General features: G+C 49.1%; 2 protein-coding genes and 1 non-coding gene across 7 annotated transcripts in view; 2 read left to right on the top strand and 1 right to left on the bottom strand.

Moving 5' to 3' along the window:
• The first annotated feature begins 4,191 nt into the window (after positions 1-4,191).
• Csf2rb2 (colony stimulating factor 2 receptor, beta 2, low-affinity (granulocyte-macrophage)) lies at positions 4,192-27,406 on the top strand. Of its 2 annotated transcripts, NM_007781.3 has the most exons (14): positions 4,192-4,335; positions 11,535-11,771; positions 12,811-12,937; positions 15,384-15,571; positions 17,048-17,205; positions 17,284-17,452; positions 17,942-18,077; positions 18,200-18,357; positions 20,952-21,088; positions 21,866-22,025; positions 22,850-22,940; positions 23,144-23,201; positions 23,830-23,933; positions 24,534-27,406. In NM_007781.3, the coding sequence occupies exons 2-14, from the start codon at positions 11,684-11,686 to the stop codon at positions 25,594-25,596; spliced, it is 2,637 nt and encodes an 878-aa protein (NP_031807.1). In that variant the 5' UTR covers positions 4,192-4,335; positions 11,535-11,683; the 3' UTR covers positions 25,597-27,406. The 2 variants fall into 2 exon arrangements, with proteins under 2 accessions (NP_031807.1, NP_001274318.1); NM_001287389.1 differs by lacking the exons at positions 17,048-17,205; positions 17,284-17,452.
• Mir7676-1 (microRNA 7676-1) lies at positions 25,064-25,125 on the top strand. Its single transcript, NR_106137.1, has one exon. It is a non-coding gene; the product is annotated as a microRNA 7676-1 (primary transcript).
• A 19,924-nt stretch (positions 27,407-47,330) lies between the features above and the next one.
• Ncf4 (neutrophil cytosolic factor 4) overlaps positions 47,331-60,948 on the bottom strand; it is an 18,419-nt gene continuing 4,801 nt past the window's right edge. For 2 of the 4 annotated variants that reach the window (XM_006520565.2, XM_006520564.1), the window contains exons 3-11: positions 59,447-59,531; positions 58,898-59,051; positions 56,546-56,616; positions 54,999-55,126; positions 54,404-54,461; positions 53,884-53,982; positions 49,159-49,289; positions 48,876-48,941; positions 47,331-47,717 (exon numbers count right to left, since the gene is read on the bottom strand). In XM_006520565.2, the coding sequence (XP_006520628.1) occupies positions 47,522-47,717; positions 48,876-48,941; positions 49,159-49,289; positions 53,884-53,982; positions 54,404-54,461; positions 54,999-55,126; positions 56,546-56,616; positions 58,898-59,051; positions 59,447-59,531 (988 nt within the window). In that variant the 3' untranslated portion in view covers positions 47,331-47,521. Of the gene's footprint in view, positions 47,828-48,875; positions 48,942-49,158; positions 49,290-53,883; positions 53,983-54,403; positions 54,462-54,998; positions 55,127-56,545; positions 56,617-58,897; positions 59,052-59,446; positions 59,532-60,948 lie in introns of all 4 variants that reach the window. The other 2 variants (XM_030248373.1, NM_008677.2) reach the window with 2 other exon arrangements.

Raw genomic sequence — 60,948 nt, 5'->3', positions numbered from 1 at the left:
AGCTGTGGTCTTCCCGGCAGGGAGAGAAGGAGGGGGTGAAAAGAGGAAGAGGGACAGAGAGAGAGAGAGAGAGAGAGAGAGAGAGAGAGAGAGAGAGAGAGAGAGAGAGAGAAGAAGAAGAAGAAGAAGAAGAAGAAGAAGAAGAAGAAGAAGAAGAAGAAGAGGAAGAGGAAGAGGAAGAGGAAGAGGAAGAGGAAGAGGAAGAGGAAGAGGAGCAGGAGCAGGAGGAGGAGCAGGAGGAGGAGGAGGAGGAAGGAGAGGAGGAAAAGGAAGAAGGAAGAGGAAGAAGAAGAGGAAGAGGAGAGAGACAGTAACTCACAGAGACAGAGTCAGAGACACACAGAGAGAACAACAACAACAACAAAAACAAAGACCCTACCAGGCTAGGCTTAGCTTCCCCAGCTGTCATGGATTGAATGTCTCCCGTCTGCTGTGCTCTCCTCTCTGCCTTACTAAACAATCAGAAAATAAAATCTTTGGCCTTCCTTTGGAGAGCTCTTTTCCCAGGGATGTTCCAGAGAGCAGATTCCCATCTGTCCCTGCTAACTGCTCAGCATTTAGCTGCAGAGGCTCTGCTGTGGTGTGTGAGAAGTTCCCAACCTGGTGGATGTGACAGAGACTCGGAGGTCTCAAGTATAAGATCTCCCATGGGTGCTCCCTCGGAGGGCTTTAAAGTGAGCATGTTTGACAATTAGATTATTCTAGGATGGAGAGCAGTGGCCCTCTGTCAACTGCATGAAAGGCAATGTGGAACATCCCAGGAGCAAACATTGGGTCAACAGCTGTTCACTGACAAATGTCTCTACAAAGAAGCACGCCATCGTGCCTGTCTCTGCACAGCGTTAAGAGACACCTTCCACATCATTGTGACAGAATCCTTAACTGTCAGAGGATGAGTTGGTACCTTGTTTAAGGGACTTCCTTCTTGATCTTTTGGGTGCTCATAGTCAAAAATCATGGAGCCAGGTCTGAATGACAGCCCAGGCTGCCTCCAGCTGTCACAGAACAGTTTGGGCATAGCTATCTTTTGTCACCCACCACACCACCAAATTCACTGAAAGTGAGGAGCAGAGCAGGTTTGGAAAAGCCTGGGATGGAGAGATCATGGATGCTCTCCTCCTCCAGAACAAGCTGTGTGAGTTGCGGCTTTGTTTTGTTTTGTTTTGATTTTTCATTTACAATGTTCATAAACGTGGTGACTTAATTGGCAAAGATGAAAACGTCTTAGGTGTCTTTACCATTGTGGAGTGGAGGAAATTGATTCTGCACTAGTCCACAACTAGCTGGTGTTTGAGTTGTGTCATGGGACAGTGAAGTTAGAGGTCCAAACTCAGAACTCAGGTCTTAGGGGAGTCAGACTTGCCATCCAACTGTGGACTGTTTCACTCTATAACAGTGTGTTGGCCATCCCAGGAACCCTGTTAGTGAGACATGTTTGTCACATACCTAGGACTGCCAGGAGCATCAAAGCCACTGGGAGCTTTGGTTGATCCACAGGCATCTGCCCTGCCCCATGTGAGCACAGTGCTGTGTGTGGTACCTGTGTCCTGGGTGTGTTTAGACCTGTGACAGCTGGAATAAGCTTGATCCTGGCAGCAAGCTCTGAGCTGCAGCAAACATGCTTTCCTCAGAACAGAAGGAGCATCATGCCTGCCCTTTGTCTTCAGTGGTAAGCTTTGTTCCTTCCTGCCCTTAAGACTTGAAAAGCTGTGTCCTAGATACTGTGGGTTAAGAGCTATGGAAGGGCTGTATGCCTGATTCTGAAGAGTCATGAATGAGCATATCGGTGTATGTGACTTATTGTGAATTTATTCATGCTGTGACAAGTGCCATGGCCAAAGCAACATAGGCGAGGAAAAGACCTATTTCAGGTCACAGCCCACTATGGAGGCAAGTCAGGGCAGGAACTCAAGCAGAAGTGTGAGCCATGAATTGTGGCAGACACTGTGTGCTGGCTGGCTCATAGGTTCATGCTTATGTAACTGTCTTATACAGCTCAAGATCACATACCTAGGGAATGGTACCGCCCACAGTAGGCGGGGCCCTCCTACATCAATAAGCAATCAAGACAACTTCTGTGGTTGCTCATGCCTTTTGGAGGCACAGGCAAGCTGATCTCTGTGAGTTTGAGGCCATCCAGGGCTGCATAGGGAGATGCTATCTCAAGCCTAGAAACAGTCAAGACAACCCCATCTCATGTGGACAAGTCCTCACTTGAGACTGCTTTCTTAGGAGACTCTAGGCTGAGGGAATATATGGTAGGGGTGTTATGTGTATCTATTGCTTTAAGACAGGTACTGTTTCCAAGGCTCTAATATGCAAATCACAGGACACACTACATAAATAAGCCAGGGATATCCAATTTAAAAGGTGACATGCAAACATTTGGATAGCTTAGTCATACCTTACCAATGCCATTATGAGGGAAGTCCTTCTTAATGGCCTTTTGGCATGCTAGCCTGTGTTCATTTTCACTTTGAGTTGAGATCTGAAATTGAGTGAGAATGGATCTCTTAGGACAAGGGTACATTTACCTGGGGACAGTCTGTGTTAAGAAAGCAATGGGTGTTTAAAGGAAGGAGCAGGAGGTTGGTGACAAGGACCCTATTGATCCCTAGTGTGACACTGATTCCCAAAGAGTAGTAGGTTGTCCAACAAGACATGTTGTTCCTGCTGTATGATCTGAGGATCAAGGATTTCTTGTCAGTTTTACATGTCCGGGGTGTCCCGTGTAGGTGGGGATGGTGGACATGATCATTTATGCATTGATTTCAAGGGCTGTCTGGATGATGTGTCAATTTCCTCAAACAGTAAGATATTTGGAGAAATAGTTATGCAATGTGTGAGGAGACACTAATCTCTCTGAATTTCAAGGCCACATAGGACAGTGGATCCAGTTATCAGACAGAGACCACCTGCCTTGTGTGGGTATCCCGTGTTCCATGAGAGCCTCTCATAGGTACCACACAATTCATACTCTGTGTCGTTTGCTGCCATGACTATGACATAGCTACTGCACGGGGAGAAAGGATTGACTAAGTACCTAGTGAACACCATTGTGAACCAAGACACCTGCCATGTGCCCCATGGATTGCACCCCTCGCGACAAGTCAGCCACCGAACTTCTTGACTTTCGTTTTCTGTTGAATAAAAGAAAATATGAAGTAAAAACAAACCCATTGGTGTCTGGACATGAGGATCTGCAGTGTTGTGGATTAGAAGTATAAGATTCGGGCACACTGATCTCTGAGAATAGAATCAGGCCGAGGTTGGTGGAAGGTTTCTGTTCATCTGGAACTGACTGCTGTCCCCGTGCCCAGGGGCACTTCTCCTACTGTCTGGTCTCCTGCATCTGTAGCTCTGTATTGGGAGATAAGAAATGTCTCATGCATAAAAAAAGCTACCTTTTTTTTAAAAAAAGGCTGACATTTCATCCCTTATATTTTTACGCTTATTTGCTTGTATTTTTACCATATTAAAAAAATTACTCATGCCTATGACAGGGTTTTGGTGTCCCCATTGACTTTTTTCCTGAGGGAGTGTCTTACTTCCCTCCTCTTAACCCCAGCAGCCTCAAGTTATTCATTTTTTCATTCATTCATTCATTCACTATACATCCAGTCATGAAAACCATCTCTGAGCTATGGCTGGGCACTGGGGGAGGAGAACAGACACAAAACATCACTTGCTCTGATTGCAAGATGGGAGAAGATGACAGGGACTCTAGGGCAGGACAGAGAAGGGAAAGCCAAAGCTGACAGCCAGGGATCAAGACTGCTCCCACTGCCTACTGACTGTTGTCAACTTAGGTTTTCCATGACAAAAGCATAACCCTCAAAAACCCTTCTGGATTTTAGGTCCTTCTAGAAAAATACCCCAAGAGTTCCCAAGGCTTTATGAGGCCACCTGTAGCTGATTTGCATAAGGCCACATGCTGAGAAGTGGTGCCCTCCAAGTCCACCCCAGCTCTACCTGGCTCTGGGCACACACTCGCAGGGAGGTGGTTATTGCCCTCTGTGTCTGCTTCCTCCAGAGAAGTCAGGGAGGTGGGTGTGGAGGAGGCCATTCCAGGCTGAGACCTGAAGGGCACATGAGAGCTGATGTGGAGATGGTGGGGATCGAGCTACTCTGGCAGAACTAAATGTCGTGAGTCTTATCAGAGGCTAGTGTCCACAATTCTGAGAAGCAAGCAAAGCTGCTTGTGAAAGGGCACTGGCAACTTCCTCAATCTGCTCTCTGTTTCCTCCAGATGGGGCACAAATAAATAGGAAGAGCCTGCAGCTCACTGGCACTTGGAGGCTCCCGAAGGAGGCTGCCTGTCGCCCAAGCACAGAGGTAAGTGGCTTCCTGATACGGAGCTAAGGATGGGCGCAAAGCAGGGGCTGTGAGGGTCTCCAGGGTGGAAAAGGACAGCATAAGACAGGGCTGGGGTAGCATATTCCTCAAACTTGATCTCTCTAGAAAGACTAGGTCTCAGACTCCAAGTCAGTGAGTAGAGGAGGGGCATGCCGGAACATTGGAGCGGGGAACAAAGTCAGGGCTCTGGAAGAGGTACGGTTAGGATGTTCTCTGGGGCTCTGCGATTCTGGGGTTCTGGGAGGACACAGCTTTATCACTGGAGGCCTGGTGGCAGGGAGGACTCCCTGAAAGCTCTATGTGGGGCTAACTACTGTGTTCCTTCTAACTTTGCCACCCATATGTTACTTCAGTCCCTATCCTGAGTTTCTGGTCACACATCTGTGGGACAAGGTGAGTGGGAGACATAGCTCTCTCTGTCTTCAATGAGAAATGGAAGAAGGGCAGAGAAAGAGAGAGGGTAGAGAAAATTACCTACAAGAATGAAGAAGTGTTGGGGACAGAGCCAGAGATGTAGAACCTCCCTTGGTACTGGGTGTATTTGGCAAGCTCATTTGGGAAGTGCCAGAGACATACCAAATTACCCACCTCTGTGTGTGTATGTATGTGTGTATGTGTTTCTGTCTCTCTGTCTCTGTCTCTGTTTCTGTCTCTATGTGAGTGTTTCTGTCTCCCTAATTTTTCTTTTTCTGTACCTCTCTTTCTCTGTCTGTCTGTCTCTCTCTGTGTCTCTTTCTCTTACACACACACACACACACACACACACACACACACACACACACAGACAGACAGACAGACATACAGACACACACACACACACGCACACGCACACACACACACACACACACACACACACACACACACACACACACACACACACACACACCATACTGTGCTCTGAAATCACCACAGATGATTTAGGTCCAGATGTGTCGCTTCTGTACCTAGTGTACCAGCAGGTAGGTGTCTCATCATATAGCTAGGGACCAGTCCCTCCCAGACAGGGGCACAGACAACCCCTCTGCTGACAGATCACTGTCATGTCTCACAGATCATAAACTAACCTGTTCATATATTCCACATGCTGTATTCCAGAGATCATGCATTAGCCATTGTTTGACAGAAATCTCTGTGACCTGTTAAGTAAAGAATTTGCCTGAGGTTCAGGCCCCTGCCTCTGCTCCCGCACAGCACATAGGGCCTTTGAACCTTATCGCCCAATGAATTGGATCTTCATCCACATCTCTGTAGCAGCATCTCCCCTCTCCTTACCTCTTTCTTAAAAGCTTTAAAAGAAGACTCCTTCTCTGTCCTCATGGACTGAATTACAGCTTCAGACCATATCCTACTACTGGCTCTAACAAATCTTTAGCTGGAACCTAATGTCCGTACTGGAACCAGAAGGCTGTCCTGTAAGGCTCTTCCTCACTTGCTCTGCTGCCTCTGCATCTAACCCTAGACCTCTCTCTTCCCCTGGTGACTCTCCGGGATCTTCGAGGATCTCCTGCCTGTCTATACTGGAAATTGTCGTAAGTCACATGTTGCATGGGCCTGGGACTGTCCCTTCACCCAGACATGCTGAGTACAGAGATACCTGTTTGCCATCTTTCCTTACTACTTCTGGTCTGGCCACTCAGGAAGGGACCTGAGTGCCACAGGGTGCTTGTCTCCCTTGCTGCCAGTCCTCTAGACAATGGTTCTCAACCTGTGGGTCGGGACCCCTAGGCAGCCTCCTGTCAGATGTCTAGCAGATCAGATATTTACATCATGACTCAGAACCGTATCAAAAGACTGAAGTAGCAATAAAATAATGTTAAGGTTGTGGGTCACCACAGCATAAGGAACTGTGTTAAGAGGTCACAGCATTAGGAAGGTTGGGAGCCACTGGTCTAGACCCTCTTGACCAGGGTTCATGATGGCATTGCTCAGTTCCATGTGTCTAAGGCCTCTCCTCAGCTGCTTTCTGTGTGACCTCTAATGACCTCTATATGACCTCTACATGCTTTGTCATGAACTTTTCTCTAGCAATTCCTCAAATCCTGAGCCTCTTTAGTAACACTGACCACAGAATAAGTAGCCCACAAAAAACAGCTTCTTCGATTTAAAAATTCTAGATTTTGGCACAGCATCCAAAGCAGGTGACCCCTTACACTTGGGCATCCTTCATCTTCCATAGCTGTCACTTCTGTCAACACGGGAATCCATTCCAAATTATAAAAGGATCCATCCATTCTCAGGGCACCCTTCGTTTTCCTATAAGAAGTTTCCCACTGTGCCTCTGTCCATAGCAACTGCTCTTACTGAAATTCTCACAGCAAATTTGATCTGGTCAATTCTTTCACTACCAGGCCTTGAGCTATTCCCACCATAAGAGAGCATTACAGGGGTGAGTGCCTGGGTGTAGTCAGGTACATGCTGCTGGTGTGTAACCATGGATGTGTGTCTCACGTATGCATGTGTGTGTGTGTGCTTGTGCGTGTACTTGTGTGTGCATGTTCATTTGCGTGTGTGCGTTTGTGCATGTTGTGTGTGCCTGTGTTTCTTTCCCCACCTGGGATTGGCTTGTAGGCTCACCATACAAGCTTCTAGGCCTGGCTATGGGTTTTCCCTCCTCAGAGGCCCTGCCAGAACATACTTGCATATTCAGATTCTAACTTAATTAATTCCTATCTGGTTTCCTTGTAGTTTCAGAGTGAATAAACTTTTGTGCTCACTCCTGGTAGCTCTCCCCCACAACCCCACTCAACAGTTTTGCTTTTATTGTGTGAAGTTATTCATAACTCAGGACTGTAGGAAAGGTCATGAGGTCATTAGTGTTTAATGCCAAAGAAAGACACAAAAGACACAGACACCTGACTTTTTAGTGGTTAGAAAAACCAGAATCATGGATGTGGCAAACACATTTCTGTGACTAGGAATATATTCAGAAATCGTGGCTTTTTAACTTACCCAGTCCAACCTGGGCAAGAAACAGAGCATCATCCTCTGCTGAATTTGAAAGGTTCTGGATCGAGGAAATTCTATCTCATCTGAGCTTATTTTTAGGATCTTTCAGAATAGGAGGAGCCCAGAAACCTGGCCTTATCACTCACTGCTTGGAGTTGAGGAAGGTTTATAAGCAACTACTGCTTACACTGTGCTGTGTGTACACACCACAAAGAAAAAAACTAAGAACCCAGAGTAGCCCTCCGGCAACTAAAGTCACCGAGTCAGTTCTGAAGAGTGACTGTTAGAAATGTCCCCAGAAGAATATAGTTATTTTTTCTACACTTGTGAATATATGCAAGTGGGTGTTGGTCTGTAGCTCCCAGACAAGGTGCCAAGTTCACTTCATTTCATGGACAATGCTTGCCTCTTAGCCAGCACCTCACCCACTGCAGCAGTCCTTCCATGTGTGAGACACGTTGTTGCTCCCCGCCGAGTGGGCCCATGGCTCTGGCAGAGCCCCTGGCTCATCACTGATGTCTCCCCTCCTTTCCTTTGCTCTCCTCCAGCTGAGGAAAGTGTTCCTCTTGGCTTCACCTTTCCCTTCAGGGCTTCTGAGACCCAGAAGATGGCTCCCTGCAGACAGGCTGCCTTTCTTTGTTTCTTTTCTTTTTCTTTTTTTGGTTTTTTGTTTGTTTGTTTGTTTTTTGTTGTTGTTTGTTTGTTTTGTTTTGTTTTGTTTTGTTTTGTTTTTCATGACAGGGTTTCTCTGTATAGCCCTGGCTGTCCTGGAACTCACTCTGTAGACCAGGCTGGCCTCAAACTCAGAAATCCACCTGCCTCTGCCTCCCAAGTGCTGAGATTACCATCTGGCCAGGCTGCCTTTCTCCAGGTCCCTGAGCATCTGTCAGTCTCACTGACTCCACAAACCCCTCCCCGCTTTGGCCATGCACATCTCGGAACTTTCCTGCCATGCCTTCCTCATGGCTTTCTGCTCTGTTTCTGTCCTGGCTTGGTCACATGCTCCCCCTGAGCCCTTTTCACTTTCCCTGCACACCAGAGCAGCTTCCATCGCTGGTCACCAATACCGCAGCATCTCTGCCTCCAGTCAGATCCCAGAGGTGTCTTTAAAATATCAGTTGGGATTGTCCAGTGCTCCCAGTGCAAAAGCACCAGAAGGTGACAGCCGCCTAAAGTCCTAGTGAGCAGGATGAGGTTTCCCTCCTGCTACTTCATCATCTTTACCCACATGATTGTTAGCCAAGCTAGTATTCCATGCATTCAGACTTAGTTACATGTGATGGAATATATATCCCTGGGTTACGGTTTTCTCTGTCAAGTTTAAGATGGCTTCTGTCATAGAAAGTATTTCCATCATCTGCTGTTTCCATCATCTGTTCTGTTTGCTTGCGTGTGTGATCATGGATGTGTGGGTACATTTGTGTGTAAGTGCACGTGGAGGCCAGAGGACATGCTCAGGTGTCCTTCCTTAGGTACAGAATATCTTCTTTTTGAGACAGGGTTTCTCACTGGCCTGGAACTCAGTAAGTACATTAGGTTGGCCCACCAGGAAGCTGCCTTTCTCTCTGCCTCTTAGTGCTGGGATTAGAAGTGTAGGCCATCAAACTTGGCCTTTTTCCAGTGGCCTCTGGGCCTCTGACTCAGGTCCACATGCTTGCTGACAAGGTTGTTATGCACTAAGCCACCTCATCAGCCCTGTCTGTTGGTTTGACTTTTGTTTTGCTTTGTGGTTTCTGGTTTCAATGTTTTACTCAACCCCTAAAATTAAAGACATAGTTTAATGGTCTTAATGGCTTAGTTTTGAGTTTCAGATCTTTAATTCACCTTGGATCTGGATGTAAAGAAACAAGTTCACTTGAAAGCATGGTCCCCTCATTGATTAGAAGCCACCAGTCACGAGTGTGAAGTCCCTCTGTGCCTCAGTGGCTGGAGACAGTAGTCTAGCTTTCTAAGCTCTGACACACTTGGTTAGATTCACTATTGCTTTGATCTTTGCTCTGACTATGGGTGTTTAGTAGCAGATGCTCATGCCTTTCTGCTCCGTGTTTTGGACTCAGAGTCAGCTCAGTCAGAGCACTCACATCCTTCTCTATTCTTTGTTACCATCTCACTGAGTTTCAGGAGTCTTCTCAGCACACTGATCCCTGGAGACAGAGCTGGGTCTCTCTCCTTTGCTAGCATTGGCCGGGGGCTGGGGCAGCCCAAGTCCTCTCTGGCTCTGACACTGGCATGGGGATCAGGGGGACAAACTCAGGTCATCAGAACAGTTTGCACACTGAACATTTCCATGGCCCTGGCAAGTAAGTTGGCCCTGTAGCCTCTTGCTATGGATGCACTGTGGGTGGACGTTTGAGCTTCTCTCCTTCCCTTGTGAAGTGCTCCAAACATGGCCACCATGTACGCCTATTTAACAAATCTGGATTTGAGTGGCTTGTGAAATGGTTCTGTCTGCCCTCTCCTCAAGCATATTTCTTCATACACTCGGGGATCAGGGTATACAAACATGTCTGGTTTCCTGCTATTTTCCCTCTCTGCCAAACCAACTCTACTCCCTTCCTATCCTGGATCTCAGTCTGGTCAATATAAGTATAGCAGAGCAGTCTGAGTTGGGGCGGACACAGGACAGGTCTGCCACCAATAATCAGGAAACCCAACTCTCAGGGAAGCATGGTGAGAGAGATCAGGTCCTCAGCCAGCCCACCTGGGCTCCATCCCAGCCTGCCTCACACAACTGTGGCACTGTGGCCCATCACTCCACATCCCTTTTCGGTTTCCTGTCTGCAAGGATTCTAACAGCTGCCTTGACCAAGATGCATTGATTTCCCCAAAGCACTTTGCACACTTCCTGGTTGATGGTGGGCACTAAACCTCAGGTGCCTACTCTCATGGATTCTCTGTGTGTATTTAAATACTCTCCTCGAGGTTTTTGATGACATAGCTCTGTTGTCTTTTATAGTAGATGATAACTTATTTTACATAATTTCAATTGTTAGGGACTGAATACTCATGTACCCCAAAACTCTTATGTTGAAACTACATCCCCAAGGGGAGGGTACAGGAGACTGGTGTCCTTCTATTAGACATCCCAGGATGCTCCCTTGATGCCTCCACTATGACAGTAGCCTTCAGAAGCCTTGAGGAAGAGGTCTCATCTGACTTCAAACCTGTGTGTGTCTTGACCTTGGCCTTGCCACTTTCCAGACATTAAAGAAATAAATGTCTGTGGTTTTTATGAACTATCTATAGAGGATAGATAGATTATAGACAGATACATAGATGATAGATAAGATGATTGATAGATGATAGATAGGTAGATACATAAATAAAAGATAGATAAATAGACTAGATAGATGATAGATAGAAAGAAAGATGATAGATAATTGATAGATAATGGATAGATAGATGATGGATAAGAAGATGGATGATAGATATATGGATGATAGATAAGGAAATGATAGATAGATAGATAGATAGATAGATAGATAGATAGATAGATAGATAGATAGATAGACAGGTGGAAAGACAGATAGTTGATACACGAATAAATAGACACATGATGCAGGCACATGGATGGATACAAGACTGGACAAACAGATGTGTACATACAGAGATGAATAATTTATAGATACATGGATAAATTGTTAGATGGATGATAGAAGGACAGATGAGTGTGTGCTGTGTGCATCTTGACTCAAGTTTCAAATGCCTATAGGGTAAGGGGTCACAGCAATGGCTCTGCAACTGTGGTACTTCCCAAGAGAACTCAGTGAAAACAAGGAAATCCCCAGGCTTCAGAGAAAGGGGAACTGGGAAGCAGAGGGGCCTGTGGGAGACCTGATGGTAAACTAAGCAGAGGCAGGGAGAGCACCAGGCTCTGCCTGTGCTCCAGAAGAAGGTTGGGTGGGTGTGTGCAGAGACAGAAACAAGAGAGGAATCAATCACACCTAGGCTTGCCCCGCCCCCATGGCCATGTCCATCAAAGGTGTGGGTCTCAGCTCCTCTATGCAGCCTGGTGCAAGTCTAACAGCTCTCACCTCTCCACACTGCAGTGTGGTCTGAGGAAGGATCTGCTGCCTCAGAGGCCATCAATCCATCTCTTCTATGTTCCTGCTTTAGCACAATGAGGCTTAAGAGAAGGGAACAGTTCTAGGGCAGCACGCATCAGGGCCTCACTTGGCATCGCAGTGTCCTGGGCAGCTCTCAGCCTTACACACTTTTTTTTTTTTTTACAGCCACAAAGGATGCAGTCTAGGAGGGAAGAATCACAAGCCCTGTAAGATGAGTGGAGCCAAACCCCCAGCCAAGCACCAATACAGAACCCCGGGTCAATGAGGACACCCCCCTGCCCATAGCTTCCTGTGCAGCCACCAAAAGTGCCAAAATGGACCAGCAAATGGCACTCACATGGGGGCTGTGCTACATGGCACTGGTGGCTCTCTGCTGGGGACACGAGGTGACAGAGGAAGAAGGTTAGTCTGAAGACCCCGCCCTTTATCTCCCTTTTTAGTGTTGAGCCTGGTAGGAGCTCTAACCACCATAAGCCCAGCAGCAACCAGAAACCCTGCAGCTCCACCCACTGTATCCAGCTCTGATTTTTCCTGTCTCTCCTACATTCTTTCTCTCCTTGAGGGTGCCCCTGGCCCCTCTCTTCCCTGTTCTTCATATTCCTGCTCCTCCTTGTCTGGCTCTGGAGCATCCAGCTCAATGGTGTCCCTCTCCAGCCATATTACTCAATGCATCCCCTAAAACCTCAACCTCCAAGGAGCCAGCATCTTCTCTGCCTCTCCCCCAGACCCCTATTCCTTTAAGGACTTCCAGGACCCCTAATTCTTGGTCTTGGGAGCTTCAGCCTAAAGACCTGTCCCCCAAATATCTCTAGCCTTCTCCTCTAACCAGGGGCCCTATGGGATGCTCTGTTCCCAGTGCCCCATGGATTTCCTCCATGACAAGGTAGGAGCCACTTTCTCTTTTCCAAGCCCAGCTTTAGAGAGAGGCCAAGGCTAAGCAGATCAGGACCCTAGAAAGGGATATACCAGCTACTTCTCAGGCACTGCTGTGTCTGTCCTACCAAGTGACACCTCAGAGAACAGGGTCAGGCCTGAGCAATGCCCTACATGAGGGCAGGTGCAGCACAGAACATATATCATGGCTGAGAACCCACTGGAATCTCATGTCCAGACAGAAAAGGAGCGTCCTCAACAAGATCCACCACACAGCCGCACCAGGCTCAGGGCCTCTACCTGGTCACCTGGGCCTCAGCAGGAAGAGACCAGGGCTTTGTGTGCATGTCTTTAATGTGAGCCCTCAGGAAACAGAGGCAGGAGGATCTCTGTGAGTTTGTCCCCAGCATGGTCTTCAAAGGAAGTTTCAGACAGCCTTGGTTACCTAGAAAGACCCTGTCTCAAAAGAAAAAAAAGACATTCCTGTGGGACAGGAGAGGGACAGGGGACACCTGGACACCTGGAGGGGAGAGGCTGGCTCTCCTGATCCTCTGCTTCTCCTTGCCAGAAACGGTCCCTCTGAAGACTCTGGAGTGCTACAATGACTACACCAACCGTATCATCTGCAGCTGGGCAGACACAGAGGATGCCCAGGGGCTAATCAACATGACCCTCCTCTATCACCAGCTAGACAAGTGAGTGCCACTGAGCCCATTGGTATTGCTAGCCACCACCACCTCTCTCCCCACCACTGTGTTGTCAGTGATTGTGGCCATCAATCCCGGTTCCCCGACCTGTGGGCTACCCGGTCATCCCAACACCTGCAGCTTCCGCAGCTCTAGGCCTCTCCAGCCCTGAGCATCCTGTCTCTCTCCTCCACTCCTCATCAACCTGGCCCGAGGAGCTGCTGATCTCATAGTCCCCCTGTCTCTCCTGTATTCCTGACCTGAACACACTCCCCCAGGATTTGACTTTCTCCAAGGAAACCAAACTGCCCCTGCCACTGAGAAATACCCATAGCCAAATGGCCAGGCCTGGTCCATGTTCTCCCAACCCACCCAGGATGACCTCCTGTAGCTTACTTACCTTTGCTTGTGTCATGGTCACCACTTTCTGGTCTATTTGTTTCCCTTTTCTCTCCTTTCCACTGGAGAGGGTGAGATCTGTAAATGGAGCTCTGACTTCCTAACTATATGCAGTCTTTGGATATCTTCTGGGCAGAAACTCTCTGATGAGGATGGCCAACTCTAGCACAGACCTTCCTGCCTGCCATGCAAATGCCTTTCCATGTTTTTATTTGAGTAATCCATTTCTCTGACTCCTAATTCCACAAACTGGTTTCCACTCTTGCTCCAGGGATTGTCCTGCTTCTGCTGTCTCCACATCTCACTTTATTAGCTGGGAAGAGATGACAGCTTGACTAAATGACTGTGAAGGCTGGTTTTAAAAGTCTCCTACCTCCTTTTCTTCTTATTTAACACTACTAAGTTTATCCCCCAATGAAATACACGTCTGACCAACTCGGAAACCACCACCAGCATCCAATCTCCTTAGTATGACCAGGATGGAACTATCTTGCTAGTTCATCATCCTAACCAATCAATCCCTGCACCAAAACATGTCACTCACTTTATTACCCTCAATCCCTGCCTGCTTGCTACTAACAAACACATGAAACCTACTTTCCTTGCCACCAGACCCATGACTGTTTTGCTTACAGCAGGAAAGCCAGTACTGAGGGACAAGTCATTAGGGCCATGGATAGGACAGACTGACAAGCATACAAACTAAAGAAGATGCCAGCGAGGGAGTTGCCCAAGAGCACCCTGAGCTGACGTCACAAGTGTAGGAATTCAGCAGGGACTTGGAGAGAGGGTCCTTTTGGTCTCAGATAAGCTGTGTGTGTCTCTGTGCTCATGTGAGTCTCAGTCTCTGTATTTCTTCATGTTTCTTTGTATTTATATGCATGAGTGTGTGTGTGTGTGTGTGTGTGCGTGTGCGTGTGCGTGTGCGTGTGCGTGTTCGTGTGCGTGTGTGTGTGTGTGTGGCAGTTACCAAGTGATCCTAAGGTTCAGAGTGATCTGGGACACAGTGCTACGGTTATAGGAAGGTCACTGGCTGTCCTAGGTGCTGGACATCTACAGAGAAATTACTAGTCTGCAAGCTTTGTGAGCTTGTCTCTTCAGTTCTTTTCTCAGGAATAGTAACCTTGATACAGGTTACTTGATACAGAAGAGGGGAGGAGAGCAGACAAACTTCCCCTAGAGAATGACCTTGACCTGGTTATCTGACCTTGATCAGAGGTGGTGTGCACATGAAAGCTCACCCGGAAGACCAAGAATAACACACTGCTCAACAGCATGGCTGCCAAAATTAGTGATGTTTAAAGTCAACTAGAAGTCTCTGAAGCTAAGGACGTTTTAGGCTCCACCTGGATGCAGTCAGATTTCTTGTGATGTGCTGTAAGCAAGCTCTTTAACTAGATAAATTCTAGATTGTACCTGCTAGAATCTATGCATTCACTTACAGGCCTGGTGGCAGCTTCAGGGACTTGGTACTTGCTGCAGTCAGCCTGCTGCAGAAATTGCCTGCTTTCCCTGCAAGTCCTTGGAGATTCTGGTCAAACTGTGCATGCAGTGAGTCCATCCGTACTCCCCACAGACCCTTCCAGATTCCTCAGCCTTGTCTGTTGTATTCAACAATTTCCAATGACAACATACTACTTAGTGATCCAGTGTGTGCCTGTTTCCTCCATCAGGATGCTCACTGCATGTTTAGGTGTGAGTGTGTGTGTGTGTGTGTGTGTGTGTGTCTGTGTCTGTGTGTGTGTCTGTGTCTGTGTCTTTGTTGTGTGTGTAAGTGTAGGTCTTTTTATATATGTGTATGTGTGTATACATGTATATGTGTGTCTTTGTAAATGTGTATGTCTATGTATGTGTATAGTGTGTCTATGTGTCCCAGAATGCATGTGTGTGTGTGTCTGTGTGTCTCTCTGTTGGCATGTGTATATTCTGTGTGTGTGTCTGTGTGCATGTGAGTCTTAATTCTTTGTGTGTTTCTGTGTGTGTGTTGCTCATTGCCAGACACTGCCCTTGGATAAAAGCAGGGACATAGTAGAAACTAATGAATGCTCCCTGACAGGATTCAATCAGTGTCCTGTGAGCTCAGTGAGAAACTCATGTGGTCAGAGTGCCCGTCATCCCACCGCTGTGTGCCCAGAAGATGTGTCATCCCCTACACACGATTTTCTAATGGAGATAACGACTACTACTCCTTCCAGCCAGATCGTGACCTGGGCATCCAGCTCATGGTCCCACTGGCCCAGCATGGTGAGGAGCTGGGGTCCTGCCTAGGCAGTGGGTGCAAGAGTGGGCAGAATATTGGGATGGGCTAGAGTGAGGGTCTCCCAGGTATAGGGACCATGTCTTGGGGTTGGAAGAGATGTGATGCAGGGCCTCTGCCCAAGGCTGCTTCTGTCCCAGATGCTTCTGCCACCTATCAAGCCACAAAGCTTCCTCCACAGGAAGAGCTGTGCCTGTGCCTCCTATAGGATTTTCCAGGAGACAGAACTCTGCTCTCTGTTGCTTTGGCCCATGGCTGCAACACCTTGCCCTATTGCAGAGGCTCTGAGACCCACAGAGGTCCTCCGATTATTGTGGAGCAGAGATGACCATGATAGGTCACATTGTCAGGCTCTTTCCATGCTTTTGACCCAGAGCCAGGGTCTGCGCCACCCTCTCTGGACCACAGAGTGTGCAGGCAGCAGGCCCACAAGGCCAGTTGTCACGGCATGACCTTAAATGGGGCCAAAAATCATCTGTGTGGTGATCTTGGGGACTGCAGCCGACATGTCACCCACACTACAGAATAATGGGGAGACCATGGCTTGTATTGTTCTTCTAAGCCCCAGCTTAGATGTCAGACTCTCAGGGGAGAGAGACACTGTGAGTCCTCTTTGCCCTCCAACAATGCTAGGTTGAATGCTCTCATCACATCATTGCTGCTGGTGTCTGAAAGAGTCCCTGCCCCTGGGGCTCAGAGGTGCAGACTGAAGGGTTAGGCACCAGCTGCCACATCCAGGGATGGAAAGCAAAGGGCTCTGGCAATCAGGAAGGGCTTCCCAGAAGGAAGGAAGGAGCTCTGCAGTCAAGTCCTTGCTCTGGGAGGATCACAGAGCCAGAAGCAATTCTTAGCCAGGAAACCACGTGTGCAAAGGGGCCTTGCAGGGGGAGATCTGAGGGAGTGGGGCATGCTGGGTACACCAGGCATGTGCACTGTGTTCCAGGAAGCATCGAGTTCCAAAGGCTAGACAATGGCAGGGAAATCATGTGATTCAAACAGCTGCATCTCTAGCCTTGAACTAGGGAAGGGGGGACAGGGAAAAGAAACCCTTAGCCTGATGTGACAAGACAGACATGGGGTTACAATGAGCTGCAGTGGGACAAGAAGAAGGATAAAAGCTTCTTTCTGGGAACTGGAGTCCAAGAAAGTCATCGGGGGTGGGAGGGAGGCTACACTTATGCTGGGCAAGGATAGTCAGTGGTAGGCACTTGAACTGTGAGGAGGCTGTGTGGCAGGAGAGGGGGCCCAGCTGGCTCACAGCACTGTCTGCCAGGTGGAGGGCATCAGTGCACAGCAGGGCAGGAGGAGGCCCTACTGAGTTGAAAGTAAGGCAGAATCTCTATCCAATCTGCATTTTGCAAGTTTCAGGCCTGAAGCTGAATGGGGTCAGCCAACGTGGCACCAGGCTGCCCTCAGCTCCCTCAGTGTGCAACCCTATAATCCTTCTGCTTCCCTCCCTGTAGTGCAGCCACCCCCTCCCAAGGACATCCACATCAGCCCCTCTGGGGATCATTTCCTGCTGGAATGGAGTGTATCTCTTGGGGATTCCCAGGTCTCCTGGCTTTCATCAAAGGACATAGAGTTTGAGGTGGCTTATAAGCGGCTTCAGGACTCCTGGGAGGTAGGACCCTGAGCTGCCTGTGCCCTCCCATGGGTGATGGCATGTCAGGTTCCTCTTTCAGCTCCCATATCTCCACAGGATGCCTCCAGTCTCCACACTAGCAACTTTCAGGTGAATTTAGAGCCAAAGCTATTCCTACCCAACAGCATCTATGCTGCCCGTGTGCGCACTCGGCTGTCCGCGGGTTCAAGCTTGTCTGGGAGACCCAGCAGATGGAGCCCAGAGGTTCACTGGGACTCCCAGCCAGGTAATGGAGCTGGGAGGACATGCCCCTTTTAGGAGACTGGAAGTGGGGACAGTCTAGGTCCGAGTAAGGCTCCAGGATCTGCCCTACCTCAACATTGGAGCCTCCCACCAGCCCTGTGTCCCCCGTAGTCTCTCTGGGCCACTCTGTGTCACACACTCTTGGCTCTCTGGCAGCAAACATGTTCTGTTAATGACCTCAATAGCAGCAGCAGAGGCCCATGTGTTTACAAGCGCTGGGCGGTGTGTAGGGTCACCTGAGTCCCTGAGTTCGTTCAAACACTCAATATTTAGAGCTGGTTCCTCCCTCACGATGGCGCAGACGTACTGGACTCTTCCCTAGCTGGGGACACACAGCAGGCAGGCTCAGAGCGCAGTGGGCTGATGGTCACAGCCAGGTCTGCTGCCCTCAAGGATCTCCTCTGTGTGATTAACCTCGTGCCCCAACCATTGAGGGAGGGTGGACTGACTGAATGAGGGTATGTTGCCACAGGGGACAAGGCCCAGCCACAGAACCTTCAATGCTTCTTTGATGGGATCCAGTCTCTCCACTGCTCCTGGGAGGTGTGGACCCAGACGACTGGCTCTGTTTCCTTTGGGCTCTTCTATCGCCCCAGCCCTGCAGCTCCGTGAGTGTCCCCTGTCCATCTTGCCTTGTTTCTTCTTATCCCCAGGACCATACCTCTTTGAGGTCTTAGCTGGATCTGACATTCCCCCAACCCTGCTCTCAGCTCAACTGTATTTCTCCCAGGGAGGAGAAATGCTCTCCGGTGGTGAAGGAGCCGCAGGCCAGCGTCTACACCCGCTACCGCTGCAGTCTACCTGTGCCTGAGCCCAGTGCACACAGCCAGTACACAGTCTCTGTTAAGCACCTGGAACAAGGGAAGTTCATCATGAGCTATTACCACAGTGAGTGTGCCCTGCCTCTGTCTGAGTTCCCAGTACTATAGGGGTCCATTGGGTTATGTCAATAAATAGAAGAGCCTCTTTGGCATCTTTGCTTTTGCCACTTTCAAAGAATTGTAGATTTTTCACTCACAGTGATAAAATGTCTGCTCTTGGATTAGCAGTATATCTCAATGAGTGAAAGCAATTGATGAACAGGCTTTTGAACGTGAGCTCAAATTCCAGCACCCACATAAAAAATTGAGCATGCTAATATATATTTGGCAAGAGACAGGAGGATAGTTAGGGCTTTCTGGCTTCTCACATGGATCTGGGTTCAGTGCAAGATCCTGTCTTAAGGACACAGTAAAAGGACAAAAGACATCCTATTCTGGCTTCTGCATGCCTGTGTATAGAACCTGTCTTAGGGTTTTGAGCCGTGAACAGACATCATGAGCAAGGCAAATCTTATAAAAGCAACATTAAAATGGGGCTGGCTTACAGGTTCAGAAGGTTCAGTCCATTATCAAAAAAGGGGGAGCATGGCAGCATCCAGGCAGAGCTGAGAGGTCTACATCTTCTAGCAGAACACTGACTTCCAGGCAGCTACGGTGAGGGTCTTAAAGCCCACACCAACAGTGAAACACCTACTCCAACAAGGCCACACCTGGTAATAGTGCTACTCCCAGGCACAAACTTACACAAACCACCACAGTTCCCCAGACCCACATAGAGGCATATGCAACAAAGTGAGACAGAGACAACAGAGATAGAGAGATGAAAAGAGGCAGATAGAGAGAAAGGTTATTCTAATGTGTTTTACTGTCTTTAAGGACACAGGGAAGCTACAGCCAAGCCCTCCTGTAGATCATACTGTCTGCTCTCAAGAGTCTCACCTGGAGCCTGCTCTCCTTCCCCACTGCTTCCTCCCAGATGCACGCCTGCCACTTCTCTGGACCACCGTCCTTCTATACCTGTCCTTTGCCTCTGAGATTTCCAGCTCGTCCTACAGCTAATGTTCTCATTTCTCCCATTTAGCTCTCTGTTTTACTTTCCTGCCTGGAAGGAGTAGATGCCCACAGATTGTGTCCCTACAGACCTATGTGCCACCTTCCTGTCACAGGGCAAGGACCCTGACACAAGGGAGACTTTCCAGCCAACCAGTAATGCTTGTCCTCTTTGGTAGCCAATCTTTTGGTCACCTGAGTTCATATCTAGCATTTTCTTCCTGGGGGCCTTGCTCCAGGAAAGAGAGTCCTCTGAATTCAAGGGACCCCTCTGTGTTTTAGAGCCATCCACATTATTTTTGTGAAAGCCCTCTGATGTCACAAGCTATGACTCTTTTGTTTTGATGGAGTCATAGAAGGTGACTGAGTGCCTTTCTTTAAAGTGACCACCTCTCTGAGAATGCACAACAAGGTGACATGAGGAAGCCTGAATGTGTGCCCAAGTCTCATTTTGTTGTCTACTCTTTCAGTGGACGGGGCTGTCACCAAAGTTCCCAGTTTTCTGTTTGTCCGCAGTGAGATGGTGAGATGGTGATCCGGGTGTGTTTATACAGCTGTGTAGGGGACACTTTTAGAACAGCAAGGACTTGCCAGCCCGTGCTGATGTCAGGCAACTCCCAGAGTCACTGAAGCAGCAGAGGGGAGCAGCTAACACAGAAAAATAGAGACAGGGCTCTCCACTGCCCAGTTTTATCTTCTCCAGGCTCAGTTTTCCCTGTGTAAAATGGAAATGAAGGGACCTCACAGGGGGAAGGGGAGGATGGAGTGCGGGAGTTCCCACAAACTGAGTGTGTTGCCCAGGGCTGGAATAGTCAATGGACCAGGGTAGAAAGCCATGGGCTCTTTCTGTTTTTATTTTTTATTTTTTAATTTAAACACTAGCAGGGAAGCACCAATGAGCTTTGGGCCACCCAGGCTTACCTGAGGTGCTCCCCTCCCTCCATGGACCCACATAGGGTAACACTGTGATGAGGTAATGATGGGCGTTTCTCGATGATGAGGTAATGATGGGCCTTGGTTACTTATTATTGCTATGACATCATTACAGAGGCAACTTATAGAAGTGAGTTTACTTTGGGATTATGGGTCCAGGGGCTGAGAGTTCATGTCTTTCTTTGCTTGCTTGCTTTCTGACTGGCTGTCTGCCTGACTGATTGGTTGGTTAGTTGGTTGGTTGGCTAGTTGGTTTTTCAACAAAGAGTTTCTCTCTGTAGCTCTGGTTGTCCTAGAACTCACCTTGCAGACCAAGCTGACCTCACACCCATGTGCATCATCCTGCCTGTCTCCCAAGTGCTAGAACTAAAGGCATGGGCCATTATGCTCACATCTTGAACCACAAGCCAGAGGCAAAGAAAATAATAAAAGCCCCAGTGACATGCCTCCTCCAATAAGGCCACACCTCCTCATCCTCCCCAAAAAGTTCCAACTGGGGACCAGACCAAGGACACAAAGATATAAACCTATGGCACCATTCTGATTCAAATGACCACAGAGTTCAAAGGAGTCAAAGCGGCTGGGGTTGGAGATATTGGTCCAGAGTGGAGAGTACATTTGACAAGCTTAGGATGGGGGAGGACATGATGAAATTTTCTGAAATTATCCTCCCTCTAGTCCAGATGGAACCTCCAATCCTCAACCAGACCAAGAACAGAGACAGCTACAGCCTGCATTGGGAAACTCAGAAAATACCCAAATACATTGATCACACTTTCCAGGTCCAGTACAAGAAGAAGTCAGAGAGCTGGAAGGTGAGGTCCAGGACCCAGGGGATGTTACAGGCAGGGAGGAGAGGAAAGAGAGGAAATTCTAGGGAACCCTACTTGCCAGGAGCTGACCCCAGTGCCTTAGGACCCACATGGTCAACAGGTGACAGTCTAATTTCTTGATGAAAGATTCAGGCTTAGAGAGGTGACATGACATGGTCACATGACCAGTGCTACCCTTGAGCTGAGGGGCCAGACTGGCAGAGGAATGGAATGAAGGGTTCAAAGATCACCAAGGCCTGGATGTATTTCCTCCCTGGAAACAGATCTGACCAATGGAACAGCTGCTGAGGGCCAAGCTGATGACAAGGCCTTTCCAGCATATATCACACACACATGCAAAGTCCTGCCAGCAAAATGCAGACCCTGGGGCTCCACAGAGACTAACACAGGACCAGTCAGACAGAATTCTAACTTCAGACAGGAAGTAGGTAAACTTAGGCCAGAAGAGAGTCAGGAGAAAATCATTCCTGACCCCCAAATCATAGGCTAGGACCCAGCAAACTAGCATGATGTTCCTGGATCAGTCAGAAATTAGGCCAAGGCACAGCAACAAATTGGGAGGTGGAGATAGCCTGGTCTTGGGCCTGGATGCAGCTGTCAGGGCTGGAAGGGGTGGCACCTGGGGTTGGTTACAGTAGGCTCTGAACTGGCATCCTGGACTGGACTAGAGTGTCTACGGATCTGGGGGTAGCTGCCAGAAAGGCAGCTGAGCCCCTGAACCTGGCTGGTGGCTCAGCTTCGGCACATCTGCCTCTGCAGGACAGCAAGACAGAAAACCTAGGTCGAGTCAATAGCATGGACCTGCCCCAGCTGGAGCCGGACACCTCATACTGCGCCAGGGTGAGGGTCAAGCCCATCTCTGACTACGACGGGATCTGGAGCGAGTGGAGCAATGAGTACACTTGGACGACTGACTGGGGTATGTCCCTCAGCCACCACCACACTCCTGGGACAGCCCCACTGCATAGGGCAAGGGAGGCAGAGAGCCACTCTACCCTGTGTCCATCCCTGTGGGACACACTTGGTATATTAAGTGGGCCTTGGGGAGAGAGAAAAGCTGGGGTCCAGGCCTCTATTTATATAGGGCTCTTGGCTTTCTTAGCCTTTGTGGCAGCCATGATGGGCCAAGCTGGGTTTCTTGCTACAATGGCTGCCAGCTAATCTATCTATGTACACAGATAAGTTGGAAGGTTGGTGGGACCCATTCGTCCTGCTGATTTCCCTTCCCTTGAACCCTGCAGTCAGTGCTGGTGTGTCCCATAGTGACTGCCTGACACACACTGTGCAAGGTGGATGTGGGGTGGGGGATGGTAATGAAGCATTTCGCATAGTCAGGCCTGTCAGAAGGGGGGAATCTCAGAGTGAGAGTCATTCTGGAAGAAAGAGGGCTAGAGCCATGAACTCCAGAGATGGGGAGGGGACTTACAAGGCCCCAATCAAGAAGGCTAGGGGACCTTCTGCTGGAAACCTTCCCATCTCCTCTGACCCTCCCTGGGTCAGAAAGCCATAGCCCATGCTCCTCATTTCAAGAAGTCCCCCCAGTTGACAAGCTCAGTCACCCCCTACCCAGGGTACTTGCTGCTGCTTAGGGCAGAACTTCCCCATATTGAAGACAGGGTACGGACCCAGGGTTTCTTCCCAGGTACCTGGCCTTTCTCACAGAAGGCATGGGAGACACTAGCCTCCTCCCTTAGCCTGCAGCTTGTGCCTCCCATCTAATGCTGCTTCTCCTTGTTGACCAAGTGATGCCCACGCTGTGGATAGTCCTCATCCTGGTCTTTCTCATCTTCACCTTGCTCCTGGCTCTCCACTTTGGCCGTGTTTATGGGTACAGGTAAGTGCACTCTGTGTGCAGAGGGAAGTGGAAACTGGGCTCTGGGGTCACAGAGATGACACAGCTGGATACACTCTCGTTCCCAGCACACCATTCACTCCCCTAGTTTCAGTTTTCCCTCTATACATGGGCACAGAAGTAGCTGGCACAGAGGTCTATGGAACCTCACATACACGTGTCCCCACCCTCCTGCTGTCTTCCAGGACATACAGGAAGTGGAAGGAAAAGATCCCCAACCCCAGCAAGAGCCTCCTGTTCCAGGTAGGAAGGCAGGCCTTGCTGCTGGCTCCCGGTCCCATTTCTGTCTTCAGGGGGAAGCGTGGGAAAGCTGGAAGGCTAGGCCAGCAGGAGGTGGGTATCTGGTATTGCCTGGGTGCCTGAAGGAGGAGTCTCACAAATTGGCCTGCATTCTTGTCTGGAGCCACAGACAAAACTCAGAGCCTTTTAGTGCACAAAATGGCTCAGAAGAGTCGGCTCCTGGAGGTAGAGACAGGGCTGAGTGTCTCCAGGACAGGACTTGAGCACTGCACAGCAAGATGCCTTAGAGCTGGTGGGAGAGCTGACTGCAACCAGGGTGTCACTCCTGAGACAGGAATGTGAAGGAGAGAAGAACATGGCTGTCCATGTCTCACAGAGCAATGGCCGTGGGGATACACCAGTGCATGAGAGAAGAAGCTATAGGGAACAGCATGGCTGCTTACCTCAGGAGCTTTAGGGCTAAGGGAACACAACCCCTAGGATGCCTCTTTGTTTCTTGGAGTCAGAGGCCTGAGCTGGGCCCTACCATGGGGCATTCTTCCCATGTCCAGAGCTTATGGAAGATTCTATATGCACATGTGTCCTTCCTGAGGTGCCACATTCACAGACACAAATGCCCTTTCCTTTGTAGGATGGAGGTAAAGGTCTCTGGCCTCCTGGCAGCATGGCAGCCTTCGCGACTAAGAACCCCGCTCTCCAGGGGCCACAGAGCAGGCTTCTTGCTGAGCAACAGGGGTGAGTGTTTGGGCTCTGACCCTTGGGGAGCCTGTGGGAGGGAACCTGTCCATGGTGCACATCATTGTAGCCTGTGGGTCTCTGAATTTGAGAAGAGAGGCTGCCCACTGTAGCAAGCAGCACACCAGGTAGACATGAGGAAGACTTTTTCTGACTCCCGGGTTGGCGTGAAACAGACAAGGGACCAGAGGCAGCATCCCAGAGCAGGAAGCCTCTCCTTGCCAGGTGCCTATGTAAGCCCTGCACTGCAATGGCCTCATGGGTGACTGAGAGTGCACACTGTGGGACTTCAGCCTGCTAAGCCCACGTGCCAGGGAGTCAGCAGCCTTGTATGGCAAGTGTGAACCCGGCCCTGAAGGTTCACACTTGCTGCAAGGAGCAGAAGAGAGCAAACATTAGAATGGGGGTGTGAACTGAGCCCTGAGCACGTGACGCTTTGGGACACTGGACATACACGATGTCATCCACAGGACCTCATGCCTCGGTGCTCAGACCTCATGCCTGAGGCCCGGAGGGATTCAGGCTTTCTGTAGAGCTCACCTGCTCTGGCTATACACTAAGTATCTAGGTTCAACATCTCTGCCTACATTGTCTCCACAGGGTGTCATATGAACATTTGGAAGACAACAACGTGTCACCTCTCACTATAGAGGACCCTAATATAATTCGAGATCCACCATCCAGGCCTGATACAACCCCAGCTGCCTCATCTGAATCCACAGAGCAACTTCCCAATGTTCAAGTAGAGGGACCAATTCCTTCTAGCCGACCCAGGAAGCAATTACCCAGCTTTGACTTCAATGGGCCCTACCTGGGGCCTCCCCAATCCCACTCCCTGCCTGATCTCCCAGGCCAGCTGGGTTCTCCCCAGGTGGGTGGGAGCCTGAAGCCAGCACTGCCAGGCTCCTTGGAGTACATGTGTCTGCCCCCTGGAGGTCAAGTGCAACTGGTCCCATTGTCCCAGGTGATGGGACAGGGCCAGGCTATGGATGTGCAGTGTGGGTCCAGCCTGGAGACCACAGGGAGCCCTTCCGTGGAGCCAAAGGAGAACCCTCCAGTTGAGCTGAGCGTGGAGAAACAGGAGGCAAGGGACAACCCAATGACTCTTCCCATAAGCTCTGGGGGCCCTGAGGGCAGTATGATGGCCTCTGATTATGTCACTCCTGGAGATCCGGTGCTCACTCTGCCCACAGGGCCCCTGTCTACCTCTCTGGGCCCCTCTCTAGGGTTGCCCTCAGCCCAAAGCCCCAGTCTCTGTCTTAAGCTGCCCAGGGTCCCCTCTGGAAGCCCAGCTCTAGGGCCACCAGGGTTTGAGGACTATGTGGAGCTGCCTCCAAGTGTGAGCCAGGCAGCCACGTCCCCTCCAGGCCATCCTGCTCCTCCTGTGGCAAGCAGCCCCACAGTGATCCCAGGAGAGCCCAGGGAGGAAGTGGGCCCAGCATCCCCACATCCCGAAGGCCTCCTTGTTCTTCAGCAGGTTGGGGACTACTGCTTCCTCCCTGGCCTGGGACCTGGCTCCCTCTCACCACACAGTAAGCCACCCTCTCCAAGTCTGTGTTCTGAGACTGAGGACCTAGACCAGGACTTGTCTGTGAAAAAGTTTCCCTATCAACCCTTGCCCCAGGCCCCAGCCATTCAGTTTTTCAAGTCCCTAAAGTATTAGGACTACCTGTCCCTGCCCCCTTGGGACAATAGCCAGTCTGGGAAGGTGTGCTGAGTCTGTCCCCTCCCAATCTCACCAGCAGCCTGGCACCGCAGCCTGTGGTCCTCAGCCTGAGCATCACCACAGAAGCCTCTCTGAGTTCACACTCCTCCTTGCTCCCTGCTCTGACACAACAATACCCCCATATGTGATTTTCTCTTCCCCCTCTGTCCCTCTTCCCTTCCCTCCATTTCCCCCTCCCCCCACCTCTCTTTCTCTGTCTCTCTCTGTCTCTGTCTCTCTCTCTGTCTCTGTCTCTCTCTGTCTCTCTCTGTCTCTGTCTCTCTCTCTCTCTCTCTCTCTCTCTCTCTCTCTCTCTCTCTCTGTCTCTCTCTCTTTCCAGTTTTCTGCCTTCTATGGGATCTTCCTTCCTGTCCCTCCGACCTGTTGGAGTGGGGAGGCCTGTGAGGGTGAGCTCTGCATGGTCTGTTTAGGGTTGAAGAACTCCTGAGGTCTGCTTGTCCACCATAGGCATTGATGATAACACAGCACATTTCTGCCTCTGTGTGAAAAGTTGGAGTCTCAGGTGAACCCCTTGGGAGGACAGACTGTAAAATTGGGCAGGCTCTTGTTGCTCCAAGAATAGACATGGTCCTCTATGGTTGTCTGAAGCTCCTGGGGAGACCTGGGGAACCTTGTAGAAGGTACTTGGGACCCTGCTTATGTACAGAAATCACTGATGTGCACAAAGCTGGACACAGCTATGGCCAGGCTGGAGGGATGAGAAGCAATGGGGAGGGCTGGGCGTCTAGATCTCATGGTGTCAACTGCAGACAAGCTTAGTTGTGGATCCCGGACAGCACACCCAGAGACTAAGTCTAGACAGCTGAGCTGTTCATTCGTTCTCCCTCCAGAGCAAAGCTTGGATACCTGTGCTCCCACTGGCCTCAGATGAGGGTCTGCTGTGGTACTGTGGCCCTTGGCCATCACCACCCTCTTGACAATCCAGGCACAATGCCATTACCTCATTCTGTTCTCACTGGACTTGTTTGTTCATGGTCACGTTTGCACATGGCCTTTGTATGAGTCTTGAGTATTGGCTTTTTGGGGGGTGGTGAGGAAGTGAGGTTGGGAGCTGAGCTCATGAACAGTTTTGTCCCTCAGAATGTCCTTTTGGATGAGACTGAATAGCTCTTTCCACATGGCCTTTTGTGGGACATACATGTCTCCCTTGAATGTGCTAATTTTGTGCAGGAGGCACAACAGCTCCGTCAGCCATTGGGGCCATATTTGCAGCAGACTTTGCAACAAATGTACATGTGCCTTATATTCTTTCAGTCTCCTTCTGTGTCTCGAACCTTGAACAGGATGTGATAACTTTTCTAGACCACATGCTTGCTCTGCAGAGTTCTGTCCTTATATGTTCTGTGGACCTGGAGTCAATGGACATTGCATCATTTCTCCACCTATTTGTGCTCTGTCAGGCACTCCATGATCCATCGTTTTACGACCTGGATCTGGTCTGTCCTATCTCTTGGCCTCACTCACTGGATGGCAGCCACATGTCTTCAAATTTGATTTCAACCCTAAGCAGGCAGATCAAGTGTTCCTTGGTCTATGTTCACTGCAGCAAAGAAAACCACAAACGTCTTGAAGGTGTTGCAGTGGCAATGTTCAACAAAAGCCTGTCAACACTTTCTAAAGTGACTGCTCTAGAGAAACAAACAGGAACGGCCTCCATGTTAAGATATGAACACTGAAATGCTTTGCTTTAAGAGGAAACATTGTAAAAACATTTTTTACATACAATAAAACATAGCTAAAAAACAAAGCCATGTGTGTGTTTATGTCAGTGTGTCTGTGTGTTGAAAGGTTGGGGGTGGGGACATATTGAATGCATGGGTGCCTTGTAAAGAAACTGAGTCCATAGGCCTGGGTATTCAGTAACTGAGGCATTTGCACCCCCTCAGAAGAGAAGAGGAGGAGGTGTGGGGGAGGGACTGTATGGGGATGGTAATCAGAATGTAGAGTGCATAAATAAATTGACAAATGGAAAAATAGAAATATAAGCATCATTGAAGAGTTAAAAAGGAAATCATAAGCACTTGATTTCTTACAAAAAGGCAAAGGTCTACATTGGAAGAAAGACTAATGGTTCTAGCACAACACCACTCTTCATGCAGAAGGATGAAATTAAAGTCAGACCTTCCATTTCATACACAATAAATTCTACTTTTATCAAATTCTGAGGGGTGATGAACGCCACCCTCACTGTATCTAGTTTGGGATCATGACGACTTGGGAAGACACAACTATTACTCAGCCCTTCCAGGTTAAGAATACTCAAAGGCACTGTGCATTGGATTGGAGATTTTATGTGAATGAGTGTACTCAGACACTCAACTTGAGAGTTCTAAATCAAGCAAGGGCTAAGTCCAGGATGCAGTTCCTTTAGAGGGTTGCTGGGATCTCACAGAGTTCATGCTGGGCCACATGGGAGGTATCTAATGTTGGGTCATGTGGTCCCACCAATGCCAAAGACTCTGAAATGACTCTGTGAGGAGAACCCTGGAGATGGGCAGGATCATTTCTCATGCCTTCCCTTTCCTCTTCACATGGGTTATTGTTGAATTTCAGGGAAAGGAAAAAGGAGACAAACAGAAAAAACTTAGGCACAGACTCATGCCTGATTAAAGTGCTGGAACAAGCAACCATTATGTGCCCAGCCCTAAGCAGAGCAGGGATATCTACCCTCCAAGGCTAAGGAAACTCCATGGAAGAAGGAAGGAGAGTGTGTGCAAGGGCCAGGTGATGGGAGTAACTGCTGTGAAGCACTGACTTCTTGATATAACATGGCCATTACACTCATATTACACTCCGGTTATAAGGATAAGGCATCCCTTGTCACGTTTCTATAAATCTTTAACTCTCAGTGATTGCCAAGAGGAGGAACGCTATGTTCTTCTGCAGTGATGTTTTCACGTCCCCACAAAGAAATTCCACTCACACTCACATAAGCAACCCTATTTAAACAGGGTTTAAACATCCAAACATCCAAATCACCAGATAGCTGTTGTACAAGGATGTCAAGGAAGGATCACAAAGGACAGGTCACGTGGGGTTGGCACACACTCCCAGGCAGGATCCCAGTGCACATGGATGCCCTTGGGTCTCAAAAGTCGAAGGCTCTTCCACAGTCCTTTGTGGCAAACACTGATTCCCTGGTCCGATCTTATCCAGGAATTGATCACACACACACCTTTGAACTTATCAATGTTATGGTATCTGAGTCGACTTCCCTTTCTCTCTTGAGTAACTGCAACTACTAAACCTCAATTCTTTATCTCCTGACCCTGCAGATGCTCCTCAGCCTGCAGATGCTCCCACAAAACAATTGGCACCCAGGCCCTCTGCTTACTGTGTCTCACCTGAGTGATCCGGTCTGAGTGTGTGTCCATTCTCACCTAGCCAAGCTTTCGATGCCAGCCACCTCTACCTGTCCCTGCTACCACCTCCCTGGCCTTCATTCTGTCCCCAAAGACTTCCTGTGACATGATTCAGCCTCTGACCCTTCCTCATAGGGTGGCCCCCTACCCCAGGCTTACCAAGCCTCACTCTCAAGGGTGCAAGAACGTAGGCCACACTTCCAGTTAATTTCCTGCCCAACTTCACTTGAGCTTTCCCCCACGTCACACCTGATCTCTCTGCAGTCTCCCTCTGGCTGTTTAACCACCACGGGCAGAACATATGTACCCTTCTGGGAATACTTGGGACTAGAAGAGCTAGGAATATTCACCTACATACAAGGGCTTTCTAGAGTGCAGGCCCAAGTCTATACAAGAGAGTCACTTGTGTGTTGTGTGCATCTTCTCCACAACTACAGTCCTGCATTTGGCCTGTGGTCTGACCCCACAAAGTAAGACATGGAATTTCTCACTTGTAACACCATGCCACCATACATTTTGGGGGTTAACCTTTCTTAACCCAAGTTTATCCAGCTCCTGGCTGCATCTCCTTCCTCCCATGCCACGGATTGTCCCCTTTGATCCATACCCCTACCTGCCACCAAAACTGAGGTCTGACCCATCTGTGAGCCTCAGACCTCCAACAGTTCTGAACCCACCTAACTTTGTGTGACTAGAGCTGTGGGCGGGACTTCGGAATGGCATCTGGTTTTAAAATATGGGTGTGCATATGTATGTGGAGACCAGAGGTCAACCTTAATTGTTGTTCCTCAGGAACCCTTGCTCTGTTTTGAGAGGCAGGGCCTACCACTGAGATGCTAAAGTTCACCCATTAGGCAAGGCTGGCTGCCCGTGATCCCCAGGGACCTGCCTGTCTCTGTCTCCCCAAACCTAGGTTGGCAGACATTCATCACCACATTCTACTTATTTTCCTTTCACAAATGGGTCCCAGGGATCGAACCTGGGTCCTCATGTTCCCCTGAGGCAAGCGCTTTACCACCGAGCAGTTCCCCAGTTTTCCATCTTTCCATCAGGTGACTGCTCCACCACGACCTCAGCAGATTTCAATCCTGAGATGTTCAAATGGCCAGCCGTTTTACACACTGCTTCAGCAGCCCAATGGAAAAGCCTGCGGTGAGCTTACAGCAATGAACACAGCTCTCTTACAACCTTAAATGACAAACCCAAGAACTGTTCTTGCTGTGAACAGCAAAGCAGCCTGTCTATTGGAGATGGACTGGCCATCTTCCTGATTGATGAGCATGCACTGCTGACAGCGCCAACGGGACTCACGCTCTTGGTCGCGTCTTTAGCTTTCCACTTATAAAGTGATATGATCCTCAATTCCACTTAAAGCCACACCCAGTGACAGGGCTCTGGTCTACACAGTCATCTTCATATGACCATGGGGACAGCAGTGTCATATAGACATGGACAGTGATATGGAGATTCCCATCCATAGGCAGAAAAACTTAATGTTTCCTCCCAAATATGGCTAGAGACATGGAGAATGAGTCAGAAAAAGGCTAACATAGGGGTAACTGAACTTTCAGATTTTCACCCTGGGAATACGCTGCTATTACAGTCATTAAAAAGTAGCAATGTTCTGGGTGTGGTGGTGCAAACATTTAATGCCAGCACTTAGGATGCAGAGGCAGGTAAGTTCCAGGCCTTTCAGATCAACACAGTGAGACCCTATTAAAAAAAAAAAAAACAGCAATTTGCTAAATGCATTTGCAGGGTAGGGCACTGGGAGGTAAGTGACAATTGAAGGGGAATCCTGAACGCAGCCCTGTTCTATGGGGAGCCCTCTTGTCTTAAGTCCAAACTGAGGATTGGGTCTGTGTTGCCAGCTGAGGGTCATGAGGGCAGGAGACTGTAGTGTAGAGACTGAGAATCCCATTCTGTGGACTGGAAGGCTGTACTCCAAGCAACACTGCGTGGGCTCTAGGCAGGATGCTGAGGTGTGTCCTGGACAAACAGATTCACGGAGCTGCCTTAGACAGCTTCATGAAAGTTGGAGATGCTAATGGAAGCGGGGGGGGGGGGCAGGGGCTGATGGTATGCAGAGCTGACGAGAGAGGGCAGGCTGGGCTGGGTCTCCACCGCATGAGCAGCCTAAGAATGAGCACCTAAGAGAGGAAGAAGCTGGAGGCTCACAGGCCCTGGTACCCTCTGGGCATCCCCCACTCAGTCACCATCTTCAGGGAACTGTGCAGGACATACATGGTTCCTAATTTCATATACCTCTCCCCACAGAGACTTGTTTCTCCTGGGTCTAGCTGTGGCTTTGGCTGAAACTTGACTCAGCTCTCTCTGTGTTACACAATTTGATTCCTTCAGGTTGATAGTCACGCAAGCACAACACAGGAAGTGGTAAGCACATGTTCTGGGATGATTAGCATCAGGGTGGAGGAGCCGGGGATGCAGGGCCATGCACACTGGATGGATGTGGGGACAGCTAAATACCTTGGAGAAGAAAAGTGAGAAGAGCTGAATGAATTCAAGTTGTGTGGGTTCACAACTTTGGGTTCAAAGGCCACTGAGGTGTTCCCTTCTAGGACTCCACAAGAACTTAGCCTTGGCACATTTTCTTCCTTCTGGCCCCAGTGATGGGCAGCCTTCTATGTAGTCTGTCCTCTGGAAACTCTATGGTTCTCTGGATCGCCCTCTCTCTTCAAGGGGTCCCACTGCTGTGGCCTCCAGGGTTCAAGTCTCCTCAGACAAGGTAGCATAATTCAAGAACCTTCTTCTTGTGTTTTGGTTTTCCTACTGAGCACCCAAGGCTGCCTGGCAGGGCTAACAAACTTGGCTGGCTGCAGCAGGCACCAAGTTTCTGGGAGACACTGTGGGACCTTCTTTGGCCCTGCACATAGATGCCAGCCATGCTGGTGCTGCCAACTGGTCCCCTTGGCTTTAAAGAAGGTCATGGGCTTTGATTCCTGGTGCCATCTGAGAGATGGGTCCTACAGAGCTTGTCCGTGACGTCCAATCTCTATTGTCAACTTGATAAGGTTTAGAATCCCCTAGCAGAAATACCCATGGGTGTGTCGGTGAGAGTGTTTTCAGAGAGGTAAACTGAGGTGGGAAAAGCAACCATGAATGTGAGCAGTACTGTCTTATAAGCTTGGGGCCCAGACTGAATGAAAGCGGGGACAGGAGATCAAGCATATATCTCTGTCTACTTTCTGACAAGGGACACAGTGTGAGCAGATTTCTCACACGTCCTCCATGATGTCTTCCAACCATGACAGCTTGACTGTACTCTGAAACCGTGGACCAGTATGCAGCCTTCCTTTCTCGAGTGGCTTCTTGGCACGTATTTTGGTGACAGTAATGAAAAGAGTAACTTTATATCTCAGCCCCCAGTTGACCCCAGACCTCCAAGAGCACAGGAGAGATCAGCTGCCCTTTGGCCCTGGCGCCAGATGGAATGAGCCACTTTCCCCCCAAGAGACCTCAGGGCCACCCCAGGACATGCCTCCGATCCTGGACTCAAGTCAGAGTCTGCATACAGATCTAACCCCAGGGCCATCTAATCCCTGTCCTTCTGTCCCTCTCTTCTCATTGCAAATGCCCTTTTCCATTGAGCACCAGGCCCCTCCCGGTTTTCTCCTTGACATCCCTCTCTGTCCTTGTCATAGCTTAGAGTCCTGAAGTCCCCAGTGCTCTGCATATGGTCTTGCTTTGAAGTTGAGTCTTTATAGAATAACGGGGTAAGTGACCACTGATGGGACCTAAGAGCCCAGAGCTGGTTCTCTTATAGAAAGAGGAGACATTGGCTGGGAAGGTGATGCAAGCGTGAGTCTAGAACTCAGCACCCATGTAAAAGCTCGGCATGGCGGCATGGCTGCACAGCTGTGTGGCTATATGGCTGTGTGGACACCTCTAACCCCAGCACTATGGAGGAGATGCCACTAGCCCAGCTCTTCCAGATTCATTGACAGACCTTGTCTCAGGAGAGTAAGACTGGGAGGGAAACAGTTGAGCATGGACTGTCCTTCTCTGTCCTCCCCGGACTCACTCCTGGTGAGGAGTTCATTTTTCATATCCCATAACACCTTAAGTAACAACTCAGGAAATAGATTTTAATAGCATAGAGGGCAGATATCTGTCCAGCTCTTATGCTGATTAAGGCTATTATAAATGTTAACATTGTGTGTGTATTTTATCTGTCAACTAAATGGTCAAAGGTAGAGTAGAAACCCTGGCTTGAGATTTAAAATGTCAACAATGCTCCCCCATAATGAAAAATAAAGCAATTCTTTTAAAAAATTAAGTTTAAAGCTGTTAGCTAAATAACTATAAGGAGGGATGGGGAATGAGAGCTGTGGGGTGGAGGAAGCAGCGTCACTCAGTGGAGCCTGTCCTGACAGGGTTAGAAAAGCTGTAAAATGTCTTCAGTCTTGGCCACAGGATGAAGTGGTATATCTCCAGGTCTCTTCCCACTTCCCCCTGCAGAGGTAGCAGGCAGTCAGCTGACAGTGGTCAGTGGGACTGGGGCATCCTAGCTCCTACAGCAGAGCTCAAAGCAGGGCAGAAGCAAAGGTTTAGAGGTAAACAGCCGTCCAAGCCCAGTGACAGGGACAAAGGAGGGAAATAAGACAATGGGCAGATGGTGGCTTTGGAAGAGTTCGGATTCCTGTGGCCTGACAGGAGAAACCCCAGGGGGCTTTACCAGCTCAAAGCACTTTGAGAATCAACAAGCAACATCTTTCCAGGATTCAACACACATGGGCCACACAATGAGCTCCACACCCTGTAATCAGAAACCATGGGCATAGTTGCATGCCATTTGAAGCCACAGCAGCAGGGCAAAGATTTATAAAACAACTCAGAGTTGGGAACTGAACTTGGGTCACTTTGGCCAATATATATGCTTTTAAGCACTGAGCCATCTCTCCAGCCTCTCTTTCTCTCTCTCTCTCCCCCTCCCCCTTCCCCCTCTCTCTCCCCCTCCCCTTCCCCCTCTCTCTCCCCCTCCCCTTCCCCCTCTCCCTCTCTCCTTCTCCCTCTCCCTCTCCCCCCCTCTCTCTCCCTCTCTCTCTCCCTCTCCCTCTCTCTCTCTCTCTCTCTCTCTCTCTCTCTCTCTCTCTCTCTCTCTCTCTCTCTGTGTGTGTGTGTTATAAGACTCCCCTGGCATGCAAAGCCCCGAGTTTGGTTCCCAGCACTAGATAAAACCAGGCTGCATAGGCCTGTAATCTTAGTGCTCAAAAGCAGGGAGCTCAGGAGTACAACGTCAGCCTTAAATTCAAGGACAGCCTGGGCTATATGAGACCCTGCCTCAAATCACTGAATACATATGAGCATTCCACTGAACAAAGATCTGGAAGGAAGACAGCAGCCAACAAAAGTGGAGAAGACATTTAACCCAAAGGCCAGGTGGCCAAGAGGATAGGGCCATCTGCCGGTCTCTTTCGGATTCAGGCTTTGGGAACACATTATCCTTTCTGCACAGCTTTGACCCCACCATGGGATGCATGTCTTTCCTGGGAAAATGTGAACAGACGTCGAGATACCCCAGATAGGGCATGACCACAGGCGGAGAAACCATCCCATGTGTGCCTACTATCCTGATGAGCCAAAGAGCTAGTTGGGCTCCTTACACGGTGACACGGGTGAGTTGGGGGCAGCTATGCCACTAAGCACACTCCACTCCATACTGACAGTTGTTACTGGTTGCTAAGCCCTCCTCACGTGCCATTTTGAGGGCACTCACAAGAGGGTCCAATGTCGTGAGGCTCTCCCTCCGGTAACTATGACTCTGATTTTCAGGTGCCGATAGGCAGCACCCTCCTTTCCCATTGCTTTTGCTGTGTTGGCATTTGGAACTCCAACCCTCTCTGCCAACACACGTGCACACACTTGCTTGTGCATACACATGTATGTATATAGGTGTTTACACTATACTGATTTCAAAGACTCACTGACAGTCCCCACCTTGTTCCCCACAACCCTGTCCCAGCCCAGCATAAAAAAAACTTAGGAAAGAGTGAGCCTATGTTGGTCCTGACAACCCCATCAAATGTCTACTGTAGTTACAAGGCCCAGAGTCCACTATCTTTCCCTGCAGGACTCCTGAGGGTTAGGCTCATGTGAACAGTTTGTCAAAGTTCACCTAGAAGTTAGAACCATGTCACTGCCCTCCTGGATGGCTTCATGTTGTTGAGACACTTTCTCTGCTTTGCTTCATTGTCACAAGACCCATAGGACACGAGGAGGATGAGAACAATATCTACTGTGTCTGTGTCTCTTCTGGGCCATGTCTTCATCTCAAATTGCTCAGATTTCTTGTTACAGCTCAGGTGATATCTCTGTTTGCCACTGTTAAGTGTGGGATTTCTAAGTGAGTTTTGTGTATTGGGAAATGTGCCTGTTTTACAGATGGGAAAGCTGAGTCTCTCAGCAAGTGAATAAGCTAGGAGTGTTTTGCAGATGGGGAAAGTGCGTCTTTCCTGCAAGTGGTCCAGCTAGGCAGAAGTGGAGGTATACCTGGATCCTCCTCTTAGCCTCTCTTGCTTCCCTTATCTCCATAGCAACCTCTGAATAGGTCATTCTCTGCCTCTCTTTCCTATCCCACTCTTTCTGCACTTTCTCCATGCCCAGCTAATCAACTGACTGTCTCATTCCAATTACACTTTAAGACAATCCTCCAGACCGCAGCCCCTGTGAGGTGCTTCTAAATTTGTTTGCAGGGAACTGGGATATTAACCTGAATTGTGTAAATGGAAAGTCCCCAAGTTTTCAGCCTTGGGAATGATACTTATGCCAATAGAGCCAGGCTTGGACTCGTGTGTGGACCAGTCTTCCCCAAGGTTCACTCTGCCACAGCACCACCCAATCCTGCCTTTCTGGAAAATCCCTCACATCAAGCAAATAGAGAAAACACACAAAGGTCACGTTCACACATTGTCTGCTTGCTGCAGCTGTGGCCACTAAAGGTGAAGAAGCCCCTCCCTCTCAGGATCATTAAGAACAAACATCCCAACACTGGGGAGGGGCTAATGCCTTCCCTTGCCCTATCACATCACTTATAGCAGAGAGGGTTAGTCAGTGTTAGTCAAGACCCCAGACCAAAAAGTACCACAGAAGGAACCAGAGAGCATCATGCCAAGTGCAATAATCTGGACACAGGGACAAATACCACCTGCTCTCTCTTTTATGTGAAAAGTGGCACACGCCTTAACTTGGGCTGGAGGGTGTCTGTGGATCTTGCAGAGGACAAGAGTTTGGGCTCCCAGCACTCACCCTGGGCAACTCAATATGCTTGTAACTTCGTCACTCAGCATCTCATTCTGGCTGCTTCTGGCACCTAGACTCACACACACACACACACACACACACACACACACACACACGCACACACATATGCACACACTCCAAAATCTTTTTTTTTTAAAGTTGACTTGAATGTAGAATAATGATTCTGGACAAATAAAATATAATTCTTAAGCTTATTGAGATCCATTTTATTCATAGTCGCTCTGTCCGCAAACATTTCCGTTGTCACTCAAGATTAGGAAGGGAGTATTTTGTACATCTTTCCCAGGGGTGAGGCAGCGATGATCCCACTTGATTAGCTCACCTTGGAACTGAGCAATGCTCAAACATTACTCCTGGACTCCACTCTTCCTCCCCACACCGCAGTGCAAACGCCACGGGAACTCTTTCTCTGTGTACCTTCTGTGCTCGGTTCTGGCCCATTAGGAACCTGATCCCTGGACACCTGGATCTCTACGTGGTACCACCTTCACTAGAACCTTGAGGTCTCAAGCTCTTTGGCATTCTGTATACATTTTTTTTGCATACACATATAAAATTCTAAACAAACAAAAAAAAAAACCTCTAGCAATGCATCTTAGTTTGCTTTCCCTTGCTGTGTCTTATTTGCTTTCTCTTAACCAAATCACATTGGGGGGAAGAAAGAATTTATTGATGTAAACTTACACACCATAGTCGATCACTGGGGGAAGTCAGGGCAGGTGCTCACAATAGGAATCATGTGAGAGGAAGTGAAGCAGAGATCACAAGGGAACACAGATTACTGCCTTGCTCCCCATGGCTTGCTCGGTTTGCTTTCTTATACAACTTGGGACCGCTTGTCCAGGAATAGGACCACTGACAATAGATCAGGTCCTCATTCATTAACTACCAATCAAGAAAATGGCCCCAGAGGCTTGCCCACAGGCCAATCTTATGGAGGCATGCTCACAATTAAGATTCTCTCTTCTCAGTTTCTGTCAAGTTGTCAAAAACTAACCAGCACACTTGATACTTTGCCAAATTGACACAAAACCACATCACTATTAAACCATAATCTTCCTTTTATTTTTTATTCCCAGGATCTTGTGATAATATCATGATAAAGCACAGTATAACATTAAAGGTCCTGTAGTCTTAAAAAACCAAATACTTCAAAAGTTCTAGTCTCTTTAAGAAATGCAAACCCTCTTAACTATGGGTTCTTGTGTGCTGTCCAGGAGGAAATACTTTCCTAAAGAGTCATAACAGCTCACTAAGCTTTGTGTGCACAATGACTTTCCTCCAAATCTCCAAAAATTTTCACTTTCCTCCCATAAGATGTTCCAAGAAATACAAACCACACGGGTAGGTCCGTCACAACACAACCCCACTCCTGATACCAATTTCTGCCTTAATTTGCTTCTCTGGTAATGTAATAAAACACTGACCCAAACCATCTTAGTACAAAATGTGTTTTACTTCATTTTACAACTTTTAGGTCACACTTCATCCCTGGTGTAAGTTAGGGCAGAAACTCACAATAGGAACCTGGAGGCAGGAACTAAAGCAGAGACCATGAAAGAATAATGCGTCCTGGCTTTCTACCCACAGTTTTCTTAGTTTGCTTTCTTATACACAGGACACCTGCCCAGAACCACCCACAATGAGCTGGGTCCTTTCACATCAATTATTGATGGAGAAAATTCTCCACTAGACTTGCCTATCTGTGTGTCTTATGAAGTCAGTTCCTCAACAGCAGAGTTACCTTTTCACAGGTGACTCTAGTTTCTGGCAAGTTATCAAAAGCTAATCAGAGCAGGAAGTTTCAAAACCTCATCACAATCTATGAACTATTTGGGGGAACTGTCATAACTACTGGCTTCCTGTTCATGGACACGGGCTTGCTTTCCTCTAATTTCAGCTTCTCTTAATTCTCTGTTTTTTGCTTGATCGTTGTTTTCCTTTTTGAGACAGAGTGTCATGTAGTCCCAAAAGGCCTCAACTCACTGTGTGACTGAGGATGGCATTGAGTTAGTGACCCCCCTGCCTCTACTGTCAAATGCTGGGCATCTAAGCATATATCATCTTTATTATCCTCTTCTGGGGTGTGTGTGTGTGTGTGTGTGTGTGTGTGTGTGTGTGTGTGTGTGTGTGCTTATCTTCTTCTGGTGTGTGTATGGTTTGTGGTGTGTGTTTATCTTTTGGGGGTGTGTGTGTTTATCTTTTGGTGTGTGTGTGTGTGTGTGTATGGGTGTGTGGGTGTGTGTGGCATGCTTATCTTCTTCTGTTGCTTGTGTGTGTGTTTGTGTGGTGTGTGTTTTGAACATCATTAGACTATCCCTAAGTCTCTTAAACATATTGTTGTGCTGCAGATGGCATACTGTTTAAGATTATTTTTTAGATTATTTTGCTGCCATGTAGGAAGGGCAATCATTGTTTAGCATCAATATAATCACCCACCCAGCAAATCTCCATGGTGTCATGAAATACTTTGCCCCTACATTCTACTGGGTCTTGGCATATACAGTTGTGTTAAGCATGAGTAACGACAGTCACACTTCCATCACTCAAACCTTATGAGCGCATTTCTTTTTAAAGCTCTGCCAGACTAGCTGGGGCCTCTAATGTTGAATGTCTGAGTGACAGTGTGTGTGTGTGTGTGTCTTCCTTCCTTGCACAGGAACTGTTATTATTCTAACATTTTATCATGAAGAATGATGATTGCTGGGCTGCAGAGCTGATTCAACAGTTGGAAGCATTGTTTCTTCAGAGGAACTAGAGTTTGTTCTCAGGATCCTGTATCACACAGTTCATAACCACATGCAATTCCAGTACCGGGGGATGTGGCACCCTCTTCTGTCCTCTGCAGACATGCATACATATATGGTGCAATAAACTCATGCAGTACACTCATAATACACACAAATAAAAATAGTGACTTTCTTGTGACTCTTCAAGGTCACAGGACATTATCTTAAGGCCCTACCTTAGTGGTTGTCGAGATGGCTCAGAGGATAAGAGTGCTTGTGGCATAATTATAAGGACCCCAGTTCAAGTCCACAGCACACATCAAAGAGCCTTGCGGGGTGTAAACACTAGTATTACTAGGGCTCACTTGTGCTCGACCACTGGAACAGCTATAGATCCAAAGAGAGGAAGAGAGGGAGAGAGGGGGAAGGGAGAGAGGGAGGGAGAGAGGGAGAGAGAGAGGGAGAGAGGGAGAGAGAGAGGGAGAGAGGGAGAGAGAGAGAGAGAGAGAGAGAGAGACATTAAGTAAAAGTTATAAAGCAGGACACTTGATGTCCTCCTTGGCATCCAAAAGCAAATATATGAACACATGCATCTGTACATGCATGTGCACATATATCACACACACATATATACATATATGTATACATACACATATATACATATATGCACATGCACACACATATATATACACACACACACATATATATGCATACAAACATACACACAAACACATACACACACATATATATACATACATGCAAACACACATACACACACATATATATATACACACACACATGTATATATATGCATACAAACACACACACAGACACATACACAGACATGTACACACACATACACTTACACACAAACGGATGGAAGGAGAAGGAAGAAGAAACAAATTCCTGCCTAAGAGATCTGTTTTTTTTTCTTTTGTTTTTCTCCCCACCCCCCCTTTTTTTTTTTTAGCTCTTTGAGAGTATCTCACAGTGCGTTTAAACATTTACCCTCTGTCTCTCTGCTCCCAGACCTACCTACCTTTTCTACCAAGCCAACTTTGTGTCCTCTTCAAATAAAAACAAAATTCAAACACAATTTGTTTGGCCCATATGCTCTCCGATGTGCGGCTGTCACTGAAGGGTAGACTACCCCTCAGGGGTCACATTCATAAAGAAAGCTGTCCCTCCTTCTCCTAGGGGCCACCAATTGCCAATAGTTTCTCAGCTAGGGGTAGGACTTCATGCCTGCCCCCACTCTTCATGCTGGGATTGTGTGTGGCCTGAGCCTGCAGAGTTGTTGTATACCATCTCAAATGCTATGAATTCATATGTACAGCTTCCCTGTGGTTCCTGCAAAACCCTTTTCTTATACACATCCCGTCTTCTGTGATAATCCCTCTGCGTGTGTGTGTGTGTGTGTGTGTGTGTGTGTGTGTGTGTGTGTGTGTTATTTAGGACTGATCATTCTGTGGCCTCTGTCCACATCTCTCTAAGTTGTGGCTCTCCATGTTAGTCACCATCTACTGCAAAAAGAAGCCTCTCTGGTAAAGATTGATCATGCGCCAATTTATGGGTCTATGGAAGAGTACAGGAGTCCATTTAGCAGAGTAACAGTAGTGGAGTCTCCCCTAGGGCCTACGGTACGTCTAGCCACAGGATCCTGGTCCCAGGAGGAGATCCCATTATGAGTTTTAGCTTATGGCGTGGCCTCAAAGCCACTCAGAAAGTGGTCAGCCAGTCCCATTATGTTCAGGCCACTGTTGCACTAGTGGGTATGTGGGTGTGTCCTTCCAGGCAACCATTGTGTAAACACACAGGGTTCACAGACAGGTGGGTCTGGTGATTTCTTTTCTCCATCAAGAGTACATAGCACTCTCCAGTGTTATGAATGCTAGCCAGTCAGGATGAGTGCAAGCTAATTTCCCCATGTTCTAGGACCCAAGCATGTGGTGCCTTCTGCAGTTGGACCTATCTGTCAAGTTCTGGAGTACTTAAAGCACTGACAATGGCATCTAGTGTTGAGGGGCAGGGGGCGGGGGGCAGGGGGCAGGGGGTGGGGAGTCTATGAAACCTCGTTTGCAATGATGCCAAAGAAGTATACCCATCCCTTGATATATGTGTCAACTGAAGAATAGATAATAAAAAATGTTATACATTTATGCCCTGGGCTATTACTCAATGTTAGGAAATACAAAATTCAAGGTAAATGTAAGAGCTGAAAACCATCATTCTGAGTGAGGTAACACAGGAAGACAGCTGACATTTATGTTTCTCTCACTTGAGGGTGTGAGCCTGGCATCTTCAGATATGTGTGTTCCATTGGGAATAGGCATGGAGGTCAGGAAATCAGTAAGGGGGGATTTCAAGAGGGAGGCAGGATGAAACAAAAGCTTAAATAGGAATAGTGGGGCAGGAGGTGAACTTTACTGGAGGACGATGGTAGGGCAGGGTAGAGGGAACATAGAGAGGGATGAATAACACTAAAGATGTCTTGAAAAAAATGGAAACCTACTATGGAAACTTTCTAATACATATGCATTTGTATATGTATATCTATATGTACATGTATGCATTTATAAAGAGTTTAAATGGCATCACCTAATGATGGGACAACAATGCCCCTTATTAGACACCACAGGATAACAAATTCAAAGAGGCCATTTTAAAATAAGAGTATTTCCCATGATCCCCTGGTCATCCTTTGGTTCAAGGTCAGTAACTAACAAATATAAACATGTGGCATTATCACGCCTGTGTCCCTATCATTTCACCCCCCTGCTCTGCTCTTATCTGTCCCAACCAGCCACTTCCCCATCACGCAGAGAAGGACCCACAGATGAGTCACAGTCAACCTGACTTTCTGCATCAGCTCTGCTGGCTTGCAGGCTCGCCCACACTCTTGGACTTATCACTGTTCTCTGTAAGGATGAAGTTTGATGTCATCTTCTTGTTAGTCACAAGACATTGTCCATACCTCAGTGGGCACGTTTGTCTACAAACATCTTTACAAGTTTAATCTGGGTCAAGCAGTCAATTCTGGTTTATTAGCGACCCTGCTCCCCCCCCCCGCCCCCAAACCCTGCCATTGTGCGAATGACCCTGAGGGAATTGTGGAATCTTGGGCTTTGTGATTGTACCATGTTTATATGTTGGAAAAAAATCATTCACCCTTCCTCTGAAATTCCCTGTACAGAGGTTACACAGCCCACGCACCCTAGGGAGAAATAAAAATGGAGCCGTGCTTTTCACATAAGTCCAGGAAGGGACTGGTGCAGCAGGCAAGATAACACTCTACAATTGCTTTTCCCAGCCCAGAATGCCACCACTGAGTGTGTGCCCCTGGTTTGAGGAGATCCTTACCGAGTTAGAACACGACGCTGGAGCTCAGTCGGTAAAGACTGGCTGCTGAAGCACAATGACCTAAGTTTAACGTCCTAAACATCCACAGAAGCCAAGCATGGTGGATCATGCTTGAAGTCTCAAGTCATGGTGAAATGGGAGTAGGGGTAGGGGTGGGGGTAAGGGGGACTGATGGAGCCCTGGGAGTTTGCTGGCTGCTAGCCTGGCCCTACTTGATGGAGTTCTAGGCCAGGGAGAGAGCCTATCTCAAACCAAAAGGGGAAGATAGATGAAGAATCAGTCACACACACACACACACACACACACACACACACACACAGAGAGAGAGAGAGAGAGAGAGAGAGAGACAGACAGACAGACAGACACACACACACACACACAGACACACACAGTGCGGCAGAGAAGGGAAAGAGGGAAGGAGGGAGAGGGGGAGAGATTTAATTGAATAATAACAGATTATAAAATTGGATCCTCTATTTAAAGATAGCAGATGTTATCTTTTCTTGGTTGCTCCTGGACGTTACATGATTGGAATGCTAGTTCTTGGACACCAGGGGTAGTGACACAGTTGTCACTGGCTAGCTTAGTGAGTCTATCAGTACCTCATCAGTATCTCCATCATCAGCCAACACTCTCTCACTTCCAATCTGGACATTTTACCTTAAATAGACCTAAAGCTGCAAGGAAGCCCATTAACACAGGGGCGAATAGCAGAAGCCACTGTGGCTGCCAAATGCAACTCTTTAGAGTTGAGCACAATATCACATAAGATTTGCTTTGTAAAAAGAAGTTTGACAGAACACTAAGTTTGTTCAGTTAGTGCTGCCCATTTGTGCACGGTGGCCATCCACCAGAACAAGAGGAACATACCAGCAACCGCTAACACAGAGAAGGCTTTCCCTCTCTCCGTCACAGCTCCTGAGTAAGGGGCCGGTCGTGAAGTCACCCACCCCATCTCTGCTGGGATCTTAACTGGCTTCATCTTGTGCTGGTAGCCATGGCTGCTGTGTGAATAAAGGCCCTGTCTTTTTTTGCTCCATCTCTCTGAATGCTTATTCTTAGCCCATTCAAATCTAGCACCAAGCCGTTAGGTTTCTCCCTTCAAGTATTTTATGGCTCCAGCCACGTATGTAGCAGAGGATGGCCTTGTTGAACATCAGTGGGAGGAGTAGCCCTTGGTCCTGTGGGGGTTCGATGCCCCAGTGTAGGGGAATGCCAGGGTGGGAAGGTGGGAGTGGGTGGGTGGGTGGGTGGGTGAGGGAGCACCCTCATAGAGGCAGGGTGTGTGGGGATAGGATAGGGGGTTTCCAAAGGGGAGACCTGGAAAGGGGATAACATTTGAAATGTAAATAGAGAAAATATCCAAGAAAAGGAAAAATAAAATAAAAGCACAGCACAATTCTTGTTCTCACCCTCATTCAGTAGTAGGAGTTGCTATGGAACACTCATTGTTTCTATACCTTCTCTTTTTTTTAAGATTTAATTATTATTATTATACATAAGTACACTGTAGCTGACTTCAGATGCACCAGAAGAGGGTGGGTGCCAGATCTCATTACGGATGGTTGTGAGCCACTATGTGGTTGCTGGGATTTGAACTCAGGACCTTTGGAAGAGCAGTCAGTGTTCTTAACTGCTGAACCATCTCATCAGCCCCCTATACCTTCTTTAATTCCTTGAGCATGGGTTGAGCTTACTTAAACCATCCGCTTTGAGGTCCTTGCTTGCTGAGTCCAGCATCTAGTCCACCCTCAAAGGCAGTTCTATGACCTACTTCCCTTCACCCCTCTAGGAATGGTTTATTGTAAGACTCTGGGGAGCTTTAGCTTACCAGGGACCCCCTGAGTGAACCATGCAGAGCTGGGATCGATGCAAAAAGCAAGAGGAATTTACTGTTCCAGGGAACTGGGGGTCATCTCAGATCCGAATGAGAGGCAGTGACCCCCAGCACTGGTCAGTGGGTTTTTATATAGTTTCCAGGGGCAGAATAGAGCATCAGCAACTATGCTCAATATGACTGGCGGAACAGTGCAGCCTTTAAACTGATTGGTCTTTAGGGAATGAGGTGACAAGGACTTCCCTTCCCTGTTGTCTGTGAAATGCTAATCAGCCTCTCCCTTCGGAGGGGTGAGTGTCTCATGACCTTCCCAAAGTTCCTAAGCTGATCTTTTCATTACGAGTTTTTCTTCTAATTTCTCATGATTTTTGCTGAATACTGAACATTTTAAATAACAAATTATAGGAACTGTAGATACTGACTTTCCCTTAAAGATTAATATTGTTCTTGTTTGTTTGGTCATTCATTAGTTCATTTTTAGTGTTTGGATAAACTAAGTCCATTTTCCCTACTAAGTGCAGTCTCTAACATCTAACATCTCTACTGTGATTTTTTTTCCTCCTTGGTCTTTTTGGTCCCTTTCCTTGGAGTTGACTTAGTTTGCATATGCTGTTTATTGGTGAGCAGTTGGGTTTAGGCCTCTCTGCCAGTTAGACCTTTACCTTTCAGCTTGGGCAAGGCCTGGGGGTGGGAGACTACACTGCCCATTCAGAATGTTGGTAAGTTTGCCTGTGTTTGGTCCCAAGTTCATTCCTCCAGTCTGCCCTGAGAGCAGGCAGCCTTGAGTGTGTACTGTGCAGCAGGCTTCCAGCCCAGGAAACCAATGCTATTCCACTGGTAAGCCTGCCTCCCTGCCAATCTCCTTCAAGTCAGAGTAGCTTGCGGCTTAGTCAGCATCAGCCATGAGCCCTACTGATCAGTCAGCCTGTGAGTTCTGTCAAGAAAAGCTCAAGACCCCTAAGACCAAGTTCTCAGCACAAAAGAGATTTATTTGCCCCAGAGGGACAGAGCAGGGAATAAGAACAAAGACAAGAGACAGAGGATGAGGGCGGAGGGAAGGGAACAAGAGAAAGGTGGCAGGGGTATGTGTCCTGGGGTGTGGGGGATGGTGGGATGGGGGGGGGAGGGGAGGTGGAGGAGGACTGCCTTCAGAGGCAGAAGAGACAGACGTGTTGCATAGGAAAGTGGCGGTTTATAAAGGTACAAGGGGAAATCCCATGTTAGGATGGGATATTTAATTTTAATTGGGCATGTTACTTAGGTGAGCCAAAGGGGGCTTTTGTTTGATTGACTTCAATACATTGATAGCTGGACCTTGGTAGTCAGCCTCAGCTGGAGAACATGGACAAATAAGGGAGTAGAGCCTGGTGGCTAGCTTTAGGGACGTAATCCAACGGTTTTTAGCAAAGCCAAGGGAATGGAGGAGAAAGGCAAGGTCTGCCAGAGCCATGCTCGCCATGTTTGAGCTGGCTAGACTCCCTATATGTTCTACCAGGGAGCTGTGGGTGGTTTAGGGAATTATCTCAAGTCGGAAGCACTTCCTGTTCTAACCTCTCCTGAGTGGATGCTGCCACAGAGGCAACCCAGTTCTAGAGAGCCCATCTTGACTGAGCCTCCCTGGACTCACCGCTATGCTTCTGACCTTGCGTGTCTCGGAGCTGACAACCCCTTCGGCATTATCGCTCATTACAGCTTCTGTTATTTGAAGTCTTTTGTGTGTGTGCATGCCAGGGTGCTATGTATGGAGGCCATCGGACAACCTTAGGTGTCCTCACCTTCTACATCATTCGAGACAGGGTCTCTAGTTGTCACTTCAATGCGTGCCAGGCTAGCCTATGAGTTTCTGGCTATCTCTGGCCTCCTCTTTTCATATTGCCTCATGAGTGCTGAGGTTACAGAGCCCAAGACTGCAGCATCCTGCTTTCTGTCGGTTCTGGGCATTAGAATCCCCTTGTGTGACAAGTGCTTTGCCCACTGGCCTCTTGTTCCAGGGTCCCTTATTTTTGGTAATGTTCCCAGCTTTCTCTTCAAGAAAAACCAATGTGATTTCCCCATCCTTAAATTCCATTTTTCTTCATGGCCAGAGCCTTTGCATCAGAGTTGGGTGATGTCAGTGAAGTCAGCTTGCCTCTCCTGGAGTCTTTTCTACAGGTAAATCCCAGAGGGGGACTGTCTTCTGATGGACTCTGGTTCTCCCTGTTGTCATGGAAACCGTGATCTTTACTAAAGCTGCATTTCCCATACCTCTGGCCTACAGCAGAGTGCTTGCCCTTTTAGTGGGAACAGCATGAATGAAGTGATTATTACAGGTTGAGTGGATATGTCCAGGTTAAAAAATGTCATGTTGAAGTCTCCACTTGCAGCGTGTAACACGACAGTTCTGGGAGATGGGTGGTCAAGTTAAGATCAGGGCCATTGCTGTGGGCTCTAATCCAGTCTGACAGGGGCAGGTGCACACAGAGGGGGGACACACAAGAGGGAACTCCTGTGAAATCAGAATGAAGCTCCGACAGGCTGAGGTGACTGGCTGGGGTGCTGGAGAGTTGGAGGATGGTTTCTCTCAAGTTTTGTGGGGAGAGGGCTCCTTAGTTTTGGACTTCTGCCATCCAGAACTACAAGGCAGTTTCTTTCTGTCTTTTAGTCTCCATTTTGTGGTACTCTCATGGCAGCTCTGGGATTCAGGCTATCAACCACAACTGCCTGGCCTTGCATCTCCACAGGCCAGCCTGGGGCTAGGAAGGGCAGGGGATTGGGGCAGGCTACCCATTGTACAGGGGACCAGGAGCCACAGGGAGAGGGCACTCCATCTACTTGACTGCACCTACCCAAAGCAAAGTGGCTGGGGCGGGATTTGTACCCCATGGGTCTGGGGCAGGGCAGCTGTGGATGTAATACCATAGACCCAACAGTTCCCAAACTCTGCAGATGGACAGTGACTCTTTTCTCCCTACTGTGCACTTTTAGAGACTTTTAGCGGATGGTTCTAATGTCCTATTAAATGTGGGTTCACTATGTTCCCCATAACGTCGTTCAGAAAGGTAAGAGGTCTTAGTCAATTACACTTAACTCCCTGGCCCTACACAAAATCCCATTTCCCAACTGTGGCCCTTAGAGACAGAATGGTTTATTGAATCCAAAAGGTAGAGTGTCAAAAACTTAATAGAATCCTGTCCAGTAGGCACTCTGGGCCAGGAGGTTTGCATCTTACATCAGTCTCCCTGAAGGTCTCCGTGTTCTTGGAAGGTAAAGGCCCTTTGCTGAGCGCCCCGTCCTTGCCACAGGGTCCCTGTGACTCAGGGGACAGTGTTGTAGACACTGTAGTTGTCCTTCTGTGTGACATGCAGCTTCCAGGGGAAGAGGCGCTTCTGGGAAGGGAGGCCTCGGGCTTGCTTCACCATGAGTCCCACATCCTCATCTGACAGCAGCCTAACCAAGTCCCCCTCAGCATCCTGGTAGCTAAGGGCAATGTCTTCTCTCTGGAACTCACGCCTAGGGCAACACACCAGGATTAGTCTATGGATCCTGGCTTCTCCCAGGGCCTTTGAGTCTGTGGATCCAAGTGGTACCGGGGCCCATCATCCAACAGCCTTACTCCTGTTCTGCAGATGGGGAAACAGAGACCTCAAAGGAAGAGGACACTGGGTAATCCAATAATGGTACGGCCTGAAGCTTCTTGTGTATAAGTGGGTGGAAGGTTTAGGAGTTTCCTAAGAGAAAGCAAGGCTGCCCAGGAGGCCTGTAGGAACCAGTGACAACTTTGGGAGGAGGGCCATGCTTCATCATGGCTGGAGGGAACAAGATCTGAACTAACTCCCCATGTGCCATCCCAGTCTAATCCTCTTGCATACACTTCCATCCCATAATCCCACTTCTTGATAATGAGACGGTATATGTGAATGAAGATTTACAATATTCTTGTCAGTGGTAACCGGGGTATGGGGGCTAAGTCATCGGGAGGTCTTGAGAATGGTAGATATGGCCAGGGGGACATTGTGAGTGAGTGAGTGTGTGTGCTTCTTTTATGTGTATGTCTGTGTTTTAGGTATTTACGTATATTTGTGTTTCTGTGTACATGTTTGTTTTGTGTTTGTGTTGTATGTTATGTATATTATGTGTTTGTGTGTTATATCTTTGTGTGTTTGTGTATGTTTGTGTGTACACTGTGTGTTTGTGCTCATTTGTTATATGTTTTGGGTGTGTATTGGTTCGTGTGTTTGTTTTTTTTGTGTGTGTGAATGTGTTTGTGTGTTAGTGTGCCTACACATGTTTGTGCATGTGCTGACAGAATCTGAGCACACATCAGCTAACGATAGGAGTGCAATATAGTCCTCATACAGACTGCGCTGTTTTGAATCGTGAGAGATGGGACAGTGCTATGAGTAAACTTTTCAGCAATGGCCTGGAATTTCCCCAGCTCTGTGTGTGTGTGTGTGTGTGTGTGTGTGTGTCCAAGTACAAGGCTTTTCGCTAGAGAGATGTTCTGATAGCAGATCCACAGTCACACACTGGGACCTCCACTGAGCCCTTGCCCTCTGCAGCCTGCTTGGCTCCTCTCTAAGGCACCGTGTACTGCAGAGACTGGAGCTGTCACAGGTCCCCTCCTAGCGCATTGCCCTCCAAAGTCTCCCTCCCTTCCCAACCTCTCACCTCATGAGCGCTAGCAGGTCTTTGAACAGGGGCGTGCTGCTGAGGTCCTCCTCCACCGCAATGTCCCTAAGGGGGACAGTAGAAGAGACAAGCATCAGGGTGGAAGAGGGACGTGTGTGGTGCCAGAAACAAGCTCTTGCTAAAGCACTATGGTTTATCTGGGAGCCACAGCAGCAGCTGCAGGGGAGGGGAGAGACAACACAGGAGCGTTGACTGGGAGACAGTGGCATGGTAGGGGTGGCAGGGAGGAGTAAGAGGCCCGTTCTCCCAGCAGGACACCAACTTGATGGTTTTGCCTGTGTCTTCATAGAAGTAGCATCGTAGCCAGTTGGTGGTGTCCTCGTCCTCGGGAAAGTCCTTAAGGATCTTCACGAAGGACCCTGGGAAGATGCCTGTGGCTCCCTGGGAGGTGCCCTGGAAGTGAAAGAAGAGGCTGGTGAGACCCAGTGTCACGTCTCAGAGTCCCACACTCTTTACAACAACGATTGTCATAGATTGTCCCCCAAAGATCAGGTGTCAAAGGCTTGGTCCCCAGGGTGGTTGTGGGAGCTTGGAGAAATAGATACTAATAGAAATGTCCTTTCTTGCTAGGGAGAGGGCTCCCTTAATCAAGTAGTGGGGACCTGCTCCTTTCCTCTTTTTTAATTAATTAATTAATCTATTTTACTTATTTATTTTTCTTTCTAACCACAATGCAAGAATTTTACTCTCACACGCTCCTGTCAGGATGCAGGACCTCAGCGCAGGAATTGGAGCTTCCAGCATTGTGAGCCATAGCAAACCTTTCTTCTTCATAAGCTAGATGCCTCGGGCGTTCTATTATAGTGACCAGAGCCAACTAACACAGAGAGGCAAAGTGAGGAGATTCACCAGGCTGCCTAACCCAGAGACCTGCACTCTAGTTTTATAAGAGCCCTGAACTTATCTGGGAAGCTCCCTGCCTCACCTGTCTCTCCTCTCCCTTCTCTCCCATCTCCCTTCTTCCTTTCTTCTCTTCCTCATCCATTCTTTCCTTCAGCAGAGGTTCTCGAGCACCACTATGCCCGATCTATGGGTCCGGGAGTTACACAAGCACTGTTCCCTCATGCAGCACTCCTGATGGCACAGAACGACAGGGACACATGAGCAGCCCTCTGTGGTCAATGGCTACGCGTGTAAAGGGGAAATCAGGGCAAGAGGCAGACATTGGGGACTGCAGAGAGACCTGAAAGTGCTTCATGCTCCTCCACAGGTTTTGGGTGTCACCCGGAGGCTTGGGCCTCTCACCTAAGTGCAGGACTGGGGAGACCCAATCCTGTCTCTGTGTTGCTCATGTGGTCACTTAAAACCTCCATGGTCATGAGACAGAAGATGCATTCTTTTTGGTATCTATATTTATATGTGTGTGGGCATGTGTATACTTATGTATTTGTATGTGTGTAAGTACATACATGCACTTATGTGTGCGAATGCATATGCAGATGTGCATGTGAGCATGTGTGTGCATTTATGTGAGTGTGTACATACATGTGTCTGTGTATGTGTACATATGTAGTCTAGAGGATTACTTCAGATGTCACTCCAGTCTTTATCTACATTTTTTTCCTATTTGAAACAGGGTCTTGGTTAGTTCATATTGTTGTTCCACCTATAGGGATCCCTTTAGCCCCTTGGGTATTTTCTCTAGCTCCTCCATTGGGGGCCCTGGGATCCATCCAATATATATCAGAAGATGGCCTAGTCGGCCATCAGTGGAAAGAGAGGCCCATTGGTCGTGTAAACTTTATATGACTCAATATAGGGGAACGCCAGGGCCAAGAAGTGGGAGTGGGTGGGTAGGGGAGTGGGTGGGGGAGGGTATGGGGGACTTTTGGGATAGCACTGGAAATGTAAATAAATAAAATACCTAATAATAATAATAAAAAGAAACAGGGTCTTTCATTGACCTGGGACTCATCCGTACTGACTGGTTTCTGTTAAGCTGACACAAAGAGAGTTGTCTAGAAAGAGGGAACCTCAGCTGAGAAAATGTCTTCATTAGATTGGCCTGTGGGAGAGTCCTTGGAGTATTATTACTATTACTATTATTATTATTATTAACGATTGATGTGGGGGGCCCAGCCCACTGTATGGGGGCACCCCTGAGTAGGTGGTCCCAGGTTGTACAAGAAAGCAGTCTGAACAAGCCATGGAGAGTAAGCCAGTAAGCAGCACCCCTCCATGGCCTCAGCTTCATTTCTGCCTCCAGGTTATTTCTTGTCCTGACTTCGCTCAGGGATGGAAACGTTATAACTTAACCAAGTAAACCCTCTTGTCCCCAAGTTGCCTCTGGCCTTGGTGTTTATCACAGGGACAGAAAGCAAGCTGGAACTTGGCCAATTTGTAGCTGGTTTGCGGCTGGACAGCAAGTCCCAGGGCTTGTCTCTGTCTCTGTCTCCCCCAGAGCTAGATGATAAGCACAAGCCACCATGGCTGACTTTTTAGTGTGTGGGCTCTGGGATTGAGCTCAGGTCCTGTTTGCTGCCTGATTGATCTCCGCAGCCCCAGGAATCACATCCTCTTCCCGCTGCCTCGCAGACTGAGGCTCCTTCCTCTTCCTACGCCACAGAGGCCCTTCCTGCAGCCTGAGGTCTGCCAGTGACGACACACTAGACAGTAAGACTTTCCAGAAGACAGTAAAGCGGTCAACAGTTCCTCTTATGACAGTGGTGGTCACAACAGTCACTGCTCGGGTGGACATGGCTTCTGAGACCCAGTGCACAAGGAGGCAGAAGCTCAAAGTGTTATATCCCTACACCTGCCACTCCCACTCCTGCCCAGCCTCAGGATACCGGGAACCCTGCCTCCTTCAGACACAGTGAGGGCCAGAGAATGTCCAACGGTGACAATATTATGATAGAGATGACCAGACCCAGGGACCTGGCACAGTCATTCCCTGTCAGTGTGGAGCAAAGAAACACCCAAGGGGGCCCAGCTTCAGGGTCACATTCAAGACTTCCCAGTCCCCTCACATGCAGTGGGAACGAGGCACCTAGACTCTCTGGGGCCAAGGCCTGGAGGACATCCGCCTCTCCCTTGTCCCTGACGGGAACCACTGAAGAAACTGTTTTCATCATTCACAGGAAAGGAAACCACGGGGTTAAGCAACCTCCTGAGGTACACAAGGACAGCTAGAAATGCATTAGATCTTCTGTTGTCTCACAGTATGGTGAGTGGGACCCAGAGCCTTGCACACTAGGTGAGAGCTCCTCTACCGAGCTGCCTCAGGCACGGACACCCACTCTTAATCAGTCATCCTTGCTGCTGGTTAGGGAAGTAACATTATTACATATGAGCCTTCACTTCTCTCAGTGGAGAAAGTCTGACCCCCACAAAGCAAACCTGGAGAAACCTATGTGATTGCTGTGACCAGGTGCACTGGTGACACCTAGTGGGAAGACCAGGGTACTGCTAAACACCCTGACTGCCTTTCCTTCCCTAAATAGCCTGCCCTTTCCCAGGAATTATCTGTCTCCACGACCCCACCCCACCCCCAAAGAGTGTCAGTTCCTAGAAGCCTTGTTAGTGATCAAGAAATTAAAGAGAATGGCAGGGGTGGGGGGAGGAGGCTGTGAAATGGCTCAGGGGATAAAGAGGGTGCTACCATGTCTGACAACCCTAGTTTCACTTCCACAACCAGCCTGACAGGAGAGGGTCAACTTCTGCAAGCTGTTCCCTCACATATGCTGTGGCATGAATGTTCTGCTTCACCAACACATCTGGATCAAAAACAGGACACCCCACAGGTCACCCAACCCTGCCAGGACCTCCAGGACTGTAACAGAGGACTTCTATCCTTGGGCTTCCCCAGATCTCTCATGGTGTCTGCCTGTAAAACACTCAAAAATACCTTTCTTCTAACCTTGCCTCTGCCTTTGCCTCATCCCTCACCTCAGACTCACCTCCATCCTCATCCCTAACTTCAACCCCATCTTCACCTATATCCTCACCTCCATCTTCACCCACATCTTCACCTCCATCCTCACCCACATCCTCACCCCCATCCTCACCTCCATCCTCACCTCCATCCTCACCTCCATCCTCACCTCCATCCTCACCCCCATCCTCACCTCCATCCTCACCCCCATCCTCACCCCCATCCTCACCCCCATCCTCACCCCCATCCTCACCCCCATCCTCATCTCCATCCTCACCTCCATCCTCACCCCCATCCTCACCTCCATCCTCACCCCCATCCTCACCCCCATCCTCACCTCCATCCTCAACCCCAACTTCAACCCATCTTCACCTCCATCCTCACCCCATCCTCACCTCCATCCTCACCCCCATCCTCACCTCCATCCTCACCTCCATCCTCACCCCCATCCTCACCTCCATCCTCACCCCATCCTCACCTCCATCCTCACCTCATCCTCACCTCTATCCTCACCCCCATCCTCACCTCCATCCTCACCTCCATCCTCACCCCCATCCTCACCTCCATCCTCACCTCCATCCTCACCCCCATCCTCACCCCCATCCTCACCTCCATCCTCACCTCCATCCTCACCCCCATCCTCACCTCCATCCTCACCCCCATCCTCACCTCCATCCTCACCTCCATCCTCACCCCCATCCTCACCTCCATCCTCACCCCATCCTCACCTCCATCCTCACCTCATCCTCACCTCTATCCTCACCCCCATCCTCACCTCCATCCTCACCCCCATCCTTACCACCATCCCCCACCCTTACCCCATCATCAACCCCAGCCTTGTTCCCATCATTAACTCCAGTCTTACTTCCATCCTCACCTCCACCTTCATTGCCACCTTCACCTCCATTCTCATCACTAACTTTACATCCAACCTCTCTCCACCTTCATCTCCACTTCCACCTCCACCTCAGCCCTTCCTCCAATCTCATCTCCATCTGACCTCCACCCTCACCTCCAATTCCACTTCCACCCCATCATCCATGTACTCTGCCATCACCCTCCTTCTTGCCTCTAGTTAGTCTTCCTGATTCTGAACCCCTCTCCCCAGCTTACCTCCAGCCAGTCTTTGTTGATCTTACTGAGAAGGAAGATCACATCTCCAGCTTTGAAACTTAGCTCCAATTTGCTGTTCCCAGTGAAGTCAAACAAGGCCTGAGGAGAGGGACAGCATTGCTGAGACAGAGAGAACGCTGAGTCTTTGAAGGGCTTGACCACTGTGGTGTCCCTCTCTGTAGGTAAGGAAACTGAGGGTTTGGAAGGGTGCTGATACAGCCCCTCTGTTTGCAGAGGACTTCGATTAAAACCCTACTCTCCCCCAACTACAAAGTGGGTGGTCCTTTCAGAGCAGGTAGGGTTCACATTTGGAAGGGGGGAATCCAAACTCTGTGCCTAGCTTGCCCTGCTCCCCCGCCTCGCTGGCCTCCCTATGGGTTACAGCCCTCCTGCATCCATCCCACTGTTCTTTGCCATGGCATTTCATGCTGTGCACCCAACACCATCCAAAGTGCACAGTGGCACACAGCAGGAGGGCGCCACAGTTGCGGCGGATGAGGTCTAGCCTGTGTGTGGGTACCTCTGCTCTTGGCGCTTCCATGCGATCCATGATGGCCCCTTGTGGAGACACACCCTTGCTATGGAAAGAAAATGGGGTATCAGCCTTGTGGGTCCCTGGAGATGCAGGGAGAGAAAGATTATGCGCAGCCACTAGTCATGGTTGGTTGCTCTTGCCGCTAGCCCTTCATCTTGTATTCTCACCACTGCCCCAGGTGAGGTTGCTCTCCCACAGAAGACCCAAAGGGAGAGCTTGAAGAAGGAATGGGGATCACGGCTCAGCGCCCTTAAGTCTCCACCAGACCTCAACCTGGCTCTCAGAGCCAAACTCTCCTGCAAAGCCGGAATTCAGACCCTGCCCTCTTAGGTGCTTTGGCGGAGGTCAGGGCTCAAGATTCCTGCCTGCTTTTCCTTGGCTTCTTAAAGAAGTGGCTCGAACGGAAACGAGCACCATTTCACTACTTTGGTGCCTCAAGGCCTGCCTGGTTCATTTTTCTAAGAGGAACAGGGTGAGAAGGGAGCACTGGAGTCTTTGGAACAAGAAGCAACAGCGACTCCTGGAGGCTAGAGAGATTGGACTCCGTCGCGGGATCAGAAGTGCAGGGATGGCCACCTACATTTTGCGCGTGCGCGGTCGGAGCCTGCGGAGTGCCTGGGGCACCTGCTCAGCATCGTATGCAGACTGATAGAAGAAGATCCTGACGTCGGGGTCCATCAGCACGCAGACCGGCAGGCTCAGGAGGTTCTGTGTGAGGAGGGACAGGTGGGCAGTCGACGGAAAGATCTAGACAGCCCTATCAACACACCACCCCGTCTACCATCTCTGCTAATGCATTCTCAGCTGATAACAAAAAACAAAAACAAAAACGTTACTAGTCCTCAGCGATTGAAGGAGACAATTCCCAAGCTTTGCTCCTGGCCCAGCGTGAGCGGGTAGTGGGGAGGGGAGGGATGCTGGCTTAAGAGGTCATCTGAAATCACCTAAAGGTCTCCAGAGGTCGATTAAGGAGGCTGATTACACCAGAAACCTGTAAGCTAGGATCAGAAAGGGAAAAGGATCTGCACAGAGCCACACAGCTTAGTAACACAGCTGGGGCATCCAGAGACACCGGAGGTGCTCATATCAGGGCTCATGTAGCCCAGACTGGTCTCAAACTTGCTATGTAACCAAGAATGACTGGAACATCTTGCCTCTACCTCCTAAGTGTTGGGATTATAGGTGTGGGCCACCATGTCTATTTTATTTGATACTGGGGAACAAACCCAGGACTTCTCAAATGCTAGGCAAGCACTCTATCCAATGAATCATAAGGAGAGACAGTGCTTGGATGGGGTGGGGGTGGGGGCAGGTCCGAGAAGTGATTGGGACAGGGTGAGGAAAGGGGGAGGGCTTGCAGGACAAAGCACATTTCTCTCTCTGCCCATGTGCACACAGTGTGACTAAGGCGTGAGGACATGGAGCAGTGGGGACTGGCATGGCTACCAATTCAGTCCCACAGGGCTCAGGTACCCTGGAGCGCTGAGGCCACTGTACAGGAGCTACAGTTCCAGAAGCATCCAGATTTCTGTGGGAAATCCCTCAGGATTACAACCTAGAAGCAGGTTCACAGTTCTAAAACCCCCTTCCCTTAATTTTCTCAATAGAGCCCAGCTCCACTCATTGGGAGCTGAGAGCCGGGGAGGGTGGGACTGTTCGTCTCATAACAGAAGGAAGCTGAGACTTCCTGAGAGAGGACTGCTTACTCGCTCCAAAGCACCCATCCAAACAAAAGTCTCCAAAGCCAGAGCACTCCAGCTGTAAAGGACCTCTGGACAGCCAGGAAGGCTTTCCAGCAGACCATGGCTTGGATGCTACTGTTGACAGGGTGCTCACTACCTTGTAAGGGTCTCCCCTGGGCCGCAGGTGCTCTGGGGCAGGCACTGCATTCCAGAGCTCAGCACAAATATTCATTCCTTGAGCTTGGTGCACTCAAGGATTTGTCAACCGTGACTTTTGTGACCCAGCTCCTTGATCCCGTCTGCATACCTTGCTTCTCTCTCCAGCCAGGCCTTTCAGGATTGAAGATGGGATCGTGGAGGCCTCAGGGAAATGTCAGTTTTCAAACTCATGCCCCACAGTAATACCCTGCCCACTCAAACCCCAAGGAGATGTGGCAGCAGGTACCTTCATGTAGGCATTGAGGGCCGGGATCCGAGTCTCAGCGATCTCTTGTTTTGCGCCCATGTAGACTTTGGCTGAAAAGAGAAAAGTTGCCCAGAGCCTGGACCATACGGTGCCTACTCTTCAGCTGCCCCACCAATCAGTGCTTCTCCCCAATGCTCCTCCCCAGCCCAGAGCTCCTCCCCAGTGCTCCTCCCCAGCCCAGAGCTCCTCCCCAATGCTCCTCCCCAGCTCAGGGTTCCTCCTGCCTTCTATCATGGTACCAAGTGTCACCGAGATACTTTCCAACCGCATCTTCCCATCATACCATCAGGAGAAGGCAGAAGGAGCTCTCAATGTCATGCCTGCTCCTACACACAAAGGTGTGTACAGGTACACACACACTCATATGTATGCATGAACACACATACATGCTCATCACAGCACACACACACTCTATGTACCCATGCAAAGCTTAGACATGCATAAGCCTATGCACATACACCCTCACTCACATAGACACATGAATACACACTCATATGCATGCACACAAATGCACACAAATAGATACACAAGAACTTATATATACATGCTCACATATGTGCACACACATATGCACAGATACACCTGCAGTCTGGGACATGTATATATATGCACCACATACACATATAGTATACCGACATACACATATATGCAAATACACATGTAAGGCCTATGTGTGCATGTATACACACTCATGCATATATATATACATACATACATATACATACACATATGTATATGTATATACACAAATGCACACAGATGCAACATGCTTTAACACACAAAAATACGTACACTTGCATAAAACAGATGCACGCTCTGAACTCAGGACCTCTTGCCTGCCTGGATCACAGTGATCTCCCAGCTTCAGGCTTGGATAACACTCAGGTCACCATAGGAGCTTTTGAGCATCCCATTAGATAGGGCTCCCCAGAAAAACTACATTGGCATCCTGGAGGTAGGAGGGCTCTGTAAGTTTCCTTTCAGCAGGCTACCATAGTTAGAAACCATGAGCTACAAGCCCCACTCACACTTCAGAGAACTAAGAATCTGCTTTGTGGATGAATGAGCCATGCCTCTAACGCGGAGCGGAGTGCATGAAGGTCCAAATGATGAAGGTCCGCCAGGAGCCTTTGGCAGACACTTAAAGGAGCTGCCACCCAGAGGCCCCTGTGCAATAGGGCAGGAAGGGTGGGCACCTGTGATGCCAGGAGGGGGGTATATAAAGGTTGGGGCTACCCAGGAGCCACACACCAAGACGAGACAAAGTCACAGGCACCAGTTGTTCAGAGTGAGAAGATGAGACAGGCAAGGATGGGGGAGAGTCCCATCCCAAGGTGAGCAGAGCCTGCAGCAAGAAAGGTGGACGGGACTCAGGAAGGCTGGTGGAGGAGGCCTAATGGGGGAAGAGGCTGGGCACAAGGGGGAGCCCTCAGGATAGGAGGCTCAGAACAGAGGCTCCCCACAGCGCTGCTTGGTTAACGCTCATCAGACAGGGTGTGATGGGGGACCTCTTCACATGCTCCAGAGGGGGGCGGTGTGTCAAGGAAAATGACTAGAGCTCAGGGAAAGGGTGTAGGAAAGGGGGGGGGGAGATGGAGAGTGGTGTCTCCTCCTCACCACTCAGAAGTGGGGGGAGTAGGAGCTATGAGGTCCTTTGCCTCTCAGCTCAGTGTCCTTTTTGGAGATGGATGAAGAGAATGTGTTTGGGGGACAGCACACCCACAGAAGGTGGGCTGGAAGAAGGGAAGATGGGCAGGCCTCTGAGGCTTAGGGAAGATGTGATATGATAGAGTCAGGAGCATCTCCAAGGACTTTCTTGGGCAAGCTCGGGAGGAGGTGGCATGGGAGATTTGGGACGAGGGGCATATGGGAAGGAGATGGGGGACAGGGGTGGGATTAGAAGCTATGTGTGGCTCCCTGCTTCCCCAAGGGCCAGAGAGGGAGAGCTGCAGTCATCTGTTGAGGCTGAGGCTGTGTGGCTGGAGAGCCACCCTCATGGGTGGCTGAGAGAGGCAAGAAAGACCAGAACCCAGGTGCTGAGTGCTCCCAGCCCAGGCTCCCTTGGTAGCAATGGCTGTGGCAAGATGGCTGTACTGTGTCCCCAGAGGTAGGTCAAGGGTTATGATGCAGAAACTGTAGCAGTGAAGGTACCCTGAAGACAGAGGGGTGGCAGGCAGAGGGCTGCTAGGGGGGCACTGCCAGCCTATGGCTACAAGAGGGGCACCAGCCAAATGCATCGTTTGCAAAGAGGGTTGAAATAACATGCTGCTGAGCTGGAAGGTGAGGCCAGGGTCAGGGCCAGCTCCGGGCGTTGGACAGAGTGCAGCCTACCTGGCAATGTGGGCAGGCTGCAGGTGAAAGGGCTGTTCTTGCTCTCTGGCCCAAACCGCTCCTCCAGCTTGCTCTGCAGGGCGTAGAACTGGCGATAGCGGCGGTAGATGAGATACTTGGACCCTCCTTTTGTTTTGACCTCGATGACAAAAACCTGAGGAGGAGAGAGACTGGGGGAGGGGAGCTAGAACGGGGTGGGGGGGATATACCGGGAGGCTGGGTGTCTTTATAAGGTAGGAGAGCTGAGAGGTGGACAGGTCTGGAAAGTGGAAAGGGTTGGGGGGCTGGGGAGGGGCTGGGAGGTAGAGACACTGGGAGATGAGCACTGTATGAGGTCAGAGGTCACAGAGAGGGACAGGCTTTCTCAAGCCCTGCAGTGTACTGAGTGGGGTAAGCCTTCAGTGTGGTGTCCCATGCTTTTGGATGTGTTTAGAAGCACCGCTGAATTCTATCCAGCAAATATCAGCAACCACCCAGTTCAGAGAAACCACTGTCAAGGTGGAAGATTAGAGGTTCGAGGTCAAGGGAACAGGGATTGCTGACTCTTACAAAGTGGCTGGTGAAGCCCCTCTTCTCCTCGATGTCAGCGATGTTGGCTGAGACGGCCACATCGTCTGGAAGCTGCTCAAAGTCGCTGTAGGAGGCCAGAGGGAGGGGATCGGTTACCACCTTGCCTGCTCTGGACACAGCCAGCTGATGGAGGCCTGCACACCCCATTCTGAACACTGTCCATGCCTGGCACCTCACTGAGGCTGGGAACCCCGAGATGTCAGGGCACACACAGGTCAAGCCCTGAGAATGAGGGGTGCGGAGCTGGAATTGGTGTCACCAGCTGGCTTCTAGTCCAAGCTACCCAAGAACTTGCCAGGTCCTGGTGCCCATTTCGTGCCAGCCTTGTGCCAGGCTCTGTGTCACAGGATGAAGTGTGTGCTGGGACTCCTGAAGGGGTTTGTATGGGTGTCCCCTACAACCCACAGTTAATGGACATCACCACTGGGGAGTGTTGTGGACCTCTAGGTAGGGAGCCTCATGGGACGTCCTTGGGTCCCCAGGGATTGCCTTGAAGGGGACTAAGGGACCATGTTCTTCTCCAGCTCCTCTGCTTGCACCTGGTTTACTCTGCCATGCACTTCTGCTTCACTTCACTGCCATCTCTAGAGACTCAGGCAAAGGGGTTGCCGTGCTTTTAGGCGGGATCCATGGAACCCTGGACCTAAATAAACCTTTTTACTTTATATATTAATTGACTCCAGTATTTTGTCATAGTACCATGAGGCTGACAGACAGAGAGCAGCCCACATCCCCCAGCCAAGAGATCGGTTTGTTGACTATGCCCAAGTAAGGAAAAACTTCAGAAAGGTGGAGTTTGAGCTCTTGGTGGGTCAACTGGAATTCACTGGAATCTAGGAAGGTTCTTCCGGGTAGTGGAAATGGCTCGTGCTAAGGTTCTGAGCCCTGAGGAAGAGTTTAGATTTGCTGAGAGCCTGGTGGGTCTTAAGGTGGATACGTTCATATGAGGGTCTTGAGATCAAGGAACTAGGTGGTTCAAGGAGGTCACCACAGGTGGCCAGCCATGAAGGAGGGGGAGAGACTTAATGAGACAGCTCCATGAGAAGCTCCGACAGTGAAGGGTGATATCGGCCAGGACATGCAAATGATAGAGAACCCCAGCACAATGCTAGAGTAGCATTCCATATGTTCCTGCTGTTTTGGTGTTTTGTTGTTGTTGTTGTTTTTTTTTTCCTGGCCATTCAAGTGCCAGCCATGCTCAATGTTAAGTGTGTCTAGCTTGGAGAGGCATGATTGGCCTGGACCAAACATTGCTCCTATTCCTATTCCCACCTGCCCTTGAGGCTCAACACAACCATGTGACTAGCTCTGGTCAATGAGATGGAGTTGGGGTGGCATCTGGATCCACAGCCACAGTTGCACCCATGAGGCAAAAACATGATGCAGAATGAAAAATTCTGCAGGGCTGGCTTTGAGCCCCCTGAGCTATGGAACGAGTTGCAGTCTGGACTTTTACTGTGAAAAAGAACAACTGGTCATCA

Source organism: Mus musculus, chromosome 15 (assembly GCF_000001635.26).
Source record: "Mus musculus strain C57BL/6J chromosome 15, GRCm38.p6 C57BL/6J".
NCBI lineage: Eukaryota > Metazoa > Chordata > Mammalia > Rodentia > Muridae > Mus > Mus musculus.
Note: the sequence above shows the minus strand (reverse complement) of the source record. Positions and strands in the feature narration are given on the sequence as shown.

Excerpts from the sequence above, each read along its gene's own strand:
- Csf2rb2 (NM_007781.3), top strand. The coding sequence starts at position 11,684 with ATGGACCAGCAAATGGCACTCACATGGGGGCTGTGCTACATGGCACTG. Across the intron at positions 12,938-15,383 it reads CTCTATCACCAGCTAGACAA|GATTCAATCAGTGTCCTGTG; the intron begins GTGAGTGCCACT and ends GCTCCCTGACAG. Across the intron at positions 23,202-23,829 it reads GCAAGAGCCTCCTGTTCCAG|GATGGAGGTAAAGGTCTCTG; the intron begins GTAGGAAGGCAG and ends TTTCCTTTGTAG.